Source organism: Ascaphus truei, chromosome 19 (assembly GCF_040206685.1).
Source record: "Ascaphus truei isolate aAscTru1 chromosome 19, aAscTru1.hap1, whole genome shotgun sequence".
NCBI classification, from domain to species: domain Eukaryota; kingdom Metazoa; phylum Chordata; class Amphibia; order Anura; family Ascaphidae; genus Ascaphus; species Ascaphus truei.
Genome location: NC_134501.1, coordinates 25,985,384 through 26,055,523, shown reverse-complemented (window position 1 = coordinate 26,055,523; position 70,140 = coordinate 25,985,384). Strand labels below are relative to the sequence as shown.

Sequence of the window (70,140 nt, the reverse complement as noted above, 5' to 3'; positions counted from 1 at the left end):
CGGTTTCTTCAGTGCCTACAGCCAGGAGCGGAAAACATCACAGCGCAGACCTGCAGCAGACGGACGGCAGGAGCAAGCATCTCACCCCGGTCACAGTCGGTGACCGGCAAGCAGTTGGCTTACTTGATTCAGGAGCTGCAGTGACCCTGGTCCGACCTGATATGGTCCGGCCAGAGGAATTGATCCCAGGCCCTGGGATGCAGATCACTGTGGCTGACGGAGAGCCACGTTTCCTGCAGGTGGCCCGCATTTTTTTGGATTGGGGGGTGGGCAAGGGTGTGCGGGAGGTGGGGGTTTTACCAGGTTTGGATGCTGAAATTCTTTTGGGCAATGACCTGGGACCGATGACCTGCACCTACGACCGTGTGCCCCAGCCCGCTGCAGTGGCGGCGGTTACCCGGAGCCAGACCGCGGCAATGCCGGCGGTGGCCACCCCAGTCCCCCAGCCTTTGGGACCAACGTTAGCGGAGGGCACAGAGGAGCCCAGGGAGGTAAGCCAGGATCAGTTGCAACCACAGGCTGACTTACTGTTCCCCCTTACCGTGTCCCCTTCCCCTGACAATGACATGACTGGGGGGGGGCCAGATTTAGGAGCCCAGTTTAGGGAGGCAGTGATGGCAGACCCTACCCTGGCCGGCGTGAGACTTCGGGCGTCCGAATCTCAGGCAGGGGAGGGCACTGAGCGCTGCCTATGGCATAAGGGACTCCTATACAGAGAAGAAGGGAACCCGGGAATAGAGAAGGGATTGACCGGTAAGCGACAGCTAGTAGTACCCCAGTGGTACCAACAGCAATTGTTACGGGTAGCTCACTCTATTCCGTTAGCGGGACATCAGGGGGTCACCAGAACGCGAGCCCGGTTATTGCAGCGTTACTTCTGGCCGGGGGCATCCAGGGATGCGGCTGATTTCTGCCGCTCCTGTGATACCTGCCAGCGAGTAGGTAAGGCGGGCGACCGTGTGAAGGCACCCCTGAGACCCCTACCGATAATAGGGGAACCCTTCCAGAAGGTAGCGATGGACCTGATAGGACCCCTCATGATTCCTAGCAGGTCAGGGAAGCGCTACATCCTCACGGTGGTGGATTTTGCCACCCGGTACCCTGAGGCGGTAGCGCTTGGCACCATAAGTGCCAAGACAGTGGCAGCAGCTTTGCTGAACATTTTTGCTAGGGTAGGTTTCCCTAGTGAGATCCTAACTGATCAGGGGTCGCAGTTCATGAGTGAACTGTTACATTGTCTCTGGGATGCCTGCAGGGTACAGCACCAGCGCACTACCCCTTACCATCCCCATACAAACGGATTATGTGAGAGGTTTAATGGTACCCTGAAGCAGATGCTTCGGACCTTTATAGAGGCGGAGGGGAAAGACTGGGAGATTCACCTGCAGCACTTGCTGTTTGCCTACCGAGAGGTACCGCAAGAATCTACAGGCTTCTCCCCCTTCGAGCTACTATATGGCCGCAGGGTACGTGGACCTCTGGACCTCGCTTCTCCCCCTTCGAGCTACTATATGGCCGCAGGGTACGTGGACCTCTGGACCTCTTCCGTGAGGGATGGGAGGGGGAGACTACTGCTACTGATGCTTCAGTGATCCAGTATGTAGTAGATCTCAGAGACCGGTTAGAGATGCTTATGGGGGTGGCCCAGGACCACCTCAGGGCTGCTCAGACCAAGCAGAAGCAATGGTATGACCAGCAGGCCCGTAGCCGAGAGTTCATCCCAGGACAGCAGGTGCTTGTTCTCAAACCCACTCGGGAGAACAAGTTAATGGCTGCCTGGTCGGGACCGTATCCGGTCATCCGAAAGGTGAATGAGTGCAACTATGTTGTACAGGTAGCGCCTGAGAGGCACAAGACATATCACATTAATATGTTAAAGGAATACCGAGCACCGAGTATGGGAGCAGTAATGGCCATTTGTAGCCCACTGCTGGAGGATCCGGCGAGCAATGCTCTGCCTGATCTCCTAGGGGAGGCAAAGCAAGGAAACACTGTTGAGCAGGTAGAGATCGGGGCACAGTTGAGTGCTAGGCAGAAGGGAGAAGCCAGGGACATGCTAGCTCAGTATAGCGCCCTCTTCACTGACATGCCAGGGACCACACATCTCACCAAACACCCAGTACACACAGGGGACCTGCAGCCTCTGCATAAGCACGCTTATAGAGTGTCAGCAGAGGTCAAGACAAGTATGGAGAGAGAGATTGAGGAGATGCTGACCCTAGGGGTAATTACTCCGTCCCAGAGCCCTTGGGCAAGTCCAGTAGTCCTAGTGCCTAAGAAGGACAAAACCACCCGGTTTTGTGTGGACTACCGGTTGCTCAACGCTGGGACGGTGTCAGATGCTTACCCCATGCCCCGCATGGATGAGTTACTAGATGAACTCGCGGGGGCAAAGTATCTGACCACCATGGATCTGAACAAAGGCTACTGGCAGATTCCCCTGACCCTGGAGGCTAGGGAGAAGTCAGCATTCATCACTCCAAGTGGCCTCTATGAGTTTTTGGTGATGCCATTTGGGATGAAGAATGCCCCGGCTACCTTCCAACGCCTGGTCAATAGGTTACTGGAAGGGATGCAGAGCCATGCCAGGGCTTACTTAGATGACATTGCTGTCTTTAGTAATTCCTGGGAATCCCACATAGGACATGTAGCTGCGGTGCTGGATAGAATCAGGGAGGCTGGGCTTACCTTAAAACCCACTAAGTGTATGGTAGGGATGGCAGAAGTCCTGTACTTAGGGCACAGGGTGGGTGGAGGGCATCTCAAGCCAGAGCCAGCCAAGGTAGAAGCCATAGTTCAGTGGCCTGTTCCAAAAACCAAGAAACAGGTCATGGCCTTTTTGGGCACCGCAGGGTACTACAGGAAATTTGTCCCACAGTACAGCGCCGTGGCCAAACCCCTGACTGATCTGACTAAGAAGCAACTGCCTGTGCTTATTACCTGGTCTCCTGCCTGTGAAACTGCTTTCCAGGCACTGAAAGCTGCGCTTGCTGAGGCCCCCATCCTGGCTGCCCCAGATTATACCAAGCATTTTCTTATTCAGACTGATGCCTCAGACTTTGGTGTGGGGGCTGTGTTGAGCCAGGTGGGGGACGACGGCAAAGAGCACCCTGTGGTGTATCTCAGTCGCAAACTGCTCCCCAGGGAGGTGGCATATGCCACCATTGAAAAGGAGTGCTTGGCCATTGTGTGGGCACTCAAAAAGCTCCAGCCCTATTTCTATGGGAGGGCTTTCACGGTCATTACCGACCACAATCCCCTGAGCTGGCTACAGAGGGTATCAGGGGAAAATGCCAAACTGCTGAGATGGAGCTTGGCTTTGCAAGAATTTGAATTCACCATTCAGCACAAAAAGGGCAGTGAAAACAGCAATGCTGATGGACTTTCACGCCAGGACTATCCCTCTGAGACTGAATTCATTAATGGTGCCAGCAGTGCCCCACTCCCCGTCAGGGCCAGTGGGCCACAGGACACGCATTAAGAAGGGGAGGTGTAGAGGGAGAGAGGGGGTGGCCCGGTATTAAAGGGGTTGCACCCCATTTGGCCACCCCTGACCGCACCAGGGAGACAAGGGGTTAACTGGGCTGAGGTCCAGAAATGTGATGTAACCCTTGTTATGACATGTAAATGTATTTTCCCCTGTTCCATTGTAATGTCTGGTTACTCAGTGTTTGCATCACACACACACTAGAATCCATCCGGGAGCACAAGGGTTAATAATTCTTTAATGATTATAGCTCTTTGTGTAAGTTTCCCGCCTTTTCGGACACCATTTTGCAGGTCCCCATTGGCCGCCATTAGGGCTCAATGCATTTCAATAGGAATTTGTGCTGTTTTCGTCCTGTTTCCTGTAGTGACCAGCAGGTGGCGTCCGAGAGGGAGAGCGGCGGTTTCCCATTGAAAGTCAATGGGCTCATTGACTTCAATGGAGATGCCTCGAGGTAACCTAGTTGGCTGCCGTCCAGACCGCAAACCGCAAAGCGGATACAATGTCCTTCAAAAGAGCTAAAATCACTGGGTCAAGTTCAACGTCAATTAGCGGGGGAATAAACTGTTCTAGGGCACCTAGGGATAAAATTATTTTTGCCCCTAGTTCCTAAGCGTCCCCCCACTCGACCACCACCGGGTCCCCGAATCCTGGACCCCCGATAAGGGTCGAACCAGATAGAGCGGGTCGCGCCATAGGCTTTGCCGGCGGCGGCAGAAACGGCTCAGAAAAATGACTAAGTGAGAAATGCTGAATTTTAGGAATCCATATCTCCGGTTCCGGAGGGTTCAGCGGATCAGGGTTTGGGGTATCTGTAGCCACTGCTCCGGCATCGCTGCAGAACCATCCTTGACCCGCTTGGACCAACCCGACGGAGTATGGACCCCCTTGAAGTTCGGGACTTTTCCCATAGACTTCAATGGCAGAAAACCCCCATTGACTTCAATGGCGGCGATTTACCATTGAAAGTCTATGGCGGAGCTGCCCGTTGTTTTCAATGGGGATTTAGTGAAAAGCTGAGATTTCTTTTTTCAATGGAGATTTTTGTATTAAAATGATTTAATGTGCATTTGTGTAACTCCGGTTTCTTAGGTCGTAGCAAGTCGCTTTTTGGACCATATGGTGTCCCAGTTCTGGCAATGCGAACTGGGAAGTTTGGACCTGCTAAACCTAACGGAACCGGATATTTTAATACGTTTATGTTTTATGCTTAATAGTGTATATTAAGGTATGGACAAAGACCCAGAAGAAATTCTTTTGGGCCATAAGGTAGCAGATGGCCCTGGGGACGCCGCTATGTCTAGGATTTAAGTGCTGTTCAAAGAGTTTTATCACCCTCACTGTTTATCCGAAGCCCAAACCAGGGCAGGTCTTAAGTGTTCCAGTTAACACCTTTCAACAAAGGTTTTCCTGCCAGAACTCCAAATGGTAGACTGTCTGGCATTCCTGATGTAAATGTGGGGCTTCAGAAATGAGACCCCCAGAGTTCTACTGCGCATGTGCCAACTAGCAGGGGGGCATGGGTCAGAATGCTTTCCCACGTTAGTGAGTGGCTGGAGGTAATTGTAAACCAATCCCCTGTGCTTAAGGTTAAGAATAGAAGGAGAATGGTTTATAAACTGCTGTCCACCCATATATCCTTTGTCTTCGTTTGCTGATATGGTTACCTGATATCACCTGAATGATTTCCTTACTGCTGAAAGAAATGCTACATCATACTTCTCATTCCCCAACCCTTAAGTAAGTGTACTTCTTGTTTGTTACTGTATTATCTGTTGTGTTCACCTTTATTCTAAGGAATAAATACAATTTATTATATCTTAAGCCTCGTTCAGTTCAAACCCAATTATTTTTGTGTAATATTAATAAGCCTGTGGAAGCTATCGTCACAGTGTGTACTTGGGAGGAGGGCGGGGTTTGCGTGTACTTGGGAGGAGGGCGGGGTTTGCGTGTACTTGGGAGGAGGGCGGGGTTTGCGTGTACTTGGGAGGAGGGCGGGGTTTGCGTGTACTTGGGAGGAGGGCGGGGTTTGCGTGTACTTGGGAGGAGGGCGGGGTTTGCGTGTACTTGGGAGGAGGGCGGGGTTTGCGTGTACTTGGGAGGAGGGCGGGGTTTGCGTGTACTTGGGAGGAGGGCGGGGTTTGCGTGTACTTGGGAGGAGGGCGGGGTTTGCGTGTACTTGGGAGGAGGGCGGGGTTTGCGTGTACTTGGGAGGAGGGCGGGGTTTGCGTGTACTTGGGAGGAGGGCGGGGTTTGCGTGTACTTGGGAGGAGGGCGGGGTTTGCGTGTACTTGGGAGGAGGGCGGGGTTTGCGTGTACTTGGGAGGAGGGCGGGGTTTGCGTGTACTTGGGAGGAGGGCGGGGTTTGCGTGTACTTGGGAGGAGGGCGGGGTTTGCGTGTACTTGGGAGGAGGGCGGGGTTTGCGTGTACTTGGGAGGAGGGCGGGGTTTGCGTGTACTTGGGAGGAGGGCGGGGTTTGCGTGTACTTGGGAGGAGGGCGGGGTTTGCGTGTACTTGGGAGGAGGGCGGGGTTTGCGTGTACTTGGGAGGAGGGCGGGGTTTGCGTGTACTTGGGAGGAGGGCGGGGTTTGCGTGTACTTGGGAGGAGGGCGGGGTTTGCGTGTACTTGGGAGGAGGGCGGGGTTTGCGTGTACTTGGGAGGAGGGCGGGGTTTGCGTGTACTTGGGAGGAGGGCGGGGTTTGCGTGTACTTGGGAGGAGGGCGGGGTTTGCGTGTACTTGGGAGGAGGGCGGGGTTTGCGTGTACTTGGGAGGAGGGCGGGGTTTGCGTGTACTTGGGAGGAGGGCGGGGTTTGCGTGTACTTGGGAGGAGGGCGGGGTTTGCGTGTACTTGGGAGGAGGGCGGGGTTTGCGTGTACTTGGGAGGAGGGCGGGGTTTGCGTGTACTTGGGAGGAGGGCGGGGTTTGCGTGTACTTGGGAGGAGGGCGGGGTTTGCGTGTACTTGGGAGGAGGGCGGGGTTTGCGTGTACTTGGGAGGAGGGCGGGGTTTGCGTGTACTTGGGAGGAGGGCGGGGTTTGCGTGTACTTGGGAGGAGGGCGGGGTTTGCGTGTACTTGGGAGGAGGGCGGGGTTTGCGTGTACTTGGGAGGAGGGCGGGGTTTGCGTGTACTTGGGAGGAGGGCGGGGTTTGCGTGTACTTGGGAGGAGGGCGGGGTTTGCGTGTACTTGGGAGGAGGGCGGGGTTTGCGTGTACTTGGGAGGAGGGCGGGGTTTGCGTGTACTTGGGAGGAGGGCGGGGTTTGCGTGTACTTGGGAGGAGGGCGGGGTTTGCGTGTACTTGGGAGGAGGGCGGGGTTTGCGTGTACTTGGGAGGAGGGCGGGGTTTGCGTGTACTTGGGAGGAGGGCGGGGTTTGCGTGTACTTGGGAGGAGGGCGGGGTTTGCGTGTACTTGGGAGGAGGGCGGGGTTTGCGTGTACTTGGGAGGAGGGCGGGGTTTGCGTGTACTTGGGAGGAGGGCGGGGTTTGCGTGTACTTGGGAGGAGGGCGGGGTTTGCGTGTACTTGGGAGGAGGGCGGGGTTTGCGTGTACTTGGGAGGAGGGCGGGGTTTGCGTGTACTTGGGAGGAGGGCGGGGTTTGCGTGTACTTGGGAGGAGGGCGGGGTTTGCGTGTACTTGGGAGGAGGGCGGGGTTTGCGTGTACTTGGGAGGAGGGCGGGGTTTGCGTGTACTTGGGAGGAGGGCGGGGTTTGCGTGTACTTGGGAGGAGGGCGGGGTTTGCGTGTACTTGGGAGGAGGGCGGGGTTTGCGTGTACTTGGGAGGAGGGCGGGGTTTGCGTGTACTTGGGAGGAGGGCGGGGTTTGCGTGTACTTGGGAGGAGGGCGGGGTTTGCGTGTACTTGGGAGGAGGGCGGGGATTGCGTATTTGGGAGGAGGGCGGGGATTGCGTATTTGGGAGGAGGGCGGGGATTGCGTATTTGGGAGGAGGGCGGGGTTTGTGTATTTGGGAGGAGGGCGGGGTTTGTGTATTTGGGAGGAGGGCGGGGTCTGTGTATTTGGGAGGAGGGCGGGGTTTGTGTATTTGGGAGGAGGGCGGGGTTTGTGTATTTGGGAGGAGGGCGGGGTTTGTGTATTTGGGAGGAGGGCGGGGTCTGTGTATTTGGGAGGAGGGCGGGGTTTGTGTATTTGGGAGGAGGGCGGGGTGTGTGTATTTGGGAGGAGGGCGGGGTTTGTGTGTATTTGGGAGGAGGGCGGGGTTTGTGTGTATTTGGGAGGAGGGCGGGGTTTGTGTGTATTTGGGAGGAGGGCGGGGTTTGTGTATTTGGGAGGAGGGCGGGGCTCGTGTGTATTTGGGAGGAGGGCGGGGTTTGTGTGTATTTGGGAGGAGGGCGGGGTTTGTGTGTATTTGGGAGGAGGGCGGGGTTTGTGTGTATTTGGGAGGAGGGCGGGGTTTGTGTATTTGGGAGGAGGGCGGGGTTTGTGTATTTGGGAGGAGGGCGGGGTCTGTGTATTTGGGAGGAGGGCGGGGTTTGTGTGTTTGGGAGGAGGGCGGGGTTTGTGTGTTTGGGAGGAGGGCGGGGTTTGTGTGTTTGGGAGGAGGGCGGGGTTTGTGTGTTTGGGAGGAGGGCGGGGTTTGTGTGTTTGGGAGAAGCGCGGGGTTTGTGTATTTGGGAGGAGGGCGGGGTTTGTGTTTTTGGGAGGAGGGCGGGGTCTGTGTATTTGGGAGGAGGGCGGGGTTTGTGTTTTTGGGAGGAGGGCGGGGTTTGTGTTTTTGGGAGGAGGGCGGGGTTTGTGTATTTGGGAGGAGGGCGGGGTTTGTGTATTTGGGAGGAGGGCGGGGTTTGTGTATTTGGGAGGAGGGCGGGGTTTGTGTTTTTGGGAGGAGGCCGGGGTTTGTGTGTTTGGGAGGAGGGCGGGGTTTGTGTGTTTGGGAGGAGGGCGGGGTTTGTGTGTTTGGGAGGAGCGCGGGATTTGTGTGTTTGGGAGGAGCGCGGGGTTTGTGTGTTTGGGAGGAGGGCGGGGTTTGTGTATTTGGGAAGGGTTTGTGTATTTGGGAAGGGGCGCGGGGTCTGCGTACTTGGGAGGAGGGCGGGGGTCTGCGTACTTGGGAGGAGGGCGGGGTTCTGCGTACTTGGGAGGAGTGCGGGGATTTGTGTATTTGTGTATTCCTGATGGGCCGGTCCGACTATGTAAATAGAACTCTTATACATTCCATATGCTCCGTCCCTATTCCCATGTCTGTGTATCTGCAGCTTTCTGGGTGTGTGATGAGTGAAATCTATTTGAGTAAGTGTGTGATGAGTGAGGGCCTATGGGTGAGTGTGTGATGAGTGAGGGCCTATGGGTAAATGTGTGATGAGTGAGGGCCTATGAGTGAGTATGTGATGAGTGAGGGCCTATGGGTGAGTGTGTGATGAGTGAGGGCCTATGGGTGAGTATGTGATGAGTGAGGGCCTATGGGTAAGTATGTGATGAGTGAGAGCCTATGGGTAAGTATGTGATGAGTGAGAGCCTATGGGTAAGTGTGTGATGAGTGAGGGCCTATGGGTAAGTGTGTGATGAGTGAGGGCCAATGGGTAAGTATGTGATGAGTGAGGGCCTATGGGTAAGTATGTGATGAGTGAGAGCCTATGGGTGAGTGTGTGATGACTGAGAGCCTATGGGTGAGTGTGTGATGAGTGAGGGCCTATGGGTAAGTATGTGATGAGTGAGGGCCTATGGGTGAGTGTGTGATGAGTGAGGGCCTATGGGTAAATGTGTGATGAGTGAGGGCCTATGGGTGAGTATGTGATGAGTGAGGGCCTATGGGTGAGTATGTGATGAGTGAGGGCCTATGGGTAAGTATGTGATGAGTGAGAGCCTATGGGTAAGTATGTGATGAGTGAGAGCCTATGGGTAAGTGTGTGATGAGTGAGGGCCTATGGGTAAGTGTGTGATGAGTGAGGGCCAATGGGTAAGTATGTGATGAGTGAGGGCCTATGGGTAAGTATGTGATGAGTGAGAGCCTATGGGTGAGTGTGTGATGACTGAGAGCCTATGGGTGAGTGTGTGATGAGTGAGGGCCTATGGGTAAGTATGTGATGAGTGAGGGCCTATGGGTGAGTGTGTGATGAGTGAGAGCCTATGGGTGAGTGTGTGATGAGTGAGGGCCTATGGGTAAGTATGTGATGAGTGAGGGCCTAAGGGTGAGTGTGTGATGAGTGAGAGCCTATGGGTGAGTGTGTGATGAGTGAGAGCCTATGAGTGAGTATGTGATGAGTGAGGGCCTATGGGTGAGTATGTGATGAGTGAGGGCCTATGGGTGAGTATGTGATGAGTGAGGGCCTATGGGTGAGTATGTGATGAGTGAGGGCCTATGGGTAAGTATGTGATGAGTGAGAGCCTATGGGTGAGTATGTGATGAGTGAGGGCCTATGGGTAAGTATGTGATGAGTGAGAGCCTATGGGTAAGTATGTGATGAGTGAGAGCCTATGGGTAAGTATGTGATGAGTGAGAGCCTATGGGTAAGTATGTGATGAGTGAGAGCCTATGGGTAAGTATGTGATTGAGGTTCTAGGGGTGTGTGATGAGAAAGCACCTATTCATCATTAGCAGCTGTGCTGTATGGTTTGGGTGTACTAACTGTGTAATATTTTGACTGCTGCTTGTGTATGTGTGTGTGTATGGGTGTCACTGTGTCACTGATGGTGTATGTATGAGTGTCACTATGACTGATTGAGTTATAATGTATTAGTATATATTCTGGGTGTTTTGTGTGTGTGTGTGGGGGCGGGGTTTGTTCCTATATGTGTGCGAGTTTCTTGGTCTCTGTATGTGGGTGTAACTGTGTATAATATTCTGATGTATTATGTTATGTAAATACCTCTGTTTGCCCCGTTCCCTTAAACCTTTATCATTCTGAATATATACCCTAGAAATATTTGCGCTGAGCAGGATATATCTGATTTTCCGTTGTAACCTGCAACCAAAAATAACATGTAGGAAACAAAATAAAGATATATTCTCAGCCCAATGTCCTATCGCGTTCGCCATCATATTCTAGGCCCTGATTTTGGGATCTCTTTTTTTCAGAGCTCGCAAATAATCGAAAATCTCACATGAGTTTGTTGCAACAAGAAGCACAGATAATGGTGTTTATTCTGAAAACCTCCTGCTGTCTGGCCATCCTGTCTCTCACCTGTCTCCCCTATCATCTATCCTAAACGCTGCTGCCAGAATCACTCTACTCTTTCCTAGATCTGTCCCCTAGTCTCCCCTGCTGAAATCCCTCTCCTGGCTTCCTATCAAATCCCGCATCTCACACTCCATTCTTCTCCTCACTTTTAAAGCTTTACACTCTTCTGCCCCTCCTTACATCTCAGCACTAATTTCTCGTTATGCACCATCCAGACTCTTGCGTTCTTCTCAAGGATGTCTTCTTTCTACCCCCTTTTGTATCTAAAGCCCTCTCCCGCATTAAACCCTTTTCACTGACTGCCCCACACCTCTGGAATGCCCTTCCCCTCAGTACCCGACTAGCACCCTCTCTATCCACCTTTAAGACCCACCTTAAGACACACTTGCTTAAAGAAGCATATGAATAGCACTGTGGATATTCTGAACACATGATACATAAAGATTGGCCCCCTGCAGACGCACTTACCAGAACTCCCTCCTACTGTCTCTGTACGTTCTCCCTACCAATTAGACTGTAAGCTCCTCGGGGCAGGGACTCCTCTTCCGAAATGTTACTTTTATGTCTAAAGCACTTATTCCCATATATCTGTTATTTATATTATCTGTTAATTATTTGATTACCACATGTATTACTACTGTGAAGCGCTATGTACATTAATGGCGCTATATAAATAAAGACATACAATACAATACAATCAAAGAACATAAATACCATGATGGGTAAATAGCGTTTTTCCCCGGATAAGTCTGGCGCAATGTGTTGGCGCTGGTTTTTCCTCCCTTTTTGTTAAATCCAGGGCAAACTTGAAAAGCAATGAACAAGAACTATAAAAAAACAATAGTGTTATGGACTTTTGAGGGGGATTATTTATCAACGTTGGCAAAAGTCCGGCCCACCCTGATGTTTTCCAGGGATGGCTTCTCTTTGATACATCTGCTGCCATTTTGGGCCTCCCACGTTTTGCGTCTGGAGGACCTTGACAAATAACTCCTCCCCAGAGGGCAGAAGCCAGGTTTATCCGGGCGTACACCGTGTATGTAAGAGATTTGTAAGCAAATCAAATCATCAATTAATTGGGGAGGATTTCTGTCTCTTCCTCGTTAGCAGACGACTGTCATTACGGGTCGGCTGTTCTACTTGTATTCCCCTGCTGCCTTAATGCTTATCGTGGTGTGGGCTGCATCTCTTCATCTCTTCTACTTGGCACCATTTCTGGTTGTCCTGTTAGACCAGTGGTTGGGAGAGCAGGTATCTGCATTGGGTTCATCCTCAGCTAATTACTGATCCCTCCCGCGTTTCGCACGTAGCACAAGCTGTGTGGGAGAGTTCGTGACATGAGCTTGAGGACGGACAGAAACCCATTAATCAGTCTTCATGTTCTAATCTTACTAGTCCACATGGCTCTCTCAGGTGAGGTAACATCCGCTGCTCAGCTCTTCTCAGGGACCCCAATATATTGGGGTCCCTATCAAGGAATGCAAATGACATTTCATTGTACAGCAGACACTTCGGGGTTTTTTTTATGCAGTCCGATGCTAACATCTGGGTGGTTTTCATCCGAAAATCTACATTGAAATCAACTGCCCGAACAGCTGCATCGGTCTATATCGAATAAGGCCCCTAGATGCATATTCACTAAATGGTGCTAAGCTTTAGCACGGCGACTCATTCGAATGGGAGGGAGGGTGTGCTAAAGTGTAGCACTATTTAGTGCATATGGGCCCCACTTAAATTCAAGTCAACTGGAGTTTCCGTGCGGTAATGCTCCCGTCAGCACTGTTGCGGATTAATCCCCTTGGAGAGGGGTCTTGATGTGTTTGTCACGAAGACCAGACCTTAACCCCAGGATCAATGCTTCAGACGGGATAAAGCAGTTCAATAGTTTTTATTCCAGCCGGAGCCAGCAAGCACAACACAAACAGCACAAGCAGAGCGATGCTCACTAACACAGGGCAGATGGAGGGTATCCTAGCTGACTAGGTGCCGATCACCACAGTGAAGGCTTACCCAAGGCTTGCTTCCATTCTCCAATGAGGTAGGGACCGTACAGCCCTCTCTGGTGCAATTCGCGGCAGAACACTTTCACATATCCAGCTTTAAAAGTCCAACTCAGTCCGTAGCACAAAATCACTTTCACATCTCCTGCTGGCAAGACTCTCAGCCTTGTGTTCGGGTGTCTGCGGCACAGCCTCGTGTTCAGGTGTCTCTGGCACAGCCTCGTGTTCAGGTGTCTGCGGCACAGCCTCGTGTTCAGGTGTCTGCGGCACAGCCTCGTGTTCAGGTGTCTCCGGCACAGCCTCGTGTTCAGGTGTCTCCGGAACAGTCTCGTGTTCGGGTGTCTCCGGCGCAGCCTCGTGTTCAGGTGTCTCCGGCACAGCCTTGTGTTCAGGTGTCTGCGGCACAGCCTCGTGTTCAGGTGTCTGCGGCACAGCCTCGTGTTCAGGTGTCTCCGGCACAGCCTCATGTTCAGGTGTCTCCGGAACAGTCTCGTGTTCGGGTGTCTCCGGCGCAGCCTCGTGTTCAGGTGTCTCCGGCACAGCCTTGTGTTCAGGTGTCTCTGGCACAGCCTCGTGTTCAGGTGTCTCCGGCACAGCCTTGTGTTCAGGTGTCTCTGGCACAGCCTCGTGTTCAGGTGTCTCCGGCACAGCTTCGTGTTCAGGTGTCTCCGGCACAGCCTTGTGTTCAGGTGTCTGCGGCACAGCTTCGTGTTCAGGTGTCTCCGGCACAGCTTCGTGTTCAGGTGTCTCCGGCACAGCCTCGTGTTCAGGTGTCTCCGGCACAGCCTCGTGTTCAGGTGTCTCCGGCACAGCCTCGTGTTCAGGTGTCTGCGGCACAGCCTCGTGTTCAGGTGTCACGCGGCACAGCCTCGTGTTCAGGTGTCTCCGGCACAGCCTCGTGTTCAGGTGTCTGCGGCACAGCCCCGTGTTCAGGTGTCTGCGGCACAGCCCCGTGTTCAGGTGTCTCCGGCACAGCCCCGTGTTCAGGTATCTCCGGCACAGCCTCGTGTTAAGGTGTCTGCGGCACAGCCTCGTGTTCAGGTGTCTCCGGCACAGCCTCGTGTTCAGGTGTCTCCAGCACAGCCTCGTGTTCAGGTGTCTGCGGCACAGCCTCGTGTTAAGGTGTCTGCGGCACAGCCTCGTGTTCAGGTGTCTCCGGCACAGCCTCGTGTTCAGGTGTCTCCAGCACAGCCTCGTGTTCAGGTGTCTGCGGCACAGCCTCGTGTTCAGGTGTCACGCGGCACAGCCTCGTGTTCAGGTGTCTGTGGCACAGCCTCGTATTCAGGTGTCTGCGGCACAGCCTCGTGTTCAGGTGTCTGTGGCACAGCCTCGTGTTCAGGTGTCTCCGGCACAGCCTCGTGTTCAGGTGTCTCCGGCACAGCCTCGTGTTAAGGTGTCTCCGGCACAGCCTCGTGTTCAGGTGTCTGTGGCACAGCCTCTTGTTCAGGTGTCTGCGGCACAGCCTCGTGTTCAGGTGTCTCCGGCACAGCCTCGTGTTCAGGTGTCTGTGGCACAGCCTCGTGTTCAGGTGTCTCCGGCACAGCTTCGTGTTCAGGTGTCTCCGGCACAGCTTCGTGTTCAGGTGTCTCCGGCACAGCTTCGTGTTCAGGTGTCTCCGACACAGCCTCGTGTTCAGGTGTCAGTGGCACAGCCTCGTATTCAGGTGTCTGCGGCACAGCCTCGTGTTCAGGTGTCTGTGGCACAGCCTCGTGTTCAGGTGTCTCCGGCACAGCCTCGTGTTCAGGTGTCTCCGGCACAGCCTCGTGTTCAGGTGTCTCCGGCACAGCCTCGTGTTCAGGTGTCTGTGGCACAGCCTCTTGTTCAGGTGTCTGCGGCACAGCCTCGTGTTCAGGTGTCTCCGGCACAGCCTCGTGTTCAGGTGTCTGTGGCACAGCCTCGTGTTCAGGTGTCTCCGGCACAGCTTCGTGTTCAGGTGTCTCCGGCACAGCTTCGTGTTCAGGTGTCTCCGGCACAGCTTCGTGTTCAGGTGTCTCAGACACAGCCTCGTGTTCAGGTGTCAGTGGCACAGCCTCGTGTTCAGGTGTCTGCGGCACAGCCTCGTGTTCAGGTGTCTGCGGCACAGCCTCGTGTTCAGGTGTCTCCGGCACAGCTTCGTGTTCAGGTGTCTCCGGCACAGCCTCGTGTTCAGGTGTCTGTGGCACAGCCTCGTGTTCAGGTGTCTGCGGCACAGCCTCGTATTCAGGTGTCTCCGGCACAGCCTCGTGTTCAGGTGTCTCCGGCACAGCCTCGTGTTCAGGTGTCTCCGGCACAGCCTCGTGTTCAGGTGTCTGCGGCACAGCCTTGTGTTCAGGTGTCTCCGGCACAGCCTCGTGTTCAGGTGTCTCCGGCACAGCCTCGTGTTCAGGTGTCTGCGGCACAGCCTTGTGTTCAGGTAAGTGTCTCCAGCACAGCCTCGTGTTCAGGTGTCTGCGGCACAGCCTCGTGTTCAGGTGTCTCTGGCACAGCCTCGTGTTCAGGTGTCTCCGGCACAGCCTCGTGTTCAGGTGTCTCCGGCACAGCCTTGTGTTCAGGTGTCTCCGGCACAGCCTCGTGTTCAGGTGTCTGCGGCACAGCCTCGTGTTCAGGTGTCTCCGGCACAGCCTCGTGTTCAGGTGTCTGCGGCACAGCCTCGTGTTCAGGTGTCTCCGGCACAGCCTCGTGTTCAGGTGTCTGCGGCACAGCCTCGTGTTCAGGTGTCTGCGGCACAGCCTCGTGTTCAGGTGTCTGCGGCACAGCCTCGTGTTAAGGTGTCTGCGGCACAGCCTCGTGTTCAGGTGTCTCCGGCACAGCCTCGTGTTAAGGTGTCTGCGGCACAGCCTCGTGTTCAGGTGTCTCCGGCACAGCCTCGTGTTAAGGTGTCTGCGGCACAGCCTCGTGTTCAGGTGTCTCCGGCACAGCCTCGTGTTCAGGTGTCTGCGGCACAGCCTCGTGTTCAGGTGTCTGCGGCACAGCCTCGTGTTCAGGTGTCTCCGGCACAGCCTCGTGTTAAGGTGTCTGCGGCACAGCCTCGTGTTCAGGTGTCTCCGGCACAGCCTCGTGTTCAGGTGTCTCCGGCACAGCCTCGTGTTCAGGTGTCTTCGGCACAGCCTCGTGTTCAGGTGTCTCCGGCACAGCCTCGTGTTCAGGTGTCTCCGGCACAGCCTCGGAGCTCAGCGCTTTGTCCGTCTGCACATGAGGGATCCAAATAAACAGTGGAGCACTGATCGGGTTCCCCTTGTCTAGCTTCCTCGCTACCATAGGAAAGCATGGTAGAGGGGCTGGCGACCAATTACAGCTTGGATGCTGCTCACAGACCATTAGTCCATATAACTACTCCCTATAACTCCTATTACCCCATATAACCGCTCCCTATAACTCCTATTACCCCATATAACCACTCCCTATAACTCCTATTACCCCATATAACCGCTCCCTATAACTCCTATTACCCCATATAACCGCTCCCTATAACTCCTATTACCCCATATAACCGCTCCCTATAACTCCTATTACCCCATATAACCGCTCCCTATAACTCCTCCTATTGCCCCATATAACCCCTCCCTATAACTCCTCTTATTGCCCCATTTAACCGCTCCCTATAACTCCTCGTATTGCCCCATATAACCGCTCCCTATAACTCCTCCTATTACCCCATATAAACTCACTATAACTCCTCCTATTACCCCATATAAACTCACTATAACTTTTCCTATTACCCCATATAAACGCTCCCTATAACTCCTCCTATTACCCCACATAACTGGGCCCTATAACTCCTCCTATTACCCCACATAACTGGGCCCTATAACTTTTCCTATTGCCCCATATAACCGCTCCCTATAGCTCCTCCCATTACTCCATATAACCTCTCCCTATATCTCCTCCTATTGCCCCATATAACCTCTCCCTATATCTCCTCCTATTGCCCCATATAACCTCCCCCTATAGCCCCATATAACCTCCCCCTATATCTCCTCCTATTGCCCCATATAACCTCCCCCTATATCTCCTCCTATTGCCCCATATAACCTCCCCCTATATCTCCTCCTATTGCCCCATATAACCTCCCCCTATATCTCCTCCTATTGCCCCATATAACCTCCCCCTATATCTCCTCCTATTGCCCCATATAACCTCCCCCTATATCTCCTCCTATTGCCCCATATAACCTCCCCCTATATCTCCTCCTATTGCCCCATATAACCTCCCCCTATATCTCCTCCTATTGCCCCATATAACCTCCCCCTATATCTCCTCCTATTGCCCCATATAACCTCCCCCTATATCTCCTCGTATTGCCCCATATAACCGCTCCCCGCTGGTTAGTTTTACTCCTGGAAATGGCACCCCTCACTATAATAACGACCCCTTTATTTCCTCCAGCACTATACCGATATCAAATAAATATTGCACGCGTGCGGCGCTCACACGTCTCAGACAGCGCAGCGAAGCTCTGGCACTGCGGTGCAGCCGGACTTCTGCGCTTCCGGCAGCGAGCCCCCCCCCTGGAGCCGCCAGTCCCGTGACCCGTCCCATCTCACCCCAATACATTACAGAACATATCAAGTAGTTGAATATAAAATTATCACATAGATGACATTTTTCTTTACAAAACAGTACAGAAATAAATCGTGGAAAATCCTATTTTAGGAATAAAATCATAGTGTGTGTTGTTTTATGGGCCAGGGCTGTGGGCGTCTCTGCTGGGCGGTAAGTGTACATTAAAACCTTATAAAGGAACTATGAAGCCACCATTAATCAAACAGATAAACAGAAATAGCGGATATACCTAGATTTAGAGGACCCAGCAGGCCGGATTTGCGCCGTTCAAATGTCTCCATATTGTATATCTGCGCCATTAGTCGGTGGTACACGCAATGCATTATTTTTGCCTTGCATCTGAAGCTGCAGTATTAGTATTCAGCTCACGATTCCCCTAAACACGGAGTAACGCCCGCGCTCCCTGCGCGCCTCCGGCAATTCTCAGGGCTCGCCATTTCTGTTCATACTTCCAACTCCACTGGGCAATCAGCCGACCCCGTTACCTTCCCGTGACAGTTCTCATTCCCTTCATCATTTGACCGCGTGTTACGTTGTGGGACGCAGCGTCGCAGGGGGGGCGCTCACTTCTGCGGGTGAGGTGTGAGCCGTAGGAAACACCAGTCAACGCCTTGACAATTGATGTGCCAATCCCATATGCAATTGGTAACGCGAAAGGTCTTCTGCCACTCCCCCCCCCCCCCCCCAATTCTCTCTTGGATGGTAAGGAAGGAGAGATGCATACAGATTAGTGTATTCACATCTCTGCTGGCTTTTTGAAGCAGTAATACTGGACCGGTGAGCAGATGATGGGAAATTGGTAGACGCTGGTTTTTCCGCGCAGGATTGATGGGCTTCTGGCGGTCAGATCCTACAAAGGCCCCTAAAGATATGTCGTTAACTATAGGCAAATAACATTTACCAATATTACGGTTGTATTTATTTCTATATGCGCCTTATCTGTAAAAGAGCCGCTATTCCTTCTGCTAAAACAATATGTTTAAAGCGACAATCCAAGCAGGCTTTTAAAAAACATTTTAACATGCGATTGAAGCAGGATTAAAGCAGGAGGGTTCTGTGCGGAACCCCGTTAATTTAAACTCTGGGGTCCTCCTGCTTGCGGAGATACAGACCTCTGTAGGGGTTGCCGGTAGCCACTCCACTAGAAGGGTTCATTTAATGGCAGGGTTCCAACGTTCCCGCTCCCTGCGGGCCAACAGGAAGCGGTGACATCATCCGGTCCAGCTTCTCTTTTTGACCTACGTGACACGCAGGAGCTTTAAACTTTGCTGAGATACCGGCATCCCTACGCAGAGTTAAGTATCTCAGGGAATCCGGGGGTCCCGGAGCTCAAAGGATGGGGGTTCAGCTCCAGAGACCCCCTGCTTCAACCCAATGTAAAAAAAAAAAAAATTGCTTGTAGGGAATTTACATCGGGGGGCTATATATGGCTACTCCGCATGGGCTACCGTGACTCGGGGGCTGGATTCAGGCGGCTGGGCGAATAGGTCGCAAGGTTGTACAATAATGGACGAGAAACCCTGTCCCTATTAACTTGTCGGGAAACGCTGGTCCTCTTGACTCGTGCAACATTTTTCCGGTGGCGAGGGATTACCTTCCCACGATGTTTCTGTACTGGGGCTATTAGCCCTAAGTGCATTTAGTTTTGACCAACAGTCACTTATATCCCGTGCACACTCACGTTTTTCGCAAGGATGCCACTTTGGGCTCTGCAGTGGGCTAGCCCAGTGGGGGGTGGAGCACCACCATTTAAATGCATCACTCTTCTGTTCAGGATCGATGCAAGTTTAACTTTCGGATATCAGGAGAGCCTTGCAATATATTAGTCCACATAAAACAAACTCTTTGCCCTAAAAGTTCCAAAATGGGCAAAACACAAACATTCTTCCGCTTTCTTTCTCTTGCTTGCCCAGCCCCAGGTTGGGCGCCAAATGTAACCCTCCCTGCCCGGCGTCTAGGGAATTTACATCGGGGTGCTATATATGGCTACTCCGCATGGGTTACCGTGACTCAGGGGCTGGATTCAGGTGGCTGGGCGATGATGCAGCAGGTTGTAGAATAATGGGCGCCAGGAACTTTTGTAGTACAATGGTAATTTATTCGTGTCCCCGTGGAGAGGGACCGTTCATACACATTAACAATGTTGTACTGTATTTTATAACAGACAGACATGAATACAGTTCTTCCGTCAGGGCCCACTCTTGCACTCAAATTAAGGTACTTTGACTTAGTTGCTCTGAGTAAGTGTGAGACCCGGCCCCCCCGATTGCATCGGAATCATCCTCAGTATCAATCCCATACTCTGGGCCCCACACGGGAATCCAGACTTTTCTTTTCTTACTTGACCCAATAACTTTTGCCTGTTTAGGAACTGCCACTTCAACGGTGCCACTTCCATACAGACGGATGAGGAATATTGGCGTTGTTCCGCGGTTAGAGCTGATCCGCCGACAACCGGGTGCCATCTTTCCTGAGGCCCTCTGTGGCGTGCCGGAATTCCCTTTCTTGCAATATTCAGGACTCCATTCCTTCTTTCAGGGATCCTGACATAACGGGCACTGTCCCTATCTACTACATAATAAACAGGAGTGCCTGGTCTGTGCTATTACTTTATAAACATTACTTATCTACTCTCCCCGAGGCTCCTCTCCTCTTGTCCTCCTGGAACCTAAAATAGCCTGGATCCCTATAGCAACCGAGGGTGGGGTCCAACATATAACAGCCATGTTAGTAACCCCGTTAGGAGACGGGGTTACATAGTAATAATAAAAAAAATGCGTGAATTGCTCCTTTAAGATCTATTATTATGAGTAACCTCCTTGGATGATTTAATTAAAAGGTCTGAGCTTTATCCTTTAACTGTCTCGTGTACCCATTGAATAAAGTGATTGATAATGTATTTTATCACCTTCATGAAGTCTCACAATTTTATTTTAACATTGTATTTAATTATCCTGCCCACTACCTACTGTATTTTCCTTTCACAGAAATAACCTTATTGTGGTAGTAAAACCTTGTATGTCCTATTCCACGTACACTGCACCACGACCCGTGGCTCACGCCGGGGTCATTTCCTCTGCACCCAGGAAGTTAAAACCACCAAGAGGAAGAGAGTGTGAAAAACAAACATTTCTAGTGTTAAAAAAAAAAAAAAAAATGATTTTCTTCAGCTCTAGCTTGAGGTTACCATGGCAACAATCGGCCGCACCAGGCTCCGGGGAGAGCTCCATTTTAATTTCCCCGGCATTTTATATTTCAGACGCTTCGATCTCCCGAAGGGAGAATCAGGTTTAATAAATAAATAAAATAGTGTTGGAAAAGGCAGGCAGTGTAAATGTGTGTGGAGTAAAAAAATAAATCAAATAAAAGCTAAATAAATGGTGTTCCCCACGGCCTGCTGCATTAACTGCATTTGGAGGGGGCCTGGAGGGAGAAGGGGTTTTGGTCTCTTGCTTCTGGCCCGAGGTAAAATGTCCCCCATAATCAAGGTGCCGTCCCATTTAGCCACACTTGTCTTCCACCTGCAGCAGAGACGTTATAAGACACGGTTCCTAGTTTTACAACGGCCTAACCAATGACTATTACCCGTACGATACGTGCAGCTTCTGTTAGGGTCTAGCTCAGCGGTGGGCAATTCGTCCTCAAGGGCTACCAACAGGTTAGGTTTTAAGGATATCCCTGCTTCAGCGCAGGTGGCTCAATCTTTGACTGAGCCACTGATTGAGCCACCTGTGCTGAAGCAGGGATATCCTCAAAAACTGACCAGTTGGTGGTCCTTGAGGACTGGAGTTGCCCACCCCACGTCTAACTGAATGCATGGAGGAGCCTGCCATGCAATATAACACGCAAAGCAATGCATTGCGGGCACATCTGGCAGTGAAAGGGTTCAGTTTAAGGCGGTAACGTCTTCATAATGCGGCAATGGTGCCATTCAAAAAATATATAAAAAATAATTGGGTACCTCCCCCCCCGTTCCCGTGATACAGCTAGTTTTGGCCAAAAGACCAGTTAACACAATAGCTGACCCCGCGGCCTTTCGAAACGGGACCGTGTATTTATACAACCAGAACAAGATTTCCGGGCACTCCAAATCCTGATGTGAATCTTAGACGCTTATGGAACGCATGGTGTAAGGCCAACGTTTTGACTCAAATGGCCTTCCTCAGCATTACTGACCCGGAAGAAGGCCATTGGGTCCAAACCAGTCTTACATCAAGCATTCCATAAACATTTAGCATTCAGATCAAGATTTGGAGTGTCCGGAAAGTTTCCCTCTCACCGCGTGGCTGGTTGTATTTATATAGAAAATAAATGTATGTATTTATATAGAAAATAAATGTATGTTCATATCTCAGTTAAAACTGTAAAACTTTATTATCACAACTAAAATAATGGGTATTAAAACGAATATTAAACGCTGTGATCATATATATATATATATATATATATATATATATATATATAAACACTACATGAAGTGTTCTGGATCAAACATTATAGACGGCAAATGAACACCAAATTGTGTCAAGCAGTAAAGAACAAGTGAATACAATCAGACACTGTTCAAAGTAAACCAGGATAGAATCAGTATCTATATTGTGGTGGTGGCTGATAGTACATGAACCCTAGAGCTGTGATCAGTCAAATAGCAGATCTCAAAATAAACCCTTACCAGGTCTGCCAGTGTGGTAACATATGCAGCTGTACAGTATGAGGAAAGGATCCCTCGCCTAACTAGTGTAGGGAGGATAGCACACAGGGCAGATTATGAGTAAAGGGTTACACTGCTATTAAGTGCAAGTACCTATGTACAATATAACGGGTCCACTCAAGATCATGGAATGACTGACACAACAACTAACGCGACAACTAACACGACAATATCCTACTTGGCACGAGAGACACAAACATTTTTATTTTTTTGCAATTATAAGTAAAATGAGTGTGCAGAGCTACAGTACGTTTGAAGAAGAGACTCGAGAGGCTGACAAAACAGCATCATTTCACACATAAATGTGGGATCCATTAAAGTGATCACAAGTTTACACTTCGCCAGGAAGCGTGCGGCTACTAAAACTTTAACATGAAAACCAGCTCAAACCAGCAATGCTGTTTAACGCTGTAAAGGACCAAACAAATATATATATCCTCAAAACAATCGGAAATGGTGAGGAACCTACTTTTCTACACTGGAGGAGGGAGAAACGCCATATTTTTTTATTGGGGGTACTTCTATTTACACGGGACTGCAAACAGGCGCAGAAATGGTTACATTGTAAAGATGGAGGAGGTTATCCTGCTGTACGTCTGCAGAAGCGATGCATTGGGGAGTTCCAGGCGAAAACGGCCCGACAGAGAATAAGCCCCATACGGGGGGTCCTTCATTAAACGGCGATAGTGCCCATCAGAGCACTACTGCGCAGCAGCTCCCACTGACTGGAAGGGGAGAATTCGAACGATCGGCACTATTGCAGTTTAATGAATAACCCACCTAAAAGTTTGGGACCGAACTGCAGATACAATGAGGCTCCCCAGACAGATGAAGTATCAAAAACGGAGTAATACTGGGAAAATGAAATTACAGAGCCTCTGATGCACAGGTAGCAGAGCCTCTGATGCACAGGTAGCAGAGCCTCTGACGCACAGGTAGCAGAGCCTCTGACGCACAGGTAGCAGAGCCTCTGACGCACAGGTAGCAGAGCCTCTGACGCACAGGTAGCAGAGCCTCTGACGCACAGGTAGCAGAGCCTCTGACGCACAGGTAGCAGAGCCTCTGACGCACAGGGAGCAGAGCCTCTGACGCACAGGTAGCAGAGCCTCTGATGCACAGGTAGCAGAGCCTCTGATGCACAGGTAGCAGAGCCACTGATGCACAGGTAGCAGAGCCTCTGATGCACAGGTAGCAGAGCCTCTGACGCACAGGTAGCAGAGCCTCTGACGCACAGGTAGCAGAGCACAGGTAGCAGAGCCACTGACGCACAGGTAGCAGAGCCACTGATGTACAGGTAGCAGAGCCTCTGATGCACAGGTAGCGGAGCCTCTGATGCACAGGTAGCGGAGCCTCTGATGCACAGGTAGCAGAGCCTCTGATGCACAGGTAGCGGAGCCACTGATGCACAGGTAGCGGAGCCACTGATGCACAGGTAGCGGAGCCTCTGACGCACAGGTAGCAGAGCCTCTGACGCACAGGTAGCGGAGCCTCTGACGCACAGGTAGCGGAGCCTCTGACGCACAGGTAACAGAGCCACTGACGCACAGGTAGCAGAGCCTCTGACGCACAGGTAGCGCAGCCTCTAACGCACAGGTAGCGCAGCCTCTGACGCACAGGTAGCGGAGCCTCTGACGCACAGGTAGCGGAGCCTCTGACGCACAGGTAACAGAGGAGTTGTGTATTAAATGCAAAACAGGAACAAAGACAGTGTGAGATTTATCACAGGGATATTCCATGGAAATGAACGAGATGTTTCTTTCTGTGTTTTGCAAGATCCCCCCAAATATGTCACTTGTTAAGGGGTGTGTGTATTACAGAGACACACACTACAAATCAATCCTTCCTGTATTTTCAGGAAACCCTTTGCGTTGGTGCTGCTATTCCGGACCCTGGAACAGCGCAGAAATATCATCTTCCGCTCTATAGCCACGCGAATCCACGTAAATGCACCGCCCTGTAAATATCCAGCCATGATGCACGGGTGTCCTGGCAGTTACCGCAGCTTGATGAATACCCGGTTATAGTGAGGGAAGGTGAGGGCACGTGTACGCGGTTACATGGAAAGCAGAAGCCCCGGAGGCTCAATGCACCGCTGTCTCTCGGAGACATTACTGGCCCACGATAGCGCCCTCCACTGGAGGAAGTTAGGATGGCTCCGGTTTATAAGCTGGCCACAAACCGTTTCAAATCTCTACATAACTGTAGTGCGTACGCGTGTTTCTGAGGTAACATTATGAAAAGTGAAAATCCTTTTATATACACCCGCAATAATATAAAAGCAGCACAACAAATTGCCGGGGGTCTCCGGAGCTGAACCGCGTTAATTTCAGTTCCGGGGACCCCCTGCTCACCGAGATATTTATCTCTATAGGTGGTGCCTGTATCTCCATGTTTAAATGTCACTTGTCACGCTGGCCTATAGTAAGGCACAAGGGATGACATCATGGCTTCCTATTGGCCCATGTGACCTTTAAATCTGCTATGTTAGCGCAAACTAACCCAGCCGGAGCTGCCACCGGCGCCCCCTTCTGAGGTAAGTATCTCAGGAAGCAGGGGGTCCCCAGAGCTGCCACCGGCGCCCCCTTCTGAGGTAAGTATCTCAGGAAGCAGGGGTCCCCAGAGCTGCCACGGGCGCCCCCTTCTGAGGTAAGTATCTCAGGAAGCAGGGGGTCCCCGGAGCTGCCACCGGCGCCCCCTTCTGAGGTAAGTATCTCAGGAAGCAGGGGGTCCCCAGAGCTGCCACCGGCGCCCCCTTCTGAGGTAAGTATCTCAGGAAGCAGGGGGTCCCCAGAGCTGCCACGGGCGCCTCCTTCTGAGGTAAGTATCTCAGGAAGCAGGGGGTCCCCAGAGCTGCCACCGGCGCCCCCTTCTGAGGTAAGTATCTCAGGAAGCAGGGGGTCCCCGGAGCTGCCACGGGCGCCCCCTTCTGAGGTATCTCAGGAAGCAGGGGGTCCCCGGAGCTGCCACCGGCGCCCCCTTCTGAGGTAAGTATCTCAGGAAGCAGGGGGTCCCCGGAGCTGCCACCGGCGCCCCCTTCTGAGGTATCTCAGGAAGCAGGGGTCCCCGGAGCTGCCACCGGCGCCCCCTTCTGAGGTAAGTATCTCAGGAAGCAGGGGGTCCCCAGAGCTGCCACCGGCGCCCCCTTCTGAGGTAAGTATCTCAGGAAGCAGGGGTCCCCAGAGCTGCCACGGGCGCCCCCTTCTGAGGTAAGTATCTCAGGAAGCAGGGGGTCCCCGGAGCTGCCACCGGCGCCCCCTTCTGAGGTAAGTATCTCAGGAAGCAGGGGGTCCCCAGAGCTGCCACCGGCGCCCCCTTCTGAGGTAAGTATCTCAGGAAGCAGGGGGTCCCCAGAGCTGCCACGGGCGCCCCCTTCTGAGGTAAGTATCTCAGGAAGCAGGGGGTCCCCGGAGCTGCCACGGGCGCCTCCTTCTGAGGTAAGTATCTCAGGAAGCAGGGGGTCCCCAGAGCTGCCACCGGCGCCCCCTTCTGAGGTAAGTATCTCAGGAAGCAGGGGGTCCCCGGAGCTGCCACGGGCGCCCCCTTCTGAGGTAAGTATCTCAGGAAGCAGGGGGTCCCCGGAGCTGCCACCGGTGCCCCCTTCTGAGGTAAGTATCCCGGGAAGCAGGGGGTCCCCAGAGCTGCCACCGGCGCCCCCTTCTGAGGTAAGTATCTCAGGAAGCAGGGGGTCCCCGGAGCTGAAATGAATGCGGTCCAGCTGCGGAGACCCCCTGCATCCATGTAATAACTAAAAAATAATAATGCAACTTGTGCGGCTTTAACATCAATCACTGCGAGCCTTTGATGAGACTTTGTCACTGGGAGACGTAAGATTGTCCAGTTACAGCTTCCCGTTTATCCGCCATCTTGGACGAAGGGATTCTTGGGGGGTGGGTTTCTTTAAACTGCGCCAAAAAGGGGGGGGGGGGCGGCGATCCCACGGAAACTCCCAACGACGTCGCAGTTGAATGGATCATCACCCTTGGTTTCCATGGCAACTCACGGAAGAAAGGAGAGTGCTACTGGATGTGAGGTCTGGGCTTCAGAATTAATTTCCCCCTCTGCAAAATAAGAACGAAGACATTTATATCAAGGCACAAAGATGACATCACGGGAGGGGGGGGGGGGGAGAGGGAGATAGGGAGAGAGAGAGAGAGGGAGAGGGAGGGAGAACTAATTCAGCCAGCTGTGCTGAAGTTGGGATATCCAGAAAACCTGGCCTGTTTGCGGCTCTTGAGGACTGGAGTTGTGCAGGCCTGATCTAAATACTATCTGCCATGTTGTTTTATCCCATGCAGCGGCCATTTTTATTTCAACAGGACTGGGTAAATGAAGTTCAACAGTGGCCAGATTACTGGGGGCGTTTCTGGACTAAATCTTTGTTTCTCATCATTCCCGTATCCGGAAAGTCCATTGTAAAACGAGAACGATATATATATATATATAATGGGGAAAGGTGGGGTTGCAGACCTGCCTAAGACATGCAGATGAGCATACAGTTGTATTTGCATCTTTATATATATATATAAAAAATAGTGAGGCCTTAAGGAAGCGGATATTACTTACGTCATCGCAGGACATGTTGTATTCGGCCAACACCGTCCGACATCGCGCTGCTATTCTGAAGGGGTTTGGTCAAGGTGAATGGTGTCGTGTCTTTCGCTGGGACGATTATGAGAAGAACTATTCCCCACACTGCTTCCCTACCAAAGCACATCACAAGCGGAAAATAGCATGCGGCACTATATATAAAAAATGTTATGCAATAAGAAAAAAAAGGATATATTTAACGCTCTTTCCAAGGGAAACAAAATGGCGGCCAAACACCGTGCCAATAGAAAGCCCCAACATCGGTGGGGGCTTCCTATTGGATGACTATTTAAATCTCCTTCAAAAACCAGGAAGGAAATCTCTCAGGAACCGGGTGGTCTTTGGAGCTGAAAGACCCCCCAGGTCAAATTGTGTAAAAAAAAAATAACACAAAAAACAAACCCCAAAGAACAAAGAGTTTGGTTCGGGGGGGAGGAGCTCTGCGGCTTTAAATATACAAAGTCCTGATGAAGGGGACTTAAACACCGAAATATTGAGTTAAGATATAGCAAATAAACACATTCATACGTCTCAGACAGTCTGCAACCTGCCCTTCCCCATTATCTGCTAGCACAGGGGTGCTCAGCTCCAGACCCCTCCCCCCCCCCCACAGGTCGGGTTTTCAGGATATCCCTGCTTCAGCACAGGTGGATCAGTCCAAGACTGAGCCTCTGATTGAGCCACCTGTACTGCAGAAGGGATATCCTGAAAACCTGACCTGTTGGGGAGGGGCTTGAGGACTGGAGCTGAGCACCCCTGTCTTAGGCTAAGGCCCCACTGCCTCAGACCACGCGCCCGCACTGCAGACAGGCGGCGCGTGGAGAGGTACTTGACCGCTATCTGCGGTCTGTAGGGAGCGGGTGTCGGGGGGGGGGGGAGGAAGTGACCCTGTACTGTATTTTATGGCCAGACCACGTCTTTTTTTCTTCTTCCAGCGTTTCAGGCTTCCCATGTTAAAGAATCGCAGCCATAGGTAGGAAGCACCACGTGACGCGTCAGCGCTGCAAATCACCAGGAGCCTGCAGCATCGGCTGACTGCCGCGTCACAGCACGCAGTCAGCCAAGTCTGCAGGAGCCAGCGGGGACCTCCACACTGGAGGAAAGTGGCTGGAGGCCCGCTGCTGCGCGGCCGCACGCGCCGCCGGACGCAGCTGGACCAAAGCCTTAGCATACAAGGATTCCACTGCAGCCAGGGATTCTGGGTAACGACATGCAAATGAGCACTCACAGCGAGTCACGCTTTGCTTCTTGTCCATTATAACATGGACCCTTATGAGCTTCTGCCTGCCGCGTTCAAAATAACACAACCTATGCAGACCCAACCCCCCGCCTGCGCCCTGGGACCCATCACTTTACCAGCCGGCGCGCTCAGGAGGCGCCACAACATCGCACACAGCCGCTCGTTCAGAAACATCTGCGCATTGAAAGGATACATCGACGGGGCTACCACTCGCTTGTGTATTCCAGCAAAGAACAAGCCTATGAGCGTGATGCAGCTAATGGTGAAAAACGGGTGATTCCACAGCGACGTGAAGAAAGATACCTGGAAATCAGAATACAAGCACGCGGCAGTTATCTGGGGGGTTCCACGGAAACACCATAACCCCTCCGGTGCTTCAGTAGTGCACCAGAATACTTCCGCAGTATTAAAAATGACAATCTGTTTCTCCCTCTGATCTACTCGAAACAGGAACGCCGTTTGCCAGGAATCCTATATCGTTTCTATGCAGCTTTAGGGACGTCGTCCCAAACAGCCACGGAAGAGAAAATACAAAAGGGAGCCAGGCCAAAGGAAAAATAAATATAAGTATTTGTCAGTAACGTGAAATCAATAAAGGACGCCCTCCTACTGTCTCTGTATGTTTTCCCTGCTTACCAATTAGATTGTAAGCTCTTCGGAGCAGGGACTCCTTTTCCTAAATGTTACTTTTATGTCTGAAGCACTTATTCCCATGACCTGTTATTTATATTATTTGTTATTTATATGATTGTCATGCAGTGAAGCGCTATGTACATTAATGGCGCTATATAAATAAAGACATACATACATACATACAGAGTTGAGATAAATTGGTCTCAAAAGGAATTACAGAGGAAAATAAGTGAAACACTCGGACGCCAAAAATGAAAAATATAGTTAAACATCGATATTCAATTTTAACCAAAAATAGAAAGATATTAAAAAACTAGCAGTCTGGTCGCCATGGTTGGCCCAGACAGATATCCCTGGGGTAGAGGTCAGCACCATTTGGCAATGACAAGTATAGATGCGTTCTCGTCTGAAAGGTGGGACCACTCTCTAACCACACTAAGCTTAGAACGGGCAAGGGAGACCTGAGCCGGTGACGCAGAGTCAAATCAAATTCAGAGATTCAATTCTTACGGAGCAATCACCGGAGCACAGGGAGCGTTGTTGGGGGGAGCTGCCGCACCCTCCCTCACACCCCTCCATTTTTAATTTCTTTACTTTGTATTTGATTTTTATACGCTGAATGCATTACAGTATATGATTATTGAAAATATTGGATATACTGATACACGTGTCATGTATAAATATACAAAAGTAATTATGTACAGGAAATTACATGCTTTTTATGCTTAAAACATCAATAAAATTGAAGTTACAAAAAAAAAAAAAAACAGCAGGACCGACCAGATTATTGGGGCAACTCTCTGAGCCGTGTGCATAACCACGTGTAGGTTCCATGCAGATATTTGTATTTTTGTTGTTATAAATCATATATTGATGTTTAAAATAGATGTTATTTTTGATTTGGAGTGTTTTACTCTTATTCCCATGTCATTCCCAAACAGCCATGCCACACAGGGCCATTTTCTCTCTTTTTTTTTTAAAGCTGGGCAGTAAATGGGATTATTATGGAGGATATTGGGGTGAGTAGGAGGGCAGTAAATGGGATTATTATGGAGGATATCGGGGTGAGTAGGAGAGCAGTAAATGGGATTATTATGGATATTGGGGTGAGTAGGAGAGCAGTAAATGGGATTATTATGGAGGATATCGGGGTGAGTAGGAGGGCAGTAAATGGGATTATTATGGAGGATGTCGGGGTGAGTAGGAGGGCAGTAAATGGGATTATTATGGAGGATATCGGGGTGAGTAGGAGGGCAGTAAATGGGATTATTATGGAGGATATTGGGGTGAGTAGGAGGGCAGTAAATGGGATTATTATGGAGGATATTGGGGTGAGTAGGAGGGCAGTAAATGGGATTATTATGGAGGATATTGGGGTGAGTAGGAGGGCAGTAAGTGGGATTATTATGGAGGATATTGGGGTGAGTAGGAGGGCAGTAAATGGGATTATTATGGAGGATATTGGGGTGAGTAGGAGGGCAGTAAATGGGATTATTATGGAGGATATTGGGGTGAGTAGGAGGGCAGTAAATGGGATTATTATGGAGGATATTGGGGTGAGTAGGAGGGCAGTAAATGGGATTATTATGGAGGATATTGGGGTGAGTAGGAGGGCAGTAAATGGGATTATTATGGAGGATGTCGGGGTGAGTAGGAGGGCAGTAAATGGGATTATTATGGAGGATATTGGGGTGAGTAGGAGGGCAGTAAGTGGGATTATTATGGAGGATGTCGGGGTGAGTAGGAGAGCAGTAAATGGGATTATTATGGAGGATATCGGGGTGAGTAGGAGGGCAGTAAATGGGATTATTATGGAGGCTGTCGGGGTGAGTAGGAGGGCAGTAAATGGGATTATTATGGAGGATGTCGGGGTGAGTAGGAGGGCAGTAAATGGGATTATTATGGAGGATGTCGGGGTGAGTAGGAGGGCAGTAAATGGGATTATTATGGAGGATATTGGGGTGAGTAGGAGGGCAGTAAATGGGATTATTATGGATATTGGGGTGAGTAGGAGAGCAGTAAATGGGATTATTATGGAGGATGTCGGGGTGAGTAGGAGGGCAGTAAATGGGATTATTATGGAGGATATTGGGGTGAGTAGGAGGGCAGTAAGTGGGATTATTATGGAGGCTGTCGGGGTGAGTAGGAGGGCAGTAAATGGGATTATTATGGAGGATATTGGGGTGAGTAGGAGGGCAGTAAATGGGATTATTATGGAGGATGTCGGGGTGAGTAGGAGGGCAGTAAATGGGATTATTATGGAGGATATTGGGGTGAGTAGGAGGGCAGTAAATGGGATTATTATGGAGGATATTGGGGTGAGTAGGAGGGCAGTAAATGGGATTATTATGGAGGATATTGGGGTGAGTAGGAGGGCAGTAAATGGGATTATTATGGAGGATATTGGGGTGAGTAGGAGGGCAGTAAATGGGATTATTATGGAGGATATTGGGGTGAGTAGGAGGGCAGTAAATGGGATTATTATGGAGGATATTGGGGTGAGTAGGAGGGCAGTTAATGGGATTATTATGGAGGATATTGGGGTGAGTAGGAGGGCAGTAAATGGGATTATTATGGAGGATGTCGGGGTGAGTAGGAGGGCAGTAAATGGGATTATTATGGAGGATGTCGGGGTGAGTAGGAGGGCAGTAAATGGGATTATTATGGAGGATATTGGGGTGAGTAGGAGGGCAGTAAATGGGATTATTATGGATATTGGGGTGAGTAGGAGAGCAGTAAATGGGATTATTATGGAGGATGTCGGGGTGAGTAGGAGGGCAGTAAATGGGATTATTATGGAGGATATTGGGGTGAGTAGGAGGGCAGTAAGTGGGATTATTATGGAGGATGTCGGGGTGAGTAGGAGGGCAGTAAATGGGATTATTATGGAGGATATTGGGGTGAGTAGGAGGGCAGTAAATGGGATTATTATGGAGGATGTCGGGGTGAGTAGGAGGGCAGTAAATGGGATTATTATGGAGGATATTGGGGTGAGTAGGAGGGCAGTAAATGGGATTATTATGGATATTGGGGTGAGTAGGAGGGCAGTAAATGGGATTATTATGGAGGATATTGGGGTGAGTAGGAGGGCAGTAAATGGGATTATTATGGAGGATATTGGGGTGAGTAGGAGGGCAGTAAATGGGATTATTATGGATATTGGGGTGAGTAGGAGAGCAGTAAATGGGATTATTATGGATATTGGGGTGAGTAGGAGGGCAGTAAATGGGATTATTATGGAGGATGTCGGGGTGAGTAGGAGGGCAGTAAATGGGATTATTATGGAGGATATTGGGGTGAGTAGGAGGGCAGTAAATGGGATTATTATGGAGGATATTGGGGTGAGTAGGAGGGCAGTAAATGGGATTATTATGGAGGATATCGGGGTGAGTAGGAGGGCAGTAAATGGGATTATTATGGAGGATATCGGGGTGAGTAGGAGGGCAGTAAATGGGATTATTATGGAGGATATTGGGGTGAGTAGGAGGGCAGTAAGTGGGATTATTATGGAGGATATTGGGGTGAGTAGGAGGGCAGTAAATGGGATTATTATGGAGGATATTGGGGTGAGTAGGAGGGCAGTAAATGGGATTATTATGGAGGATATTGGGGTGAGTAGGAGGGCAGTAAATGGGATTATTATGGAGGATATTGGGGTGAGTAGGAGGGCAGTAAATGGGATTATTATGGAGGATATTGGGGTGAGTAGGAGGGCAGTAAATGGGATTATTATGGAGGATATTGGGGTGAGTAGGAGGGCAGTAAATGGGATTATTATGGAGGATATTGGGGTGAGTAGGAGGGCAGTAAATGGGATTATTATGGAGGATATTGGGGTGAGTAGGAGGGCAGTAAATGGGATTATTATGGAGGATATTGGGGTGAGTAGGAGGGCAGTAAATGGGATTATTATGGAGGATATTGGGGTGAGTAGGAGGGCAGTAAATGGGATTATTATGGAGGATATTGGGGTGAGTAGGAGGGCAGTAAATGGGATTATTATGGAGGATATTGGGGTGAGTAGGAGGGCAGTAAATGGGATTATTATGGAGGATATTGGGGTGAGTAGGAGGGCAGTAAATGGGATTATTATGGAGGATATTGGGGTGAGTAGGAGGGCAGTAAATGGGATTATTATGGAGGATATTGGGGTGAGTAGGAGGGCAGTAAATGGGATTATTATGGAGGATATTGGGGTGAGTAGGAGGGCAGTAAATGGGATTATTATGGAGGATATTGGGGTGAGTAGGAGGGCAGTAAATGGGATTATTATGGAGGATATTGGGGTGAGTAGGAGGGCAGTAAATGGGATTATTATGGAGGATATTGGGGTGAGTAGGAGGGCAGTAAATGGGATTATTATGGAGGATATTGGGGTGAGTAGGAGGGCAGTAAATGGGATTATTATGGAGGATATTGGGGTGAGTAGGAGGGCAGTAAATGGGATTATTATGGAGGATATTGGGGTGAGTAGGAGGGCAGTAAATGGGATTATTATGGAGGATATTGGGGTGAGTAGGAGGGCAGTAAATGGGATTATTATGGAGGATATTGGGGTGAGTAGGAGGGCAGTAAATGGGATTATTATGGAGGATATTGGGGTGAGTAGGAGGGCAGTAAATGGGATTATTATGGAGGATATTGGGGTGAGTAGGAGGGCAGTAAATGGGATTATTATGGAGGATATTGGGGTGAGTAGGAGGGCAGTAAATGGGATTATTATGGAGATATTGGGGTGAGTAGGAGGGCAGTAAATGGGATTATTATGGAGGATATTGGGGTGAGTAGGAGGGCAGTAAATGGGATTATTATGGAGGATATTGGGGTGAGTAGGAGGGCAGTAAATGGGATTATTATGGAGGATATTGGGGTGAGTAGGAGGGCAGTAAATGGGATTATTATGGAGGATATCGGGGTGAGTAGGGGGGCAGTAAATGGGATTATTATGGAGGATATTGGGGTGAGTAGGAGGGCAGTAAATGGGATTATTATGGAGGATATTGGGGTGAGTAGGAGGGCAGTAAATGGGATTATTATGGAGGATATCGGGGTGAGTAGGGGGGCAGTAAATGGGATTATTATGGAGGCTGTCGGGGTGAGTAGGAGGGCAGTAAATGGGATTATTATGGAGGATATTGGGGTGAGTAGGAGGGCAGTAAATGGGATTATTATGGAGGATATTGGGGTGAGTAGGAGGACAGTAAATGGGATTATTATGGAGGATATCGGGGTGAGTAGGGGGGCAGTAAATGGGATTATTATGGAGGATATCGGGGTGAGTAGGAGGGCAGTAAATGGGATTATTATGGAGGATATCGGGGTGAGTAGGAGGGCAGTAAATGGGATTATTATGGAGGATATTGGGGTGAGTAGGAGGGCAGTAAATGGGATTATTATGGAGGATATCGGGGTGAGTAGGGGGGCAGTAAATGGGATTATTATGGAGGCTGTCGGGGTGAGTAGGAGGGCAGTAAATGGGATTATTATGGAGGATATTGGGGTGAGTAGGAGGGCAGTAAATGGGATTATTATGGAGGATATTGGGGTGAGTAGGAGGGCAGTAAATGGGATTATTATGGAGGATATCGGGGTGAGTAGGGGGGCAGTAAATGGGATTATTATGGAGGCTGTCGGGGTGAGTAGGAGGGCAGTAAACGGGATTATTATGGAGGATATTGGGGTGAGTAGGAGGGCAGTAAATGGGATTATTATGGAGGATATTGGGGTGAGTAGGAGGGCAGTAAATGGGATTATTATGGAGGATATCGGGGTGAGTAGGGGGGCAGTAAATGGGATTATTATGGAGGATATCGGGGTGAGTAGGGGGGCAGTAAATGGGATTATTATGGAGGCTGTCGGGGTGAGTAGGAGGGCAGTAAATGGGATTATTATGGAGGATATTGGGGTGAGTAGGAGGGCAGTAAATGGGATTATTATGGAGGATATTGGGGTGAGTAGGGGGGCAGTAAATGGGATTATTATGGAGGATATTGGGGTGAGTAGGGGGGCAGTAAATGGGATTATTATGGAGGATATTGGGGTGAGTAGGGGGGCAGTAAATGGGATTATTATGGAGGATATCGGGGTGAGTAGGGGGGCAGTAAATGGGATTATTATGGAGGATATCGGGGTGAGTAGGAGGGCAGTAAATGGGATTATTATGGAGGATATTGGGGTGAGTAGGAGGGCAGTAAATGGGATTATTATGGAGGATATTGGGGTGAGTAGGAGGGCAGTAAATGGGATTATTATGGAGGATATTGGGGTGAGTAGGGGGGCAGTAAATGGGATTATTATGGAGGATATCGGGGTGAGTAGGAGGGCAGTAAATGGGATTATTATGGAGGATATCGGGGTGAGTAGGAGAGCAGTAAATGGGATTATTATGGAGGATATTGGGGTGAGTAGGAGGGCAGTAAATGGGATTATTATGGAGGATATTGGGGTGAGTAGGGGGGCAGTAAATGGGATTATTATGGAGGATATTGGGGTGAGTAGGGGGACAGTAAATGGGATTATTATGGAGGATATTGGGGTGAGTAGGAGGGCAGTAAATGGGATTATTATGGAGGATATTGGGGTGAGTAGGAGGGCAGTATGAAACTCCGGCAATCAATACCCATTGAGTTTATTAACCCCCTTTTGAACGAGATATTAATGTAACACAGACATTCCTACCTTTTGTGTCTCTGGATCTATTAACCAGTTCCACGCCCCGGTGGCCGTACAGACAGATACCACAATCAGAATCACTGGAAGAGAATACTACATGAGAGGTTACCCATTACCACAGCCTCATGTCCCACAGTAGCCCCTCTTTGGATGACTCCGCAGTGGTAAAACAGCAGGGCGCATACCCACAGAATAATCTACGCGGATAACCGCAAAGTAACTTACTCCTCCAGCGTCCTGTAGCAGGTTGTAAACATGAAATATACTCGGTTAGTCTTCTTTCAAAGGCTTTGAGATCTACACGAAGAAGAGATGACATTAATAAAATGCTGCAGAACGTGTCATTTGCTCAGAACAGAAGCTACTCTAAAGACATACAGTACTGCGATACTCACAGGAATTAAATTCCACCAGAACCCCTACATTTGTCTCCCCCCCCGTGTTGTAATTAATGTGGGATTTTTATACATTTTCTCACTGTTATCTTTGCAGTCTTCCTCTTACTTCAAATACCCCAACTTATACTAGCAGTGAAATCACTCTATGATTGAGGAGAAGGAGCGGCTCAGTGAGTAATTAAATTCCCAGTGTCGGCTCCTTGTGACCTTGGGCAAGTCACTTTATCTCCCTGTGCCTCAGGCACCAAAAACATAGATTGTAAGCTCCACGGGGCAGGGACTGTGCCTGCAAAATGTCTCTGTAAAGCGTTATGTAAAACTAGCAGCACTATACAAGAACATGCTATTATTATTACACCACTAATACTACCTTAGCGTTCATTATATCCCCCAACACAGCATTTATTCTCAAACTCCCCCAACACGGTCAGCAGTATGACCACCAAGTGAACCTGTAGTTATTATTAAATGTGACAGTGATTATTAATACAGGGGTGAGAATGAGGCAGTGATTATTAATACAGGGTGAGAATGAGGCAGTGATTATTAATACTGGGATGATAATGTGACAGTGATTATTAATACAGGGTGATAATGAGGCAGTGATTATTAATACAGGGGTGAGAATGAGGCAGTGATTATTAATACTGGGATGATAATGTGACAGTGATTATTAATACAGGGTGATAATGAGGCAGTGATTATTAATACAGGGGTGAGAATGAGGCAGTGATTATTAATACAGGGGTGATAATGTGACAGTGATTATTAATACTAGGATGATAATGTGACAGTGATTATTAATACTGGGATGATAATGAGGCAGTGATTATTAATACTGGGATGATAATGAGGCAGTGATTATTAATACAGGGGTGATAATGAGGCAGTGATTATTAATACAGGGGTGATATTGAGGCAGTGATTATTAATACAGGGATGAGAATGAGGCAGTGATTATTAATACAGGGATGAGAATGAGGCAGTGATTATTAATACAGGGGTGATAATGAGGCAGTGATTATTAATACAGGGGTGAGAATGAGGCAGTGATTATTAATACAGGGGTGAGAATGAGGCAGTGATTATTAATACAGGGGTGAGAATGAGGCAGTGATTATTAATACAGGGGTGAGAATGAGGCAGTGATTATTAATACAGGGGTGAGAATGTGGCAGTGATTATTAATACAGGGGTGAGAATGAGGCAGTGATTATTAATACAGGGGTGAGAATGAGGCAGTGATTATTAATACAGGGGTGATAATGAGGCAGTGATTATTAATACAGGGATGATAATGAGGCAGTGATTATTAATACAGGGGTGATAATGAGGCAGTGATTATTATGATTATTAATACAGAGGTGAGAATGGGGCAGATTATTAATACAGGGATGCGAATGAGGCAGTGATTATTATTACAGGGGTGAGAATGAGGCAGTGATTATTAATACAGGGGTGAGAATGAGGCAGTGATTATTAATACAGGGGTGAGAATGAGGCAGTGATTATTAATACAGGGGTGAGAATGAGGCAGTGATTATTAATACAGGGGTGAGAATGAGGCAGTGATTATTAATACAGGGATGATAATGAGACAGTGATTATTAATACTGGGATGATAATGTGACAGTGATTATTAATACAGGGGTGAGAATGAGGCAGTGATTATTAATACAGGGTGAGAATGAGGCAGTGATTATTAATACAGGGTGAGAATGAGGCAGTGATTATTAATACAGGGGTGAGAATGAAGCAGTGATTATTAATACAGGGGTGATAATGTGACAGTGATTATTAATACAGGGGTGAGAATGAGGCAGTGATTATTAATACAGGGTGAGAATGAGGCAGTGATTATTAATACAGGGTGAGAATGAGGCAGTGATTATTAATACAGGGTGAGAATGAGGCAGTGATCATTAATACAGGGGTGATAATGTGACAGTGATTATTAATACAGGGGTGATAATGAGGCAGTGATTATTAATACAGGGGTGATAATGAGGCAGTGATTATTAATACAGGGGTGATAATGAGGCAGTGATTATTAATACAGGGGTGATAATGTGACAGTGATTATTAATACAGGGGTGATAATGAGGCAGTGATTATTAATACAGGGGTGAGAATGAGGCAGTGATTATTAATACAGGGGTGAGAATGAGGCAGTGATTATTAATACAGGGGTGAGAATGAGGCAGTGATTATTAATACAGGGGTGAGAATGAGGCAGTGATTATTATGATTATTAATACAGGGGTGAAAATGAGGCAGTGATCATTAATACAGGGGTGATAATGTGACAGTGATTATTAATACAGGGGTGAGAATGAGGCAGTGATTATTAATACAGGGGTGAGAATGTGGCAGTGATTATTAATACAGGGGTGAGAATGTGACAGTGATTATTAATACAGGGGTGAGAATGAGGCAGTGATTATTAATACAGGGGTGAGAATGAGGCAGTGATTATTAATACAGGGGTGAGAATGAGGCAGTGATTATTAATACAGGGATGAGAATGTGGCAGTGATTATTAACCCCTTCCTGTCTCACCTTCTGCCTGCTCCAGTGAGTTCATGCTTGCTGCCTCCCTCACTTCCTGCTCACACAGCACCCTGAGCCCACATGTAAACCCTTCTCTGATTGGCGGGGAATCCCAGCCCCCTATTCTGATTGGTCAGGGATATGCTCCCTCCCACTTTTCCCCTTGTCATTTCTCATTGGCTAACAAGCGGTGACGCAAGGCGTACCACGGATGGGCGGTGAGAGTTGGCTATGGTGGCCTGTGATGGGAGAGCGCGGCTGTCAGTCAGTGTGTGCGGGGCTGTGATTGGCTGAAGGTGTGTGGGGGGCGGGTTGAGGCTGAGTGTCTGTGCTGAGTGCAGGAGTCCGGTGCTGTGCATGGTCAGTATGGAGTGAGGGAGACTGCGGCGGGGGCGTACTCGCTGCAAGGCGGGGACCTTCATTAGGAGGCAGTGTCACTCACCGGGGCTGAGTCTCACTCATTATAAGGCAGTCTCGCTCATTATAAGGTAGTCTCACTCATCAGGGCTGAGTCACACTCATAAGGTAGTCTAACTCATCAGGGCTGAGTCTCACTCATTATAAGGGAGTCTCACTCATCAGGACTAAGTCTCACTCATAAGGGAGTGTCACACATCAGGGCTGAGTCAGTCTCATTATAAGGCAGTGTCACACATTAGGACTGTCTCACTCATTATAAGGCAGTCTCACTCATCATAAGGTAGTATCACACATCAGGACTGAGTCTCTCTCATAAGGTAGTATCACACATCAGGGCTGAGTCACTCATTATAAGGCAGTCTCACTCATCTGAACTGAGTATCTCATTATAATGTAGTGTCACACACCAGGACCGAGTTTCACTCTTAAGGAAGTATCACACACCAGGACTTGGTCACACTCAGGAGGACTGAGTCTCACTCGTTGTAAGGTAGTCTCGCACACCAGAGCTGTGTGGCTCATTATAAGGTAGTCTCATTCATCAGGACTGAGTCTCACTCATAAGGTAGTATCACACACTAGGACTGAGTCTCATTCATCAGAACTGAATCTCACTCATTGGAACAGGGTGCCCCAATCATCAAGACGGAGTCTCATGCATAAGGTAGTCTCACTCATCAGGACTGAGTGTCACTCAAGGTAGTTCTCATTTATTAAAAGAAAGTCACAATCGGGAGTAAATATAACTCATTGAGAGGCAGACTCGTTTATTAGGATCGACTCCCTCACTAAAAGGCTGTCTCCATCAGTAGGACACAGTCTTTCTCACAAGGTGTCATTAGCTGTCTCTCTTACTCATTCCCAGCACATGCCCTCATAGACTTCTTAACAGTCCAAATACTGTTATTGAAGAATAATTCTGCTGAATAACCAATTTCTGTAATGTATTTACATGGCTTACATGCCTTTTTCCAATGCGCGTACCTATAGAAATATCTGTCCCTGATGTTCAGTGTTTGTGAATATACATATTTTTTCTGACTTAGTGAAAAATAATTTACCCCTTTACAATAAAAACATTCTGCAGTGTAAAATAAAATTATACATCGTTTCCACTTGGCGATAAAAAATACTAATGGCTATATATATTAGTTGAGTGGTTTCCAACTTTTTTTTGTTAAGGAACCCTATAATTATATCGGGAAATTCTGTGGAACCCCAAACCTCTTTAATATCGCGTCTGAGATCAGATGCATTGTAAGGAACCCCAACCCTCTCTAATAGCGCGTCTGAGATCAGATGCATTGTAAGGAACCCCAACCCTCTCTAATAGCGTGTCTGAGATCAGATGCATTGTAAGGAACCCCAACCCTCTCTAAAAGCGTGTCTCCGATCAAGGGTTTGATCAACTGTGCTAGACTCGTAGGCTATGTCTCTTTTAGGGGACCAACGTGAAGTTCCTCATAATTTATACTGTACAGAGCACTACGCTAGAAGAAGATGCCTACGAGGTTTGAAAATAGCTGTACATTATAATATCATTTATGAAGAACCCGAATGTTGGTCACCTAAAAGGTAACGCAACCTACATATCTCCTGGACTAAAACGACTACTAGAACTCAACACTATGTTCCGATTGTTCTTTTGTCAGATCCCATTTGGTCCAAGCTATGATGATTCACGGCTTCAAAAGCAGCAAGCAAGATTTCAATTTTGGACCATGGAAGCTTACCGCCGCCAAGACCCACATTATGAAGTCGGCTGACGTGGAGAAGTTGGCAGAGGAGATGCACATGCCCTCTCTCCCGGAAATGATGTTCGGGGACAATTTTTTAAGGATCCAGCACGCCTCTGGCTTCGGCATAGAGTTCAACGCCAAGGACGCCCTCAAGAGGGTCAACAATTACCAGGGGGCCGTAAAAGTGGCGTGTGCTGAGGAGTGGCAGGAGAGCAGGTCGGACAGCGATCACAGCAAGGAGGTCGTGAAGCCGTACGACTGGACGTACACGACCGACTACAAGGGTACCTTCATTGGAGATAACTTGGTCTTCAGTGTCGTTCCAACCACAGAACGGATCGATACGGAGAAGTTGAAGGCCAGGGAGCAGATCGTGTTCTTCGAGGAGGTTCTGCTGTTTGAAGATGAGCTTCACGACCATGGAGTGTCCAGCCTGAGCGTCAAGATACGAGTGATGCCTTCCAGCTTCTTTCTTCTCCTCAGATATTTCTTAAGGGTAGACGGCGTGCTCATCCGCATGAACGACACTCGGCTGTACCACGAGGTCGACAAGAACTTCATGCTGCGAGAGTACACGTCCAGGGAAAGCAAGGTGTCCAAATTGAGCCACGTCCCTGCTCCCCTGTTCACCGAGCCCAACGAGATCTCTCAGTATTTGCCCGTCACGCAGACCGCCTACGAGAAGTTGGAATTCCCAGACCTGCCGGGGCTGGGAAACACGAGCGTGCCAGCACCCTAACCAACACACTAATGCGGACTTCAAAGGCGGCGCGTTTTGGATAGCAGGGGAGCTGACCGCGCAGTGACACCACATCCATTTCACTGCCAACGGGAGGAAACCCAGTTCCCCCTGTAACCGTTTCTGTAGGCATTAGAAACACACAATACGTTTGTTATCTAGCATTTCCTATGTTGTTTAAAAATGTGGTTTTGTTTTTTAAGTAGACTTCTTGTTCGGAGGTGCAAACCGCTCTCTCCAAATGAACATGCTGCAGCGTATAATGATAATGGGTATCTCCACACACTTCCAGGCACCCTTTTTCTTTGAAGAACGATGGTGGAACATGCCGGAGCTGTAGACCTTGTGCGGTTCCGGACCTGTCTTCCACTCTTCTTTTATAACCTACATGCGCCATTGTTAATAGTAAGGGCGCTCTAGGTCAGCGGTCCTCCACTCCAGTCCTCAAGATGCCATCCCACAGGTTCGGTTTTAAGGATATCCCTGCTTCAGCACAGGCACCTCTATCAGTGAGCCACCTGTGCTGAAGCTGGGCTATCCTGAACTGTTGGGGGGGGGGGTCTTGAGGACTGGAGTTGAGAACCGCTGCTCTAGGTGTTTCCTGACACACCGGACAAGAGAAAGTGTGAGCCGGTAGAAGGAGCAAAGTCCCACTCATCACCGGTCTACACTGCAGCATGTTTGTTTTACGCTGGGACCCCCAAGCAAAGCTCGTTACTACGTCACACTGACTTCTTCCCACGGGGCTCTGAATTGGCCACAACTGTAGTATCTAAACCTGGTGTCTGTACTCGTGAGTACACTTCTGTATGAGTTTAACCCATTTTTTGCAGCCCATGGGAGAACGGGTTAAACCAAATCACCGCAGTCGTCACTATCTTACATTACCAGGGGCATACCGACACCTCCTGTGTCTGTGGATTCTTTAGTTAAAACAATGGGACGGTGTGAAAATTAAAATGCTTTATTAAAAAAAAGTTTGAAAATAAAATGTCTGCCCTCCTGTTTGTCGTCCAGATGTTTAAATATCCAGGTGCAACGTGCCTTGCAACATCTGTTCTCCGGCCTGCTGTAGTGCTTGCTGTTTAGAGAATAAGGCAGGGGGGGGGGGGGGGCTCAACTCCGGTCCTCAAGACCCGCTCCAACAGGTCAGGTTTTCAGGATATCCCAGCTTCAGCACAGGTTGCTCCATCAGAGGCTCAGCTGAAGACTGAGTCTCTGTTTGAGCCACCTGTGCTGAAGCTGGGGTATCCGGAAAACCGACCTGTTGGAGGGTCTTGAGAACCGGAGTTGAGAACCCCCTGGAATAAGGGATTTAACTGCACCCTTGTAATTAACCCTGTTACTGCCCAAGAGATTAATTCAGGAGCGTCAGACGAGTGGCTGAGTAAGATATAGATCAGGGGTGCGCAAACTATTCGCACTGCGCCCCCCCCTGCCTACTCCCCACCTTCCTTTCCGGCATGCGGGGGTCATGTGACATCATGCCATGACCCCGCGGCGTCATTTGATGCTGCGTTGCCATGGCAACGCGTTGCCGAAGACCCAGCTGGCAGCAGGTAAGCAAGTCGCAGAGGCTTCACGCCTCCCCCGGCATTTAATTTAAATGCTGTGGGGAAGAGGGGCGGGGCCTCTATTACCGCCCGCGCCCCCCCCCCACAAAATCTCCCGCCCCCCAGTTTGCGCACCGCTGAATAGATGATTGAGTCATTAAAGCTACAAATCCCCCTGTTATTTTTGTTTAGATGGAAACGGAACCGGAGCTGAACCACTCACTTTTTGTCTCCGGGGGCCCTATAGTCCTGAGAGGAACTTCAGCAAAGTTGCTGGCTTTAAATCTCTGTTCAGGGGAAACAAAATGTCCGCCAAACTGCGGGCGAATAGGAAGCCGCAACAACATCGGCTGTGGCATATTATTGGACGCCCATTTAAATCCCCCCTACGAAACAAGAAAGCAGTACCGGTGACTTCACTGGTAAGTACATCTGGAACATGAAGGGCCTTGGAGCTGCAAATATTGTGTTTCAGCTCCAGGGGGCCATGGGACCCCCTCTTCCTCCCCCCTGCCCCCTGCTTCCCATCTCATGGTAAGGGGCGATTGCTGATATAAAGGGACAGTGTAACAATAAATACATTCACCATGAATAAGAAGATAAAATAACCAAGTGGTTATTTTATAAGACAAGAAGCCAAACGCTTTATAGAGGAGGGGGATCCTATTCCCATGTGTGAAAGTGATGCTGCAGGAGTATGTGGGAATGTGTGACTGTTATCAGGGTGAATATAGGAATAATGTGACACACATACATATGTATATCTATATACAGTAGGGCCCCGCTTCTCGTCGTTTCGCTTCTCGCAATCCGCCAATATGGCGGTATCGAGAAGGGGTTGGCCGAGGTTGCGCATGCGCAAAAGGGGGACGTCCGAGTTTGCGCATGCAGAGAAAGGGGGTGGCTGAGTTTGCGCATGCGCAGAAGGGGGGTGGCTGAGTTTACGCATGCGCAGAAGGGGGAGCGGTCGAGTTTGCGCATGCGCAGAAGGGGGAGCGGTCGAGTTTGCGCATGCGCAGAAGGGGGGACTGTAAGTCTGCACATGCGCAGAAGGGTACGAGATGCCAAAAATCGCCTGTTCCACTTTTCGGCACTTTTCGCTTTGCGGTGGCGCCATGGAGCGGAACCCACCGTATGAGCGGTGCCCTACTGTATGGCACGATCCATGTACACAGCGTGTCACAGCAGTAACACACGGAACATAATAATATGACACATACTGAGAATAAACGCTTTAGGAATAAAAGAAACAATAGGAAAAGGAGTCCCTGCCCTGCAGAGCTTACAATTTATTATAAAAAGGAAATAGCCGTGTTAGTCCAGTTGCAATAGTGCAGAATAAATGAGTTCTTCAGTATTAGGTGATAAATTGTTAGTCCAAATAAAAAAGGTATCACCTAATACTGCAAAACTATATACAGTTGTGTGAAAAAGAAAGTACACCCTCTTTGAATTCTATGGTTTTACATATCAGGACATAATAACAATCATCTCTTCCTGAGCAGGTCTAAAAATTAGGTAAATACAACCTCAGATGAACAACAACACATGACATATTACACCGTGTCATGATTTATTTAACAAAAATAAAGCCAAAATGGAGAAGCTATGTGTGAAAAACTAAGTACACCTTATGATTCAAGTACATACATATAATACGATCTCGTGGTGCAACGCCTCCACCTGGGAGGGATCCCAACGGAGTGGGAGGAGGCCCTCACAGGAAACAATCACATTAAGCAAACAGTTGTAAAACAGAACTGGCTTAACTGCATAGCATGTACTTATTCATAAATCAACATGTGTCCCTCTCTAGAGGAGACACTGACTACTGCGTCTCGCAGGACGCTCCCACCTACACCGGGGGATCCCACCCAGTGTCCAATAACCCCACACAATATGTCCCCCACCCTTAAAGGGAGAGGATATGTGTGACTGCGCAGCCACTAGTCCCGTAATAATAATATATGTAGGATCGTTGGTGCACTTGGTGATGGTTACCTGCCGAGCACTCCAGTGCCCGGGCCTGCAACGGAGCTTCGCAAAGGATCCGATGACGGAGGAACACAGGAACTACCGTCCGGGGCGATCCCACCCGGATGGCCTCTGCAGCGGTAGCGGAGGTCTGAGCCCAAACCTCTGGATGGACGCGCAGCGTCCGCTGTGTCCCTAACTAACTCTGTGTAGTAAGGGGCAGGGTCCCTAACCTGGGGCCTGTCCCTACAACACTCAACTACTGGTGACTCAGGGCTATCTGGGGCCTAGGGGGCTGCTGGCCTAGTGCAGGGAGTCACTGACTCTTGCACCCTACCTCCTTCCCCTAGCTGCTCCTGGCGCCGACTGACCAACGTGCTCAGAGCCCGCGAAATGTATCAATCCCTCTGTGCAGGGAGATACTCTAGCCCTATTGGCTCCCTGGCGTCACGTGGGGCGCTCAGAGGCTCATGGGACTTGTAGTCCCTGGTAGGGTAGCGTTCTCTCGCTTATCACTGCGCATGCACAACGCAACTTGCAATGGCGGCGTCCTGCACCGCGAGCCGCTGGGACCTTTGCAACGCGACTGCGGCCCTAGCAACGGCCCGCGCGCGTCCCCGGCAACCGGCCGCATCCCTAGGATAGTGCGCTGCTCGCGCACATGCCCCCACACCTCCCCGCGAACGGCCGCAGTGAGTACGAGGAGGGGGGGGGGTCCGCAACGGAAGGGGGGACATGGCTACATCCTCCCCCTGGAGAAAAACCCAACGTCCACGCTTGGGACACAACTCAATATAACTATGTACAAAAGTTATATATTGAAAATGGCACAATATTGTAATATAATAAAATTGCAACAACCAATGCGATCTTAACTTATCATCTCTAGAACAGATTGCGCATTTCAGTGAACATATTTATAACTGAGGCTAGCTTGGCTTTAGCTTGCTGCTGAGACTCATAGTGAGGTGCCCCTAATGAATCATAAGCCACTCTAGTGGGAGGGCGTCTCACTCACTGACTTTTGCGAGTTTCGGTCTCAAATTCTTCATCTTGAGAGATATCATCGTAGGCTTGAGGCCTAGACTCTCTGGCAGTGGGTGGACCAGTTTGGGGAAAGTCTCTTTGTAACGGAACATTGTCTCTTTGTACTTGAACATTGTCTCTTTGTAACTGAACATTGTCTCTTTGTACTTGAACATTGTCTCTTTGCGGCACAAAACTCGGGGTGTTTGGATCTAACGATTGATTACGTGATGAACTCTCTGAAGATGGTGTTTGAACCGCAGGATCATTACCCGTTGCTCCTTTGGGAGGTGCCCACCAAAGGGTCTTGAATTATTTCCTCTGTGGTCCCTGAATTCCCGGTAGACTCTTCAGGCTCAATGTCATCTACTACTGTTTCTGGCTCACCTTCTCCCAGTTGTGGGATAGGTAACAGATGGTTTCGGTGCCAGACCTTGATCCTGCCATTCACGTCACGTATGCGATAGACAGGAAGACCCGGCATTTGGGACTCTACTTGGAAGGGTCCCTCTCTCCAGCGATCGGCTAATTTGTGCTTGCCAGGGATCCCTAAGTTGTGTAACAGAACTGCGTCTCCCGGTTGAAGTTCTCGGTACCGTACTTTGTGATCGTACCTCCTTTTGTAATTGGCGTTCAATCTGGCGGTAGCTCTTTCTGCTAACTGATAAGCATGGTGCAGACTGTCCTGAAGTCTTTGTACATATTTATAGTGGGCCATATTGGGTACCCCATCGGTAGACACCCGCATGCGTATGTCAATTGGCAATCTGGCTTCTCGTCCAAACATCATAAAGTATGGTGTGTAGCCGGTGGACTCGTGCCTAGTGCAATTGTAGGCATGTACCAAAGCCTCTACATGCTTGCTCCACTCCCCTTTTTGGGAATCCTTCAGTGTGCCAGCATATACAGCAATGTCCGATTAAATCTTTCCGGGAGTGCATCTCCCTCGGATGATAAGGAGTAGTCCTTGATTTCTGAATGTTCAACAGTGTTAACAATTCTTTAATCAACTTGCTCTCAAAATCTCGTCCCTGATCTGAATGCATCCTGTTGGGCAGGCCATTGTGCACGAAATACTTCTCCCACAGCACTTTAGCCACAGTGGTAGCTTTCTGATCTTTTGTGGGAAAGGCTTGCGCGTATCGAGTGTAATGATCTGTCACTACTAGTACATTCCCTATACCCTTTGAATCAGGCTCTATACACAGAAAGTCCATACATACTACATCCATAGGCCCGGAGCTCTTGAGATGGCCCATCGGGGCAGCACGAGTGGGCAGGGTCTTCCTATGAATGCATCGTAAATACTTCCGGCAGTGTTGTTCAATGGACTCCCTCATTCTTGGCCAGAAAAACCTGTCTCGCACTAAACCCAGAGTCTTATCCACCCCCAAATGTCCATGATCATCATGTAGTGATCTTAAAACTAGGCCTTGCAGTCGCCGGGGTAGAAAGAGTTGTCGACGATCAGGATGATTGTGGAACTGAACAACCCTGTAGAGTAGCCCGTTATCCATCTTGAATTTGTCCCATTCTCGCATGAGGAGGCCTACCTCATTGGAAGGAGCTCGTTTCACTAGGGAGGGATCATTGTGGCGTAGCGCCTCTCGGACAGCCGTAGCCGCAGGATCACGTGTCTGTGCTATTACCAATTCCTTGCTTTTGGAAGGCCTTGAGGTCGACACCCTATAGAATCCGCGACCCTTAACTCTGAGAATGCCACTCGATCATCTACAATAGCCGCAGTGGAACACATGGCTCTCATCCCTGGTCCCGGGATTTCTTCCCAAGGCCCGTCATCCGAGATCTCGCCCAATCTCGATCTTCTAGGGAGAGCATCGGCGCCTATATTGAGAGGTCCAGGTTTATATCTTAAAGAAAAACGGTAATTGGCGAGGGTGGCCATCCATCTATGACCGGTCGCATCTAATTTGGCTTTTGTTTGTACATAGGTCAGTGGATTGTTATCCGTTCTGACTTCGAAGGTAACCCCGTAGAGATAGTCATGTAGTTTTTCAGATATAGCCCATTTGAGGGCAAGAAACTCCAGCTTGTGGACAGGATAATTCTTTTCACTGGGGGTCAGACTTCTACTTGCATAGGCCACCGGTCGCAGCCCAGTAGGATACTTCTGATGTAGCACCGCTCCCAATCCGTTAAGTCTGGCATCTACGTGCAGGATGTACGGCTTCTCAGGGTCAGCATAAGCCAGGACTGGAGCTTCCGTTAAACTCTTTTTAAGCCCTTTAAACGCTTCTTCACATGCTGGTGTCCACCGATCACCGAAAGGTGTTCTCGGAGTGGTCTTCTTCTGCTTGGGTTCTTCTGCATAGACTTTCAGCAAGTTGTTCAGCACGGCCGCTTGCTTGGAATATCCATCTACAAACCGCCGATAATACCCGCAAAACCCGAGAAAGGACCTCAGTTCCATCACATTCTCGGGTCTCGGCCACTTCACCACCGCCTCTACCATGGCCGGATCAGTAGCCACTCCATCTGCCGATACAATATGGCCCACATAAGTGACCGAGGTCCGGCAGAAACGACACTTGTCTAGGGAGAGTTTCAATCCTTCTTGATCCAGTCGGTCCAGCACCTTCATCAGCCGAGTCTCATGTTCTTCGAGAGTTGCCCCGAACACAATTATGTCGTCTAAGTATACCAGACACTCCCGAGGACACATGTCGCCAATCGTCTTCTCCATAAGCCGTTGAAAGGTGGCCGGAGCACCGCAAATACCTTGGGGCATCTGGGTGAACTGATAGAAGCCCAACGGACAGACGAATGCCGTCTTTTCCTGATCAGCCGTGCTCATGGGAACCTGGTAGTATCCCGATCGAAGGTCCAACACGCTAAACCACTGGCTTCCGGACAATGCACTGAGGATCTCTTCTATGCGTGGTAGCGTGTATTGGTCAGGCACCGTACGTTTATTCAGAGTTCGGTAGTCCACGCATAATCGCACGGACCCATTCTTCTTACGGACCACCACAATCGGCGAGGCATAAGGGCTTTGAGATTCGGTCACTATGCCGGCGGTTTCCATCTTTTTCAAGACACACATCTTCTACGTCTCGAGGGGCTATACGCCGAGACCTTTCTCTAAACGGAGTCTCGTCATTCAGACGGATGGTGTGCTGAGCACTTCTACTGCATCCCAAATCCATCTCGCTAGTAAAGAACACTCCCCATCTCTCTCTCAACTGATCACGTAGCCTCTCCTTCCATTCCTCTTCCAGGGGAGACTCTCCGAAGTCAAATTGTAGGTCCTCAGGCTCCCCCCCCACGCAGACGGCCTGGACGGTTGCTGTATCGTCTACAGGATCCACCGGGTAAACTCTACCCAGCCGTTGTCCTCGTTCCAGTGACACCGCATGAAGCGTCATGTTTTGGATAGTCACCTTAACCTTCCTGGGGACTTTGGATGACCACTCTCGTACTTCAGGTATCATCCGATATCCCCAATGGAGTTCAGACTCGGGAAGGGTCTCTAGCGAAAAGTATCAGTCCTGTTCATACCGTTGGGGGTACTTGATCAGTGCCGTCACACACTGTACTCCTCTGGCGGAATCTCCAGTAACCCTTGCTGTAGATTAAAGATATCGCCATACTCTTCTTCATATGCCACTCGATAGCATTCTTCCCGTAGGCCAGCGGCTATATTCAGGGATGCCAACGGTAGGTCACCGGCTTCTTGCAGGAAGGAGCGAATCACCGACCTCACTATATCTGCATTCGTACCCAGTATGATGGGGGCACTGGGATGTTCTCGAGCCTCCGGGCAGACCAGAGCTTCCACCACCATGGGGTGCGACTTGTTAGTGTTCAACTGGAGGATGTCTAACTTGACCGCCACTATTCCGTCGATGGGGTAATCATCTTTGCTCAGCCCCCACAAGGTCATCTGTTCGGCAGACTGCAAGGGCAGGTGGCTGAGGTGCTGGTCATAAAATGGATGGTAGATGATGGTCACCTGTGACCCAGTATCCATCAATGCTGAAGAATAGATCCCCTCCACAATGATTCTGATTATGGATGTGGGCCCTACTCGACAGTAAGCGTCTGGTTGTGGATTTTCTGTTGTGACAGCATCCCTTGAGTCTTTTTCTGTCTCGGGTAATGCCGGGAAGGAAGTGAGGGCTTGCTGTGCCCGTACCGTGTAGGACTTGGCGACCGTATGGGGTTTCGAGGATTTGAGCAGAACCTTGAGATATGTCCGTCTTCCCCACAGTTGTAACAGCGTAAGTCCGGGCGCGATCTTGCCCGGCCTGAGGACCGAGGGGGCGATCGGGACACTTCAGTAGCCTCTACATCTTTCTCTTTCTTGGTCCCCTTTTCTTTAGGTACTGGTGCTTCCTTGGCATCCTCCTTGCGGCCGTCCTTGCCTTTCTTAGGGGTGTGAAAATGCAGTTGTACTTCATGCCTCCGGATATACCGCATTAATTCCACGTAGTTGGGTGGTGTGGCAGTGACGGGGGCACCTCGCATCAACATAGCTGTAGTGTCCAGCGGCAGCGAACCTTTCAGTAGTTGCTTGTATCGATGTCGGTCCACTTCCGCGGCCACCACAATCTTTTTGGACAGGAGAGTCCCTAGAGACAGCTGGAGATTGCAGGCGAACGCGGACAAGTCTTCTCCTTCCCTTTGCCGAAGAGCTTTGAATTTTGCCATCAGCTCGTCTTCACACGCAAAGGACTGGGTGAGCATTTCTAACAACTCATAAGCCGTCACCTCTCCTTCTACTTCCCGATGCGTTCGAACCAGTAGTGCAGCTGGGGGCCGGAGGCTCTCCACTAGTCGTTACCGCTTGACGGCCTCGGAACACGACCATTCAGCTAGTATATGGATGGTATGTTCTCTCCATGTTTCAAACCCTTCTTCTCCGGTAGGTGTCGGCAGTGTTCCGGAAAAGGGCTTTAGTTTCCTGTAATTTTGAGGTTGAGAGGCGAGAGTCACTGTTTCGATAAGTTGAGGCACAGTCATGTTCAGGGGGAATCCTCCAGGGATGGGGCCACTGTCAGCCCCGAAATTGCCAGTAAGGGGGGCCGGAGCATTGGTTGAGGGTTCATCAGGGACAGGGAACGACAGTGATTGCCTCTGGGCCCAGCTAGTGGCTCCCTCAAATGCACTTGAAGAAAAGGTCACTCGGGGTTGGCGAGAAGTAATGACAGGGGTACTTGAGATGGGCGCTATCGTCTGCCAGTCACTGGTAGAGGGTTCATCCGCAACCAGTTCAGTGGTTGGAGAGCGTGAAGAGGTGAACACCTCTCTGATTTCGGGTATGGCTGCAAATACTACCGAATAGCCTCCGGGCTGGGCCTCTGACTCTTGTAAGGTCTGGGGCACATTGTCCCGGCATATCTCACACCCTGCCGTAAATAGTATGGTGCTCCATTCAAAGTTGAAGTCATTCCCGCGGCCCTGTGCGCTCCAAAGTGTCAATACCCAGCAGTTTCCCTAATGAGTCTCGTATTTTGCTCGCGGACACTGTGACCGGAACGTTCCCTACAGCTACTACATGACTGGGTGGTTCGCTGACCTTGAAGGCCCACGCGTGGACTTCCGGGCTGGACGGGGAGAACATGATGAGAAATTTGGGTAATTATACACAATTTTACTAGGCACCCCAGGTCTGAATCTCAGCAGCGCATCCAAATGTAACGGGTATTCCCTGTGAATACAGACGCTACTACCTGCTGTGTAACCTGTGTGGCTCTCAGGAGCCTAAGCCTCCGCTTGGGGAGCCTGGGGTACATACATATAATACGATCTTGTGGTGCAACGCCTCCACCTGGGAGGGATCCCAACGGAGTGGGAGGAGGCCCTCACAGGAAACAATCACATTAAGCAAACAGTTGTAAAACAGAACTGGCTTTACTGCATAACATGTACTTATTCATAAATAAACATGTGTCCCTCTCTAGAGGAGACACTGACTACTGCGTCTCGCAGGACGCTCCCACCTACACCGGGTGATCCCACCCCGTGTCCAATAACCCCACACAATATGTCCCGCACCCTTAAAGGGAGAGGATATGTGTGACTGCGCAGCCACTAGTCCCGTAATAATAATATATGTAGGATCGTTGGTGCACTTGTTGATGGTTACCTGCCGAGCACTCCAGTGCCCGGGCCTGCAACGGAGCTTCGCAAAGGATCCGATGACGGAGGAACACAGGAACTACCGTCCGGGGCGATCCCACCCGGATGGCCTCTGCAGCGGTAGCGGAGGTCTGAGCCCAAACCTCTGGATGGACGCGCAGCGTCCGCTGTGTCCCTAACTGACTCTGTGTAGTAAGGGGCAGGGTCCCTAACCTGGAGCCTGTCCCTACAACACTCAACTACTGGTGACTCAGGGCTATCTGGGGCCTAGGGGGCTGCTGGCCTAGTGCAGGGAGTCACTGACTCCTGCACCCTACCTCCTTCCCCTAGCTGCTCCTGGCGCCGACTGACCAACGTGCTCAGAGCCCGCGAAATGTATCAATCCCTCTGTGCAGGGAGATACTCTAGCCCTATTGGCTCCCTGGCGTCACGTGGGGCGCTCAGAGGCTCATGGGACTTGTAGTCCCTTCCAAGAGCCTTCCCTGGTAGGCTAGCGTTCGCGCGCTTATCACTGCGCATGCGCAACGCAATTTGCAATGGCGGCGTCCTGCACCGCGAGCCGCCGGCACCTTCGCAACGCGACCGCGGTCCTAGCAACGGCCCGAGCGCGTCCCCGGTAACCGGCCGCATCCCTAGGATAGCGCGCTGCTCGCGCACATGCCCCCACACCTCCCCGCGAACGGCCGCAGTGAGTACGAGGAGAGGAGGGGGTCCGCAACGGAAGAGGGGACCTGGCTACATATATATATATGTGTCAAAAAAGCCGGCACATCAAATTAAAGACACATTTATTGCACCATTTGGTGCGCCGGGTTTTTTGTCCGTTGTACATAGTACAGATTATAACGTTAGCAGCAGCGCCTGCTCCAATGTTCTGGATTATTACTGTTATTGTGTGTCCTGATTCCTTTACTGTGTACATGTGTGTATACGCACACATATGTACATGTAAAATACTGTTACACTCACATACGGTAAACACAGCCAGCCCCACTCCCTCCTGCCTCCCTCCGCTCCGCTAGGTGTCGCTGTATGAGCGGTTTTGCCTCCTCCGCTCCGCCAGGTGTCGCTGTATGTGCGTCTCTCCCTCGTCCGCTCCGCTAGGTGTTGCTGTATGAGCGGTTTTGCCTCCTCCGCTCCGCTAGGTGTTGCTGTGCCCGGCTCTCACTCCTCCGCTCCGCCAGGTGTCGCCGTGCCCGGCTCTCACTCCTCCGCTCCGCCTGGTGTCGCTGTATGAGCGGCCTCTCTGTATATCTCTTTCCTCCTGCTCTCAGTTTCCGGCGGCCGGGAGGTGACGGTGATAGTGCGCGGGAGAGACAGAGACACAGAGAGGGACACGGGGAGCGGGACACAAGAGAAAAGGAGACACAGGTATTATCAGCTATGTTATAGAGAAAAACCAAATGTAACATGTATTATATACACACACCAACCCCCATGTATTACACACACACACCATGTGATATATACATACACACCAACCCTCATGTATTATATATATATATATATATATATATATATATATATATATACATACACACACACACACACCATGTGATGTGTATATATATGTATATATATATATATATATATGTACATACATACACATACACACCAACCCCCATGTATTATATACACACCATGTGATATACATACATACCAACCCCCATGTATTATATATACACCAACTCCCATGTATTATATATATATATATATATATATATATATATATATACACATAAATATGTATTATATATACCTACATACACCATGTAAAAAATACTATATAGATATATATTCAAAAAATAAATAGATGATACTGTTCTGTGGCTAACGAAATGCTTTTATTTGTGCGAGCTTTCGAGATACACTGATCTCTTCTTCCGGCGTTGTAACATCGCCGGAAGAGATCAGTGTATCTCGAAAGCTCACACAAATAAAAGTATTTCGTTAGCCACAGAACGGTATCATCTATTTATTTTTTGATTATTGAAGCTTGGCTAACACGGTACTGATACCTCTACATAGATATATATATATATATATATATATATATATATATATATATATATATATATATCCACCCACACACCCATGTATTATATACACACCCATAAATACACACATACCATGTATTATATATACACATACACACCCCCATGTATATTATATATATATCTCCACCTACGCACCCATGCATTTATATACACATACCATGTAATATATATGTACACCCACACACCCATGTATTATATATATATATATATATATGTATATATACATATATATATACATATATACACACCATGTGATATATATATATATATATATATATATATATATATATATATATATATATATATATTTTCCACAAACACACCCATGTATTATATACACATACATATACACACACCATGTAATATATAAATTTACCTACACATATCATGTACTATTAATATATATTATTGATATAGTTCCACAATCTATGTATAAATCACTACATACTGTAATCCAATATGCACTTTATATATGTACACTTCTCACAGTATATTTTATGCTTTTATTTTATTCTGATATTTAACTAGTTGGCCATTTTATATTTGCATCATATACACACGTGTGCAGGCTTCATATTTCCTTCTTGGTGGGATATATTGGGATCTTGCCCCAAACACCACCGTTAAATTTGTGTGTGCTTTTATTTATGTAGCACCGCTCTATACGGGGAAAGTAAAGTACAAATCCGATTGAAACTCCTTATTTTCTTTTATAGTAGGATGTGCAATATATATGTTTATGTAATGTATGTACATATGCCTATACATTATACTTGCATATGTATTGTTTTTATAACTTATAAATACTAGCTTTGGTCCATAAATATGTATATTGTTTATGTATTTGTGTGTTCTGCAATATTCCTCGTGTATGCGCAGTATTCCTGTATGACCGTCTGTTTGTGTATGTATGTATGTGTATCTTTATACAGTGCTATCCAGGTAAATAGCGCATCACAGCAGTAATGTACGTGACATAATAATATAACACATAATGAGTAGGAGCTTCAGGCATAAGAGTAACATTAGGAAAAGGGGTACCTGCCCTGAAGAGCTTATAATCTAAGTGGGGAGAACTTAGAGACAGTAGGCGGGCGTTCTGGTAAGTGCGTCTACAAGGGGCCAAGGGCATTGTGTGTGTGTGTGTGTGTGTGTTATCAGCCACGGAGCCACTCATATGCTGCGTTAAAGGTGTGTTTTATGAAAGGTCCAAAAGGTGGAGAGAGAGGGCGCTAGTCGGATATTTAGGGGAAGAGCATTCCAGAGGTTTGAGGCAGTGAGTGAGAGGTTTTAGGTGGTGAGGATTTAGGTTGCATATATTGGTATTTAAGGTGAAAAATCCAGCAATGGCCTAGTTTTAACATATTACAAATAGCACTGTTATGAATGTACTTTTTACTTCAGGCAATTTACTTAACTTTTTTTTTTTTTAACAGGTGCTTAAAAATGTCGTCTTGGGTGAAAGTAACAAGGGGTCAGCAGCAGAAGCCAGTGGAAAAAAGGTGAGTGTTTACCAGCTCGGGTGATGGGTGCTTCTCCAGATGCGCTTGTGCGGTTACAGATGCCGTCCTGTTCATTGGTAATGAAAGTAACACCGCTGCTAAATGAAAATGCCTTTTTGTTGCTCTCTGAGCTTCCTTGTTAAGGAGCCAACTGCTTTCTAATCCAATTATTTAGGGTGGTGCTGGCAGGAATAGTTTATGGGGAGATCACATCCCCTATTTTTCTGTAAAACCTTCCCGTCTCCCCCCTTTCCATGCACATATATAGTGACTGCTCCGATACCCAGGGTTGTTAAGTCTCTGCCTTGCTTGGACTGATTGTTAAAGCTCTATTGCCTCTCAAAAATAAAAAAGAATCTCCCTCCCCCCTAGATTGGAAGCAGGAGGTCTCCGGAGTGGGACCACCTTAATTTCAGCTACGGGGACCCCCTGCTCCACGAGATACTTACATCCCAAGGCGATGCCCACATCTAGTGTAAATGCACCTATGTGCGTTGGGGGTGCGCTAGATGGACGTTAGATGATGGTCTGTGATGGTCCTAAAAATGATTAATATAGGATATGGGCAATGAATGTCAATAGATGTATATAAATTAGTTGTACCAATGACACCCCTAAAAAGTCACAATTACCCATAATGCCAGATGCAATAAGGTAATGAATATTAACAAAAGATGAAAAGCTGCAAAAAATGTGTACCCACTGATAGCTGTGGTAGCTGCGTCCCTGTAGATGCAGACTGGAAGCACACACGGTAGGGGATCCTCGTCAACTGCTTGAATGGTGATACACTGACTTGGGTGTGAATACATTTGTAACGTGTAAGGGGATACATTCTGGGGTTAAACAGAGTCCTTTTGAGTGTTGTTAACGTCCTATGGAGTAGTTAACTGATGCTGCCCCCGATGATGGGATACCACTCCTCTTCAGTAAAGAAACCTCAAAGAAAGAGGGAAGGGAAAGTGTCCCACGGCATTTGGAATCCAGCTGACGGTGAATGCAGGAGGAGAGAGACTATAAAAGTGTTTTTACATGGTTTGCGCCTGCATTTTTTTTTTTTTTTGAGATGCCGGCATCTCCTGCAAGTTTAAAAGGTGCGCGTACATTATAGGAGTTACATTCACACAGGCGACTGGAGCAATTGCTCCTTTAACTCTTTGCGTTGCAGAGTCCTCTGTCCCAGAATGGGTTATCCCGGTGTGTAGAATTCCCCATTATAATGCAAATGGCATCAACCTCTTCCTTCCAATCATCTTGTTTCCTCAGGCACAGACCAAGCTGGATTCCACGGCTTCTAGAGTAAGTGCCGTTTGTCTTTTGTTGCGTGTGTGTTAGGCTTGTAATATAGTGCGGGCACCGGCGTTGCGTGTGGCACGGGCGTTGCGTGTGTAGTGGGCGTTAGCGGTAACGTGTGCGGCTAGGGGGCGTGGCTAAGACATTCCAGAGCTAGGCCATGCTGTGATTGGTTCACAGCGTCACGTGGCGTGGCGACACCGCGCAAATACAATTCTCCTGTACTTTTCCTGGTCTGCCTCGCCACCGCTCACGGCCCTGTACGCGCGTCCCTAGTATAGAAACGCTTATTACTTGTTTTCATAGTGCTGTATCAGCCGTTCATATACAGAGCTGCTGATCAGTGTTTTTGTAGAATCTTTTCTCCATGTAGTGGAGGAAACACAAACCGTATACAGTTTGTAATGTATGTACCTGCTGAAAGGTAGCAGTCTTAACAACATGTTAATGCCAAAAGAAAATGACCCATCTAAGGAGATAATATATAAATGAATTGAATAATGTATTATATTGAATGTACATTGGGGCTTTTTGTGTTTGCTGTTCTATATTTAAAGTCCCTTTCTCAGCACCCTATCCCCTGTTGGTAATAAGTATATGAATATATAATACTGGGGGTTTTGAACTCGCCGAGGTTGTGTATTCGTATAGATATATTCGATTTATTCCAGTGATTACATGATTTTAAAGCCAGACGTTCTATTCTTGTACATGAAATCTGACCCGAGATGTCTTCTTTGTAGCATTAACCCTTACAAATCCAGCCAGAAGAACTCCTTCGGTCACGACAGTTACCCGAGAGACTTGGAAGATCAGAACAGGTAGGAAACCGTATTGTAACCACACATACATTGTCTTTTATTGGCCTAATGGTTCGGCTTGAGGCTCCGGAAGGTAGCCATAACGTCGTGCCAATAAATAACATTTTCCTGCAACTTGTTAGTGTGCCAATCCCTTTTTTATAGAGCGGGGACACACTCAGTCCACTGGGCTTGAAACATTGTTATTAAGTAACCATGGATGGTTTATGTGAATAAATTTGCAGTCATTTCTGTGTGCCCCGTGGGATACCCGTGCTCCATCGTTTTGTTAGATCGGCTCTCGCTGATGTCCGGATCACCCAGGCTGTTGCCTCTTTACGCGAGTGCCCCAATCTCGCGAAACTATACAGACACTGCGGCACAAAGGAGAACTGCCTGGGAGACCAGAAGGGGCTCATTGTCCAATAAAAAACAGCCATGCACAGAAAAGTGTGTCCATAATGTGTCTTGCTGTACAACGAACTCCTGGGATTCCCCTGTAATACCTATTCGCTTCTACATTCTCTCTGCAGCTTTGATGAACTGTTTGGGCAAAAATATCAGTACCCGCCTGGGCCAGAGGAATACTGCGAGAGGTACCAGTACTCTCAGAATGGTAAGAGGAGGGCGAGGGAGATCTTCGTGCTGCTCTCCAATACTGGGCTCCCGGATTGAATCAGTCCGGCTGTATAAAAGGGATGAGGGTGGCATAAGCTGCCTCTTATTAAACTAACATCTGAAGCTTGTGAGCAGGGATCTCTGGAGCGCTACACCAGGAATAGGGTACCCACCGCTGACATTAACGGGGTTCCGTGTCGGAGACCCCCTGCTTCAATCCTGATAATCTGTTTTAAAAAGCAGTGCTGTGATTGTCACTTAAAACAGCGTTTAGCAAGGAATAATAGTTATTTCTGCTGTGGTTGGCTGTCTGAATCATGTTCTTCCCTTGTTGCTAATGATTTAGTTGTAGGCAAACGCGTGAGCTTCGCCATGCGCACAGAGATAATTTAGCGCACATTGCTTGTAAAGAAAGAAATCGAGCTCATGGAAATGTTGACATTGCTTCTCTTTTTTTTCCTTGAATGTTTTTTATTTTTATGTTTCATTCCGCGTAGAACCCCAGTACAGCACAGACGATCGGCGAGAGAAACTCTACATGCAGTTCTACCAGCAAATCCAGGCCGAGTACCACAAGGAGAGGCCCTCGGACTGTGTGATTGTGGCCATCAGCAAAGAACAAATGTAAGTCCGATGTAATGCGGCCCGCAGCCAGGCGGCGAGATCCGACTACCGGGGGCGTCTCGTGCTATAAAAGTCGAGCAGCGGCAAGCCACGCTCTTTAGAGCAAGGGTGGCCAAATCCAGTTATCAAGGGCCGCCAACAGGCCGGGTATTAAAGATATCCCTGCTTCAGCTGAGGCACTGATTGGGCCACCTGGGCTGAAGCAGGGATATCCCAGATACCTGGCCTGTTGGTGTTTGCCTTCGCTGCCGTTTGCTGTACAGTCGGGGGGGGGGGGGGGCACTCTTTCCCCAGACGATCCATGTTGCTGACATGGCAGAATTGGGGAGCCCCTGCCCTCTCTTCTCCCCCCCCCCCCCCCCCCCGAGCTCTGGAACCGCTTGCAGCACATACGGATATGATACAAACGGGGTTCATTCATAAGGTCATGAAGACGGAATGAGGCAGCGCTGGCGTCGTACAATGCGCCCCAAATCCTACATTTTCTTTACCTAAAATGTTGTTGTCGTCGTGTCCCACCCCCCTGTGCTGTGCGCAGTGGTCACTGACTTGATTGACAGTCAAGTCACCAGTGCGCAGCTCAGGGGGTGAGCGGGGGGATCGAAAAGCAGGAAGCAGGGGGGGGGGGGGGGCGGGAACTAGTTGGAGAAGAGGGAGATCTGTGAGTGTGTGTCTAGCCGTTCAGCTCAGTGGGGGGATCGGGGCCTGGGGGTGGGACTAGTCGGAGCAGAGAGGGAGGTGTGAGTATCTGTATGAAGTGAAGCTTTGTAACTCACTAGGATCGGGGGTAGTTGGAGTTAAGTGGGAGATGGTTAGTGTGTCAGATACACACTGACATTACCAAGTGGTGGCACAGAGCCAACGGTGGGAGACGGGGTTAGCTGGAACGCCCTTCCCCTTAAACCGCTGGCTCCTAAGTATATTATATTTTCCCCCACCCCTGTTTAATATAGAAGTAGATCTAGATCTATGCACTCCTTTCTATTTCAGATATTACTGCTTATTGCAGAAAGTTCCTGATGATCAAGCCCATAGCCTTGTATTCACCCACCTCTCTGAGCTCCTCATCCCTTTGCATTTGTTTCTTCCCAGAATTTGTCTATCCACAAAAAATAATAATCTGTGTTTAGGCCACTTCTAAGCTAGTCACAAACCAGATTTCCTGAGAAATAAACATTAAAACAATGTGTACACACACGCACTTTGCATTAACAGTTCTCATGCCGAAACAGCTAGTCTTCAATTATTAATCTACAACGTCGAGACGTGAAAAATAACTATAAAATCGTTACTTTTATTTTTTTTAAGACACCCATTATTTCCCTCCTCTATTCCATGGCGAGTCTCCTTTGTGATACTATCCCACTTTCACTAGTAACTTCCAGCGTGTACCTGAGCACATAGTTAAACTCTTATTGCAACAAGCTAACCACAACAGCTTTCTGAAAGAGTCTCTATTTAGGGACGTTCCCATTGTCTGGTTCGGAAGTCCCAACTGGCCCAGCGCTTCCCACTTCACATTAGGCTGAGTCCACTGTGCCGCTTACCGCGGTCAGCGCCAGTAACTGCTCAGCCACAGCGCCCCCCTGCTCTCGCGTAAAAAAAAAACCGTGCTGGCCAGCCGGGTGCTCATGCTTAGAGAGTTGGAGACGTCACCGCTCTCAAGCATGAGCGAGCTCAGCGGCACAGAGGACGCAGCCTTGGGTGTAAAACGTTTAGATACATTTTTACCTTTCTTGATTTTTCTACTGAAGAGCTCATATAAAAAGCCTGGTCTCGCAGGGATACTTTCTCTACCACAAAACGCAATGCCGAGCAAGCCCTTAAACCTCTTGGCTGCCAGCAAGAGCCAAAGGTTGAGACAGCACAGATTGTAACCCGTGCTTGGTAGAAAAGTGTCTCCGGAATATGAAGGCAAGCCACGGATTAGATGGGGTCGGGGCGTCGGCTAGGGAAATGGACACGCATCAAATTCTGTGTTTCGATGTTTCTACTTGGATCACAGACGTTTTGTATGTATGTTTCTTTACACAAAAATATCGATGTTTTTCACTTTTTATAACCTTACTTTTTAAAGTGCCGCGTTAACTGTAAAACGCATTTTCTTAACTGTATACACGGGTACCGTCTAAATAGTTATCCCCCGTTCTTGCTCAGATCTGTTCTGACTGCGCATGAAATCATCGAAACTTGGCTTGCGAAGGCCATTTCTCCGGGGGCCATTGTTTCATGGAGGTGTTGTAAATGCATCTTTAAATTGTTACTGAGCGCATACAAATGCTTTAATCGTTAAACGTCACATCTCACATTTTAATGGGTTTGTCAACTTGCAAAACATCTTTTTAAAATCTCCCTTAGCATGCTTTTACAGTCTGCAAACAGTAGATGGACACTGTGCTTTGCAAAATTATTTCCAGTCCCGAATATACTAGAAGAAACACTTCCATTTTTTTTTTTATATATAAATAAAAAGAAATATCTTCACTGCCTGTTTACGGTTCCCCATAAATGTTGATTTTTCTTTAAAACGCCCTATAACTCTGCTTAATCTGCATCATTTTTTAAGCAGCATTTGTTCCTCCGTTCCGAACCCTTACTAAAATTAGCAGGTATAATTATGCTTTTCCCGAGTACACACACAACGCACATAAAATTCTTTAATAAGAGACCTCGCAAATGATGAAACATATGTTAAAAATGCCAGCACCGTGGTCTGCGTTCCTCCCGCCCTGCAGCGGAGTAAGAATTGTGGGCGCTTCTACGTCCTACCGCTCCGCTTTAACCGTGTAGCGTGGGATCGGTGCGGCGAAACGCACCTTTCTCTCCTTTTTGTGAATAACCATCCTTTTCTTTCTTTGAAGGGAATACGCTACAGCGATAGGCCATCAGTTACAGGACCACGGGATTGTGGTGGAAATGATTTATTTGACATCAGAGTCGGGTCTCACGCGTGCCCTCCAAGAGGTTAAAAATGACGGCTCCCCATTTTGCATTCTCGTCGAGCAGTCCAATGTAGCCCTGTCCTCTTGCACCGCAATCATCCTTCACGATTCTATCAAAAGTAAGTGTAGCACAACACAGGAACCCTACACCGTAAAACCTACTGGTGAACCCAAACAAGGTAACCTGGAAATGTGCCATGCATTCCAGCGCCTATGGCAGCAAAAGTTATTAAACGTACATACCCACAAAACGACATTGAATTCTTCCCACTTATACTTAAGCGCTCAAACATCTGGCATTAGATGGTTTGCTGACGATGTATTTAACAAGGTTTTCAAAATGATGCAGCATGTTAGTTTCCATCTAAAATACTCCTAATGCTGCTGATCAAAGCGTAAGGGTGCAGGGATTAAAGTATCACTTCTATTCCCCCTTCCACCCCCACCCCAAAAAAACCCAAACGTTTTAACCCTAATTTACATTGAGCATGTTATGTTTCACACACAGTGAAGTATGCAAGGAAATTAGGTTAAAATCAACAAACTTAGATCTTTGCACATTTATAAACGCTTTAACTGATGCGTCATATTCTGTTAAGCGTGCACACTCCCTAAAACTCCTAACTCAAATTATTGAGTGAACACGCATCCTACATCTCCCTGTAACTCGTCATTAGATGCGTGCGCTCCCTGCAATTTGCGTGATTAGAAGTGCACGCTCCCTGTAACTCGCTCTAAACCACATAATTTCAGTGAGAAATACTGTACTCTTCTGTTACTGGAGCACTGCAGGTTCTTTACTTGAGATGTGATGTTTGGCCAGATTTCCGGGCATTGTCAGGATCGTGCCTGTCCTGTTCCCACCCCACCAATGCCAGAGTTGCTGGCCTCCCCGAGTCCACTCGCACATAGCGTGCTGTAATAAAAAGGAGACCAGAAAAGAGACCAGCTTTGGATAGAGCCTTGCTGGCGTCCATCTGGTGTGATGGAGAAGTAGCATTAAATCAGCAATCCTGCCCAGTTTAGCTAAGGATTGGTTTGTTTTTTTTATTACAGAATTCAATACCAGTGGGTTCTCTGCAGCTGAACCATGCCGTTTTTATTTATTTTAGCCTTGGAGGACCCAGTTTTGTAAGGTTTTTCCAAGATGGCGCCCGTGATCACTGAGTAGGAGGCCGCAACATTATCCTACTCGTAACGTTGCGGCTTCTTATTGTCTCAGGATTTCGCAGCAATTTTGATTGACCAAATCAGAGCTGAAAGACCGGTAACTGGTCGTCCCAGTGGCCAAAAATCGCACGGCTCCAGAGAACCCAACAGTTCTGTTTGTGTTTTTGTTTACAGAATAAGGAGTGTATTTCTTCTTTAAGTTCTAGTTCTTGATATCCGTTATGTTGTAATTGTGCCGCGCAGCCGCGTCTGGGTATTCTCCTGCGACCGGCTGTTTTTTTAAGAAGCATCATTAAAGCTTCATTTAATTCTGTTTTTTTACGTTGGGTAAGAGGTCCATGTTTGATCCACCTTTTTTTGGTTTTGCTTGAGACGTGTACTAATAAGAATTCAGTGCATTGAGGTTCTGCCCTCTGTATTCTAGAACCTCTAGTTTCTGGAAGCCGGTATCTTGGGGTTTCCCAGTCTTCTACACGGGAAGTGTCTAATCGCAATGGTAAATACCAAAACATCACAGTTCATACACCAGCTTCCCTGCAGACACAAACACATCCCCAGGTCTACATCTCCCAGAATCCCTTGCTTGTAAGCGAGCACACAAATCGGTGCTTTAGACATGGTGATGCTTAGGACAGTTTAGAAATACTCAGCATCATTATACATTGGGCTTGTTGTATTCCCATCTCGGCTGCACTGCTTCTTAATAATAGAATGTACCATTCTACCGCCATTAAAAGTGCCCTGACAATTCACAAGTAGTTTGCTGTTACGCTGATCTGTGGACCCCTGACCTCCGAGGACCCCCCAGATCCCCCGAAATAAGGGATTGACATTTTTTATGTAGTCTCTGGAAGTTAAAACCCTACAAACATGGCGTCCCTGGTCACCACTAGAAAGCTGCACTGCGTCATATCCCCGTGTCGCGCATCCCGATGACATGGCGGCTTTCTCTTGGCCCTGATCACGCGGCAATTTTTTGTCCACGAGGCTAGTACTTTAGGCTGGTGGACAAAACCCTTCGTCATACAGGATCCCGAGTCTCCCCGGAGTTCTGGGGACCACGGATCAACGTTCTGTGACCCACTCCCCCCAGCCCTCTGGTTCGGTAAAATGACTGCGGTTCTAAACATGTCACTGCCATTAGTACCCTCTGTGCCAGGGTGAGCGCTTTAGTCACAACCAGGTGACGTGAACGCGCTGAAGCAGTGCGCTCGATCGCCTCTCCACCCCCCGCCCTACAACATAAGAGCCCCTGGAGAGCCAGCTGAGTGGGGACATAATGGGTCATATGGGTTAATGGCTTCAGTCTACAAATCCTACATGCTTAAGATTGTCTATCTAGTGATAGTTCAATAGCGTAAGTTTTAATTGAAACCGAGAACATCTCAATGAAAGACCTGCAGTGCCCTGTGTCTTAGTGCCACGTCCTGTCCCACACTTTGTAGCTAAATCCCAGTTCTGTTCAATCTCTGCCCCCCCCTTTTTTTTTATATATTTCCTTTTTCCTGCTTATGAATACATTGTGAGCTCCTGATTGACCCGGCAAGTTGTCTCTCCTCTTTAGTACACCGTAATATGCCCATGGAGGACGCGCTGACTCTGGTAGTTAATTCATTTGGGAAAATTTTTGGCGAGCGTGAGCAGCAGGAGCGTAATGAGATTTCGCACAAAGCGGCTGATCTGGCGGACGATTACCTGGAGAGGGAGCACTATGAGTCTTACTCTGTCCCTCTGGACATCAGACACCTTCTCTTCCTTTTAAGCGACGGCAAATATTTATATGGGGAAGAGCTGAAAGCAATCAGCGACTACCTGAAGACCAGGATTACCGAGCTGGAAGGTATTCATGTTTGCCATCACCCCAAACTCCACCCCACCCCCACTCACCGGTGTCACCACTCGCCCCCGGTGTCCCGAATCCAATCTCCCTTCTCCCCGCCCCCGGTCCAACCCCACTCCAGGGGTCCCCCCTCCCCTCTCCTTGGGGGTCCCGACTCCTACCTCCCACTCTCCTCCGGGGTCCCGACTCCTCCCCCCCCTGCCCCCGACTCACCTCCGGGGTCCTGGCTCAATCCCCCTCCCACTCTCCTCCAGGGTGTCTACACTACCCCCTGCCCCCCCACTCACCTCCACGGCCCTTACTCCACCCACCACTCACGGGACTCGACCCCATGCTCTCAAGAGTTCCGTCGGCCATTACTGTACCCGTTAAATGATGCCTGTATATTAAGCACTTGGCGTCTACCGATTTTTACGTAAGTGTTAAATATAAAATCTCTTCTGGGCGTCTGCACTAATATTAAAATGACACGGAGTACATGTGTATGTAAGGTAGGACCCGTACACGGAGTACATGTGTATGTAAGGTAAGACACGTACACGGAGTACATGTGTTTGTAAGGTAAGACACGTACACGGAGTACATGTGTATGTAAGGTAAGACACGTACAGGGAGTACATGTGTATGTAAGGTAGGACACGTACACGGAGTACATGTGTATGTAAGGTAGGACACGTACACGGAGTACATGTGTATGTAAGGTAGGACACGTACACGGAGTACATGTGTATGTAAGGTAGGACACGTACACGGAGTACATGTGTATGTAAGGTAAGACACGTACATGGAGTACATGTGTATGTAAGGTAGGACACGTACACGGAGTACATGTGTATGTAAGGTAGGACACGTACACGGGGTACATGTGTATGTAAGGTAGGACACGTACACGGAGTACATGTGTATGTAAGGTAAGACACGTACACGGAGTACATGTGTATGTAAGGTAGGACACGTACACGGAGTACATGTGTATGTAAGGTAGGACACGTACACGGAGTACATGTGTATGTAAGGTAGGACACTTACACGGAGTACATGTGTATGTCAGGTATGACACTTACACAGAAAACCAATATACCCTTTGTTTCCCTGAAAATGTAATCAGGAATATAACAGATGAGGTTTTTAAAATCACGGTAACCGTTTTCCGTTGTACTGTTTCACGGACCCTTAAACTTTTTACGGGTTAAGAGTTGGCAAACGGGGCACTAACTCGTATCAAGATTTTTGCCCACGTTATTCTGAACTGGGGTTTTTTTCCCCCAGATATATACGTGCGCTTTTGCTTGGGTCAAGTAACCTAATGCAGAAATGTCATATCCTGGGACAGGGCTGGCCAACTTCTGTCCTCAAGACGCCTACCCAAACAGGTCAGGTTTTCAGTATATCCCTGCTTCAGCACAAGTGGCTTAGCAGTCTTTGATTGAGCCACCTATGCTGAAGCAGGGATATCCTGAACCTGACCTGTTGGAGGTCTTGAAGACTGTAGTTGAGAACCCCTGCCCTTTGGACACCCACCTTTTTGTTGGCTTGCGGAGCGGTGCCTGCCCCGGCGGCCGTATTATATTCCGCGGATGAAACGGTCAGTGTTTCAGCGTCGCGTGGGACTCCTGGAGGTTAAATTAGTGCAAGTCCAGTACCTGTATGTAATCGAGCTTGGCTAAACCACACATTCAAATAATAAATCCAAACCATACACATTCTTACCAACATTTTAATCTCGTGATGTGAGAATAGAACCCGGCGCTAATATCAATTAAAATGTGCCAAATCTAAAAGTAGCCGTTCTGACCCCAAAAAAGAATGTTATATATTTATATTGCAATGTGCAAACACAGGATGGTGCCACGGGTTAAGTGAGGTAAATAACACTTTATTTATTTTGGATATATCTATATATATCGCTCCCCATATTTCTGCTTTCAAAATATTATTCTCCATCGTGTATACTTCTTGCACGCCTAGTGATGAGGTCTTGCCCTATGCGTATAAATTAGATTAAACAAATGGTAGATGGATTTGAAACACCGTTCCCACGTGTAAACGCACCGTCGCCTCGCTAAAACAAGCGCAGACGTCACGAAAAGTTCGCCAATTAATATCCAAATACTCTTTTCAGGAACCAGGTTTACCGAGAATAAGCAGACAAAATAAGATGAATTATTTCTTATTAATTAATGGCTAAATAAAGCTAGGTAAGACAAACTCGTTAATGATCAGTGCTGTCCTTTAACTTCAAACTTCCTACTTGTGGATTCATTAGTGTATTGTCCTGCAATATTTACCTGCAATTCCATTTTATAGTAAATGGATTTGAATTGGCCGTTCTGGCTTTTGTTTTTTCTTTGTCGTTTTTATATTGAAGTCTCTCCCATCGTACCTTCCTTTCGCTTAAATCCGCGGTTTATTCCTCTGGCAGCCAAAGCCTGCATTTTTGCCCTTGCCACCCCCAAGTCTCCACCATCAACCGTTCTTGATTCTGTGTTGAGCGGTCTGGACTCTTGTGTCTGTTCCGGGGGCGACGGATCTCGCGCGCGCTGCGCGCTCGTATTAATGTGCGATTAGAGGCGCGCGCGGGACCAAGTGGTTATTGTTTGTTTGTAATCTGTTCTCTTAACTCCCAGCCTTCGAGACCGCTGACCCTGAGGTTAACCCTATGTATGAAACGCACTCCGGCGCCTCATCCCACCACTTAGATAAGCCCCCACCTCTTCTACCCACCCCAGGGAGGAATCAGCTGCTGGGACAGGGTAAACCTACCCTGTTTGGTGATAGGCCTCAGGTTGGCCTTCTCCCGACTCCAGGTTAGTAGTTCTTATCTCGCGCGCAGCTTATTTTTGTCTTTAATTCTGTGTGGGTTTGGTGACCAACCTGACTCTTTCCATAGAGCAGGGGCGGGCAACTCCAGTCCTCAAGGGCCACCAACAGGTCAGGTTCAGGATATCCCTGCTTCAGCACAGGTGGCTGTCTTTGAGCTACCTGTGCCGAAGCAGGGATATCCTGACCTGTTGGTGGCCCTTGAGGACTGGAGTTTCCCATCCTTTCCATCGATAGTGTACAGTGCTTTTTAAATCTCAATGTCTTCATGTGTACTGTAGTTCAATTAACTATAATTTAATCTGTGAAACATTTTTGCGGGGGTCCATTAGAAGGTACCTCCCAAACCCCCCCCCCCCTTACTCCCCCCCCCCCCACCACCACCTGCAGTAAATGAGCATCTCTCACAGACCAGTACAGCTACTGGGATTTTTAAATTGTACGTTTTTTTGGTGGTTCCGATTCTGCGTGCGCATTTTGAGCTTCTGCTGCTAAATATGGAGATTTCAAGGAAACCATTTAATGGTAACAACGGAAGGCTAGACCTTTATTGAAGGGGTGGGGGGATGTCAGGAGCCCGTTTAGAACTAGGCTATGGAACACAATGACGATATGTATCCGTTCCCTGGAGGTTTCTCTGCAGGAATCCCCGTGGCTGTCCCGGTTTGTCCTATAACTTGCATCCATCGGGGAGTTCCACGGGGACTGCTGACTGTGCTCTATATACATTTCGGGCACAGGAAGTCTCAATCTTCTGCCCTAGCCGCGTTAACGCAGTGTTATTGCTGCAAACAGAACAAAAACTGTTTTTTTTTTCTGGTGTGTCCTTTTAACTCCAGGTTATGAACAAAATAACCAGAATGAGGATAATGTTAACGCCATGTATGAAGCCAAAATTCTATCAAATAGCTCTTCGGCCGATGTCCTGGACAAGCCCCCTCCTCTGCTGCCCACCCCGGGCAGGACCCCTCTCTTAGGGCACGGGAAGATGTCTATGCTTCGGGATCGACCTTCAGTCGGCCTTCTCCCAACACCCGGTCAGATGGGTGAGTCTCTACTACACATTACTTCCTCTTTGTATTAATAACCGATGTGATGGTGCTACCTGCCACAGAGTGGTACATGCCACAGAGCGGAATGTTACCTGCCACAGTCATACATGCCACAGAGCGGTACATGCCACAGAGCGGAATGTTACCTGCCACAGAGTGGTACATGCCACAGAGCGGAATGTTACATGCCACAGAGTCATACATGCCACAGAGCGGTACATGCCACAGAGCGGAATGGGGCGTTTAGTCGCGCCCGTTTTATACTTGGTAGGGGGTTAATTTAAGGGGTTTAAGCACTTAGTGGCTTAATTTAAGGGGTTATAGTGCTTGACGTAGGAGGTTCATTTTAAGGGGCTTTAGCGGTTGGGGGTTAATTTAAGGGGTTTTATGGGGTCTTGAACACACGGTGACTCGACAAAAGCAGCAGTCCTGGGAAATCACACCCCCTACCAAGTCTCTGCGGGTTGTGCTGATCAGACAATAACATAATGCTTTAGAATGTGACTGGGCTCTCTTGCGCGGTGACTGGGCTCTCTTGCGCGGTGACTGGGCTCTCTTGCGCGGTGACTGGGCTCTCTTGCGCGGTGACTGGGCTCTCTTGCGCGGTGACTGGGCTCTCTTGCGCGGTGACTGGGCTCTCTTGCGCGGTGACTGGGCTCTCTTGCGCGGTGACTGGGCTCTCTTGCGCGGTGACTGGGCTCTCTTGCGCGGTGACTGGGCTCTCTTGCGCGGTGACTGGGCTCTCTTGCGCGGTGACTGGGCTCTCTTGCGCGGTGACTGGGCTCTCTTGCGCGGTGACTGGGCTCTCTTGTGCGGTGACTGGGCTCTCTTGCGCGGTGACTGGGCTCTCTTGCGCGGTGACTGGGCTCTTGCGCCCACCCTCCAGTTTGTTTTTTGCTGTTTTTCTCTTCTCTTCCCCCCCCTCTTACATAATCTGAATTCTTACGGCCAAATCCTTCTGTTTTGAATAGGAGGTGCTGGCCCAAAAGGCAAACCGCCCCCTCTCTTAGCCATGAGCACTAAAAGACCCGGTCTCCTTGGGTTCTCACCGCACCAGCAGTCCCCGCACCAGCAGTCCAAGCGCCCGTTACTCGGTGAGAAGAAACCGGGTCTCCTTCCCATCCCAGGTGAGTGGTGCGGTTTGTATCTTGTGGGCTGCAAAATCCAACCCAAATTCCCCTCCCAACCCCACCTGAAATCTAATCCCAGAGAAGGCTGGAAACGTTTGTCCCTGCACCTTCCTGGTGACGCGCGGTGCTTGGTGAGCAGAGGTGTATGATGGGGACGCACCGTTAACAGCACGGGGACCTGCCTTCTCTCAAGTGGGGGTTAGTGCATTAACTCTGCTGTCATTGGGTTGGGACCTTAATTGTAACTGCTGCTCTCATAGTGACAGAGAGCTGCTGGACCCATTGGGGGGCTTGGCATGACAGGAGGGGCAGACTGGGAGATGGTGACAAGTAGACGGGATGTGGAAGAGAAGAGATGTTTTCCTGTATTCATGACTTGGTGAATACATAGTCCCCGGTGTGGGATCAGGAAGGACTGAAGGAGAAGGGGGAGAGAACACGCGTGTATTGGAGGGAATCGTGTTTCAGAGAGCAGGGCTTGAACCAGAGGTCACACTCTGCAGCAGGAGGGTGGGTAGGCAAAGGGGTGGTGGCTTCATGGAAAGGCTTCCCAACGGAGGTGGGAGGGGTTAATAAAGCAGGAGAGGAAAAAAAAGACAAGTGCCCGATAGACATAAGGTTCTAAATAGGAAAGTGAGCCACGGGTCTGGCTGGGTCGGAGGTGACACGGGGGCCGTGTGTTTATCCACCACTGTGCAGTGTTTGTTCTATTGGATCTTTTAAGGGGAGCCCAGTATAGTATCGGGGACCCACTTGTATACACCCCTAATATCACACGCATTCC

General features: G+C 49.0%; 4 protein-coding genes across 9 annotated transcripts; 2 read left to right on the top strand and 2 right to left on the bottom strand.

Moving 5' to 3' along the window:
* Positions 1-21,515: 21,515 nt before the first annotated feature.
* LOC142470189 (uncharacterized) lies at positions 21,516-25,738 on the bottom strand. The gene is made up of 4 exons (XM_075577166.1): positions 25,718-25,738; positions 25,082-25,620; positions 24,969-25,025; positions 21,516-24,916 (listed from the first exon to the last, which is right to left on the bottom strand). Exons 1-4 carry the CDS (start codon positions 25,736-25,738, stop codon positions 24,475-24,477), a joined length of 1,059 nt encoding a protein of 352 aa, XP_075433281.1. The 3' UTR covers positions 21,516-24,474.
* CNEP1R1 (CTD nuclear envelope phosphatase 1 regulatory subunit 1) lies at positions 25,617-38,048 on the bottom strand. Its single transcript, XM_075577011.1, has 6 exons — positions 37,965-38,048; positions 35,233-35,304; positions 35,014-35,087; positions 27,896-28,005; positions 26,439-26,493; positions 25,617-25,933 (listed from the first exon to the last, which is right to left on the bottom strand). The coding sequence occupies exons 1-6, from the start codon at positions 37,987-37,989 to the stop codon at positions 25,892-25,894; spliced, it is 378 nt and encodes a 125-aa protein (XP_075433126.1). The 5' UTR covers positions 37,990-38,048; the 3' UTR covers positions 25,617-25,891.
* Positions 38,049-38,217: 169 nt separating this feature from the next.
* On the top strand, positions 38,218-41,844 carry TIPRL (TOR signaling pathway regulator). 4 transcript variants are annotated; one of them, XM_075577004.1, is made up of 2 exons: positions 38,218-38,315; positions 40,028-41,844. In XM_075577004.1, exon 2 carries the CDS (start codon positions 40,047-40,049, stop codon positions 40,851-40,853), a length of 807 nt encoding a protein of 268 aa, XP_075433119.1. In that variant the 5' UTR covers positions 38,218-38,315; positions 40,028-40,046; the 3' UTR covers positions 40,854-41,844. The 4 variants fall into 4 exon arrangements, with proteins under 4 accessions (XP_075433119.1, XP_075433120.1, XP_075433121.1 ...); XM_075577005.1 differs by having other exon boundaries at positions 38,279-38,423; XM_075577006.1 differs by lacking the exon at positions 38,218-38,315 and adding an exon at positions 38,335-38,443.
* A 10,902-nt stretch (positions 41,845-52,746) lies between these two features.
* On the top strand, positions 52,747-69,618 carry LOC142470078 (uncharacterized). 3 transcript variants are annotated; one of them, XM_075577008.1, is made up of 12 exons: positions 52,747-52,879; positions 55,002-55,067; positions 56,334-56,366; positions 57,104-57,181; positions 57,694-57,776; positions 58,276-58,402; positions 61,264-61,463; positions 62,939-63,010; positions 64,079-64,354; positions 67,084-67,161; positions 68,014-68,220; positions 69,198-69,618. In XM_075577008.1, the coding sequence occupies exons 2-12, from the start codon at positions 55,012-55,014 to the stop codon at positions 69,503-69,505; spliced, it is 1,518 nt and encodes a 505-aa protein (XP_075433123.1). In that variant the 5' UTR covers positions 52,747-52,879; positions 55,002-55,011; the 3' UTR covers positions 69,506-69,618. The 3 variants fall into 3 exon arrangements, with proteins under 3 accessions (XP_075433123.1, XP_075433124.1, XP_075433125.1); XM_075577009.1 differs by having other exon boundaries at positions 52,765-52,879; positions 66,982-67,161; positions 69,198-69,612; XM_075577010.1 differs by lacking the exon at positions 62,939-63,010 and having other exon boundaries at positions 52,783-52,879; positions 66,982-67,161; positions 69,198-69,611.
* The last annotated feature ends 522 nt before the right edge of the window (positions 69,619-70,140 follow it).

What these genes read in the sequence shown, in the direction of transcription:
- LOC142470189 (XM_075577166.1), bottom strand. Translation starts at nt 25,738, where the DNA reads ATGGCGGATAAACGGGAAGCT. An exon ending in CTGCTTCCTGAGATACTTAC is followed by an intron (nt 25,026 to 25,081) that starts CTCAGAAGGGGG and finishes TGAGATACTTAC; the next exon opens with CTCAGAAGGGGGCGCCGGTG. An exon ending in CTGCTTCCTGAGATACTTAC is followed by an intron (nt 24,917 to 24,968) that starts CTCAGAAGGGGG and finishes TTCCTGAGATAC; the next exon opens with CTCAGAAGGGGGCGCCGGTG.
- CNEP1R1 (XM_075577011.1), bottom strand. Translation starts at nt 37,989, where the DNA reads ATGAACTCACTGGAGCAGGCAGAAG. An exon ending in TGCTACAGGACGCTGGAGGA is followed by an intron (nt 35,088 to 35,232) that starts GTAAGTTACTTT and finishes ATTCTCTTCCAG; the next exon opens with TGATTCTGATTGTGGTATCT. An exon ending in TAGATCCAGAGACACAAAAG is followed by an intron (nt 28,006 to 35,013) that starts GTAGGAATGTCT and finishes TCTGATTTCCAG; the next exon opens with GTATCTTTCTTCACGTCGCT.
- TIPRL (XM_075577003.1), top strand. Translation starts at nt 39,031, where the DNA reads ATGCATAAGGTAGTCTCACTCATCAGGACTGAGTGTCACTCAAG. An exon ending in AGGACTGAGTGTCACTCAAG is followed by an intron (nt 39,075 to 40,027) that starts GTAGTTCTCATT and finishes TTCTTTTGTCAG; the next exon opens with ATCCCATTTGGTCCAAGCTA.
- LOC142470078 (XM_075577009.1), top strand. Translation starts at nt 55,012, where the DNA reads ATGTCGTCTTGGGTGAAAGTAACAAGGGGTCAGCAGCAGAAGCCAGTG. An exon ending in TGGATTCCACGGCTTCTAGA is followed by an intron (nt 56,367 to 57,103) that starts GTAAGTGCCGTT and finishes TCTTCTTTGTAG; the next exon opens with CATTAACCCTTACAAATCCA. An exon ending in CCTTCACGATTCTATCAAAA is followed by an intron (nt 61,464 to 62,938) that starts GTAAGTGTAGCA and finishes TCTGTATTCTAG; the next exon opens with AACCTCTAGTTTCTGGAAGC.